Source organism: Cygnus olor, chromosome 3, assembly GCF_009769625.2.
Source record: "Cygnus olor isolate bCygOlo1 chromosome 3, bCygOlo1.pri.v2, whole genome shotgun sequence".
NCBI classification, from domain to species: domain Eukaryota; kingdom Metazoa; phylum Chordata; class Aves; order Anseriformes; family Anatidae; genus Cygnus; species Cygnus olor.
This window is the reverse complement of record NC_049171.1, coordinates 88401374-88472214: the sequence shown is the minus strand read 5'-3', so window position 1 is coordinate 88472214 and position 70841 is coordinate 88401374. Positions and strand designations below refer to the sequence as shown.

Genomic DNA, 70841 nt, shown 5'->3' with positions numbered 1-70841 from the left:
AGGGAAGGGAAGGGAAGGGAAGGGAAGGGAAGGGAAGGGAAGGGAAGGGAAGGGAAGGGAAGGGAGGGAAGGGAAGGGAAGGGAGGGAAGGGAAGGGAGGAGGGGAAGGGAAGGGGAGGGGAGGGGAGGGGAGGGGAGGGGAGGGGAGGGGAGGGGAGGGGAGGGGAGAGAAGGGAAGGGAAGGGAAGGGAAGGGAAGGGAAGGGAAGGGAAGGGAAGGGAAGGGAAGGGAAGGGAAGGGAAGGGAAGGGAAGGGAAGGGAAGGGAAGGGAAGGGAAGGGAAGGGAAGGGAAGGGAAGGGAAGGGAAGGGAAGGGAAGGGAAGGGAAGGGAAGGGAAGGGAAGGGAAGGGAAGGGAAGGGAAGGGAAGGGAAGGGAAGGGAAGGGAAGGGAAGGGAAGGGAAGGGAAGGGAAGGGAAGGGAAGGGAAGGGAAGGGAAGGGACGAGAAGGGAGGGGAGGGGAAGGGAGGGGAGGGGAGGGAAAGGGAAGGGGAGGGAAGGGGAGGGGAGGGGAGGGGAAGGGAGGGGAGGGAAGGGGAAGGGAAGGGGAGGGAAGGGGAGGGAAGGGAAGAGAAGAGAAGAGGAAGAGAAGAGAAGAGAAGAGAAGAGAAGAGAGAGAAGAGAAGAGAAGAGAAGAGAAGAGGACAAGAGGACAAGAGGAGAAGAGAAGATGAGAAGAGAAGAGAAGAGAAGAGAAGAGAAGAGAAGAGGGCAGAAGTGAAGAGGAGAAGAGAAGAGAAGAGAAGAGAAGAGGAAGAGAAGAGAAGAGAAGAGAAGAAGCAGGATCTATAACTAGTGCCGGATGAAGCACTGATACACAACCCTGTGGCTCCAGCACTTTAGTTTCAGCAGATGCACATACACCGAGTGATGTGTTGACTCAAATGCTGTCATGGGCATAAATGGCATAAACATTGCCTGATCGCAAACAAGTGCCACCTTGTGAGGCACATGTGCTCAGAACCAGGTGCGTGTCACTTCAGTAGCACTGGAGGATATTACCCTTACTTAGCTATAAAAGGAAGGAGGGGGGTGGACACTGCAGCAGGTACTGGAAATTGTTCTTGGCTCCTAGCAGCATTGTTTGATCTGTTCAGCGGGTCATGTGCCAGCCAGTCGCCTCTCTACGTGTGTTTAGGCAGCTCTTGCATGTCTGAATTCTCCTGGACAGCTGGTTGTTTTAACTCCTTCAGCTGCCTTGACCTCCTTAGGAAGGCAGTATTAGAAGCTGCAGAATGAAACCCAGCAGGGCTGGAAAGCAGCAAAGGGCTTGAGTTAAGCTAAGATGGTTTTGGACTTGTGAATGAAATGGTGAATTTGCAGGGACCCTCAAATTAGAGGTCCTCGGTGCTGTTGCTGTTGATAAAAACAGACATGATCATCATACTCCTGAGAGGTGTTTCCTAACAAGGTTTTGATGGAAAATTAACCAGGGTAGCCTCTACTCTGTCAAGCTTTGAAATCCTGCCATGGAAACACATAGCACAGGCAGAAGAGTCAAGGATAATAGCAGTATATAGCACAAGCTGGTATCAAGCAAATAACTGGCAGGGAAAGGTTCATATGCCTGTCATGCCATGCATCTTCAGTTGCATGCATCCCTCATAAAAGCAAATCCTAAACCTAGAAAGCCTGTAAAAGTGACACTATCCACTGGAGCCTGTGACTAGCCCATCATTCTGAATCACCCAGCTATGACCCCTATCCTTCCCATGCCTTACCTTGTTGTCTGACAACTGTTAGTGTGCTGCCCCACATTAGTGCTGTAGGGCTCCCCTACAACAGGCTCAGGTGGACACCCAGACAGCACATTGCTATGGGGAGAGTTTTCCAGACCTCCTGCCTCCCTGTGAGTCTTTTCTTCAGAAATCTTCCCTGACAGATCTGAGGCAGGTCTTGATGTGATGACCTGTGCTCTGTTGCCCCTACCACATATTGAAGCCATTACACCAGCAACCCATCTCTCTCTTTGCCCCTTCTGCTATATGGGTCCCAAATCTCAGGTCCCTAGTAGAGATCCAGAATCATTCCTCGGGGCTTATTCCAGCCTGTCAACAGTGCTGCTGAGAGCTGAGCACACCTTTCTATTTCCCATCTCTTTGTCCGGAGGATGAGCTGGTTGCAAGGTGGATGGTGACATCTCATGCTTCAGGCAGTGCACTTGTGTTTGCTCTGTTGCAGCCCCAGGAGACTGAGCTGGCATCCTGGGAATTTCAAACATCAGTGAAGACTTCTCTGTTCCACTCCCTCCTTGCGTCTCCTCTGTGGGAGATCTGTTGCCCTTTTGCGCAGCTCAGTAAAAGCAAGGGCAGAATCCTGATAATGGAAGATGAACTAGGAAAATCCTGCAGAAAATGGAAAACAAAACAAGGGTGAGGATGTCCTTCCACTCAGCAAAGAGGCCTGGGGCTGTTGTGATCACATAGTGTCTGGAGAACATCCATGACATGGGGACACCATCCCTGACTGTTTTGCTGGTAAAACCGCAACACACTCCCACTGGTACCTTCAAAAGCTAAACGGCTGTTCTGTGCTGACAAGTAGGCTGTTCTGACCCAGGGTGTCACTGAAGTTAGGAGACATTCAGTGGTGTATAAATGACAACAATGAGAGCAGAGTCGGGCTGTAATTGACAACAATGACAAGGAGAACAGCCTTTTGTCTTTCACCATCTCAGCTATGGTCATGATAGATTATCCTGCTAATTCTACCCTTGACACAAACCTCAAGCAGGATGGAAGGTTAGGAGCCAGCCTGCCAGTGGAGCCATTCTGGTGGGCAGTGGTGAGGGACCCGGCACCCCTGCAACCTGCAGCTTCTCAGGTACAAGCACCAGCAGATTCATCAGGCCTCTGCCACCTCCAGGACTCCCTCTACCTTTGGCTCTGACATGAAAGGCAATGCAAAGGTGTTGTCCTCCTAGTTCCTTACCCAACCACCTCCTCCCCACACAGCTTGTCTCCAAAAGGAGATCCTAGCTGCTAGTTGCAGGGCCCTGAGGAGAAGTCCTGGCTGCCTTGAGAAGCAACCTTTGTCTTTATGTCCTCCTGATTGACATTTGCATGGGTTCTTCTGCCAGAAGAGAATAGGGCTGATCTTCTGAAAGTGTGTTTGATTTCCCTTGTGGGCTCTGCACCTGTGGAAGATGTTGCCATTGTTGTTTTCTTTGTAGCTAGGGTTTAGGGACTACTGACCTCTACAGAGAAAGGTCCCGGGTATTTCTTTAAGGTATATATCCATGTGGAGACAAGGAGTTTCCCAGAAGGCTGTATTACAAGACACAACAAGCCCAGATGAGCTGGGATGCTCAAATCAGCCACAACAATCTCACCTGGAAGTCTGGACATTGGAGATCAGAGCGGAGCAGTGGAAAGACCCTTTTGCATCCAGTACTCTGTTATGACAGACAACCATGTCACATGAATGTGCTCAAAAGCACCTTTGTAAATCAGGCTGACAGCTGCAGTCTATCAAAACACCCTACTGGAGTGGGAACTCTGCATGCCACCTAGCTGGCAGCCATGACCTGGTGGCAGGGCATACCAGACTGCAGTCAGCTCCAGCAACCAACGTGGATTTGTGGGATCAGCACTGCTCCTGGTAACTGTCTCTATAAAATATCAGAAGCATCATGTTGGGACTGACTTTACCATTGAAGAATTGTTTATATAAAATCGTACCTTGAAAAGCATGAGGAACTTTTATCCTTGTTAACCTTTCATGACCTATCCTTATGTGCTACTTGCAGAAGAGATAAGAACCATTCTCTTGCTCAAGCTCTCTATTGTCCACAGGTACCACTTTAAAAATAAAAAAATAAAAAAATAAATAAGCCTTTTCTTTTTTTTTATAAGGGAGTTGGGGGGAGAACATTAAACCTCTAGAGCTCAGAAATTATCTACCATATCGAAGTCAGTGTAGGCTTGACAAAATTCCCCTTGTTAATTGGGAGCAGCCTGCAAGGAATTACAAGGCAAAATCAAATATTTGAAATGCCTTTTCCTATTGTTACACTGCTCTGCTTAACTGCCCTGGCAAACCTGCTGTCAGTTATAAATTTCTTCCTTGTGCCAAGCCATCTCAGTAATAACGAAACGTGCGTGCTCCTGAGTTACCCCAGGTACCTGGCCTCCTGACAGATCACCTTTTCCTGCCTGTGCCTGTGGTTGGGCAGTGCTCTGAGATGTGTGCATGTTCATGGAGGCTGCAGCCTGTGAAGAAGACACATGGCCACATGTGGACTCCTCATCCACGCTCCACCCACACCAGGCATCTTCAGGCATCCTTGCACTCGATGGCCAGGGCATAAATCCCCTGGTGACTCCATGCTCTGATCCCTTCCCAGCCTTGCCCCTTCTGCATCTCATGCCCTCCACACCAGCCTGTCCAACTGCTTCAGCCCTGAGTCCCCACGCCTTGCCCTGGTCATGCAAGACTTCCTTCTCTTGGCCATTTTGGAGCAAGAACACCTCGGTGGACGTTTGGTCTGAGCCGGCGAGGCCACTGATATGTTTTCTTACGTGCCACGTGCAATTCAATGCGTCTTTTTTATTCTCCTACACAAACATAAGGTCACTAGAAACTCAAATACCTCTCACTTGTCAAGCGATGACAGATTTCCCAAGATGAAATGCCTGATGCACTAACAGCTAGCACAGCCTGGCCCCGGATCTTATGTTTGTCAAGATCACATGTGGCACCATGACTTCATCATGAGGAATATCCCCGAGCGTTAGTCAGTCAGTCTCATTCAGGAGGGTGACAAAACATCCACAGCAGCTAGGCTCCTCACCCCACTAGCACCACCAATACTGGAGGGCAGATAAGCAGAGCAGCATGCCCCCCTTTTTGCCAGCGTGTCCATGGCACCACGGAAAAGGTGCGAGGAGCCCCACACCCACGCCTATGGACTTTGTGTGGGAAGCCTGCTCTGGTGGAGGTGGTGCAGGAAGCCACACCTGGGAAGTACAGCTCTGCAGCTGTCAGCCAGCCCTCTGCCAGACTGACTGCCAGCAAGAATCACTCCAGGATGGAAGGACGGACCATCCTCCTCGCTTATCAGCCTGAGTCAGCGCTCGGGTGATGTGGGTGCCCTCTATCAGCAAGCTGCAGCTGGTTGCATACTGTGTAGGGCAGCAGCCAGGAGAGTGGTGTGCACAGCCTCTGAGGAACGCACCCAGGTCTCCCACGTCCCTAAAGTGAAGATCCATCATGGGCATCTCTGCTCCCCATATCTGCACTCTGCAAGAAGGCAGCTCAGCCCGGCTTTACCCTCAGAGCCTGAAAGGTGTAAGACTCACATAAGCTCATGTCAAATGCTTCTCAGGAAAAGCCAAACCTCTGGGTAGGATATGGGAAGTACACAGTTTTTGAGAACATACTTATCGGTATGTTCTGTGCTCGGTGCGTGAATTTACGCACAAGGGGAGCGGTTGCCCATACACAGCCAGATGGACTTAGAGAAGCCTTTGTCCTGCAGCCTTCAGGCAACCACATTGCCCAATGCCCTGTTGGAAAGTTCTCAAAAGTTATGTTGTTAAGGGTGGGATAAAAATCTCCAGAGAGGAGTCCTGAGCACATCTCACCCTGACTAGACGCAACTTTCAGAACAAATTCTAATTTCTCTTTAGGAAAGACCAGGAAGGACTCCCACAAGGCTCTGGAATAGGTATTTTTTTCATGTCAGCAGAGAGAAAAGTAAAGTCTAGCATTTGCACCTAAATGGTGATATTTCACCACTACTGCAAACTGGCTGGTCTGTCGGTGTACTCAGTGCCACATTTGCTTCTGGATTCTGATTGTGAGCTCCATCCCTTTGTCTCTGCCCCTAGCAACACATGGCATAGCTGGGATGTCCCACTGGCCCTTTTCAGGAACAGAGTATGCCCAAAACCTTTTAGCAACCCCTTGAGATCAAGTGATGACATAACATGGAGTAGCTACAGAAAGGGACATGCATGGTGTTCAAAGAGAGTAGGTACAAGCCCAGCAGATGCTTTAGAAATTGTCCACGCTTTTAGACATGCTCACTTGGGGGCATTTTTTTATTGGTGCAGTTTGCATCTCCAGTGCAGCTGCTAGGTCTACCTGCTCTGCCTGGGTTTTGCTTGGTTGAGTGACTCTGAGCTTCTTTCACGGCTCAGGATGTTTCCTGTGTGTTCCCTCTGCTGGTACTTTGTAAGAAGGGTCAGGCATTAATTTGTGTGGTTTTATAATTGATGTGCCTGCACCTGGAGGTCACAATAGCAATTTGTACCAGGAAGAATGCAGCATTTAAAGGAAAGCCTTGCTCATTTTCTGCACCACAAGGGAAGTCCCTGGACCCTGCACAGGACTCAGCCATGGTCCACAGCGACTGCAGTATGCTGGCATCAGCCCGGTGGTTTTGCAGGGCTGCCTATTGTGCTCTGATCACCTGCTCTCATCGGGCAGCTGCATCAGCATGACGGGTTTTCCTGCCTCTTCCAAAACACAGCCCTGGCCAATGGGCATGGGCAGATTTTACCGTTTGTCCTTTTTCTGTGTGGCAGACACGTCCTGTCTGTGGGAAACTGCTACCTGGAAGGAAGTGCTGACTTCCTTGAACAACCCATTTGTTACCTTTTGATTGTGTCTTCAAACTAAATGTCAGGGACTGAAATTTTCAACACGCCCAAAAGGCTTTGAAATTCATGTCTCCAGCATCTCTTCATGCGAGAACTGCAAGCTAAAATGCCTCCTTGGTGCTTCAAAACAAGCTCAGTTGCTTCAAAGCATCCTTCAGAGAATCCTAAGTGGGGATTATACCTGGCAGCAGTGACCAGAAAAGCCGATGCGTGCAGCAAGAAGAACCCAGGGAACTGCTCCCCTCACCCAACATGTCAGTATGGTGGGTCCCCAGGGGAAGAGATCCCAGTTCCTATTTGCAGCCCATGGAGAACCAGAAGGTCAAGCAAACCTCAGTGCTGAGTGCTCTCTAGTCCTGGTCCTTCCCTTGTTTGTCATTGAACCTGGAGTGAGGCAGGAAGATTTCATGGCAACTTCAGCCTCTGCTCACCAGAATCAGCAGACAAACCCACTGCAGAGGCAGAACCACGAGCAACATAGACACACATACAAAGGTGATGGGTATCTTTTTAATGCCCCAGTGTTTTCCTGCACCAGGTGGAATGTGAAGAGGGGCTCGGCAGCCCTCTGGGGACTGCTCAGCCAGGGAGGCTGTTTCACTAACAGCCTCTGCAAGGACACAAAGTGAGTGTGATAGGATCAACACAGCCTCTAATTAATGTTTTGTCTGCAGGACAAAATCTCTCGGGAACCGAAAAGGGAGACCTGGGACCTTCAAATGAAGAGGGTGATACAGGGTGACAGCTGGAGAGGAGGGAGAGAAATGTTCAGCATAACACAGACTATAGACCTGATTCGTCCAAGAGCTGTACACATCCCCTACCTGTCTCCAGCCAAGGAATGTGAGATTACAAGGGCTGCCGGTCTCACCCAGTCTGGTCCCCAATTCTCGCAGGCACTGCATTTCAGAAATATATTGAATTCCATCTTCAAAGCGGACGGGTATTTGCCTGGAGAGGAAGGCTGCTGCAGTGCCCCGTTTCTGAACGCAACCCTTCCCGGGTCATGGCGTGTTTCACAGAGGTCATGAGCTCCCTGGAAAAGTGATCACAGACATGGAGCTTGGGCTGGATGTCGTGTTACCATCAGGAACTCATGAGCCTGCTTCTAATTTCCCTCCCAACTCAGTGTCCTTGATCGCACGTGTATTGCCTTCGTGCATTTTAAGAAGGGAAAGGTAGCACATACGCTTTAGTAGCTACCCATTGTTTGTTTATTTTTTATTGCCTGCTTGCCTTAAAATGATCCCAGAGTGTTCTGTAGTTCTAAGGCTCCTTCACAGAACAGCCTTAAAGTTACCACATAAATCACAGCTCTCCTCACTCTATACACACAGACAGGGAGCAATAAAGAAGCTATAAAAAGAAATTTGGCACTTTTTCAGCTTATCATCTAAGTGTAACGTGGTTGTTCTTTAGACAGGAAAGTGCCTGACCTCTTGCCTATATGATTCACCTGGAAGAGAAGAAGAGAGATGGGTCTTTAAGGTGGAAAATTTCTGCAAAATTAAGAGTGAATGGCACAGAGATATCTATTGGCCCAGCTGCCAGGTCTATGTTTCACCCTGGCTCACCCTGGCACAGAGAGGAAAAACATCTCTCCTCTCTGTGGTACCGGGTGAAGGAAAGAGTCCAGAGCAGCAGGGACACTGATTTACAGCCCGGCTGTGTTCACACTGGGGACATGATCAAAGCATCCTGCGATCCCCCACCGGAGCGATGGGAAGAAACGGCCGACTGGCTATCTGCTTGGCATGTCCAGCTCTAGCATGGGGCCAAGGCAAGTGCTTTGTTTTCATGGACCAGAGCTTCTCAGAGTGGCAGCTGAGGGGAAGTGACTGAAAACTAATTCTCAATTAAATTGGGGAACCAGTAGGTGGGAAGTTCCACTCAGGCCGAAGGCCCATAACCTTGTCTAGAGGTGACCTTGTGTTGGAGAAATAAAAAGGTGCCAGATGTCCTGTGCCCACAGTTCCTGCTGTGCCCTAGAAGAGGTCCTGACCCCTGAAAACTTGTGCTACTCTCCCAGCGAGGGCTGAAGCACCCATTGGGAGACCCACTTACCAGAACATATGCAGGTCTCCCACCAGATGTGTAAAACACAACAATAAGGGATGCAGCCCAGAATCCCTCTGCCTTGGGACACAGTGCCAGGAGATAGCCTCATGTGGTTATGTGATACACATGCACCCTCCAAGGCCACAAGTCACAAGCCAAGGCGGAGCTCAGAGCAACGACCATGCTCTCCTCCCTCCTCGGTCTCAGCACAGAGACTGAGAACATCTCCAGAGACACGGCAGCCTGGTGTCTTGGAGTAAAGGCATAAGGTTTGCTGCATGCTGTGTGCTTTCTGGGGCATGGGACAGAAAGGTGTCTTTGAGATCTGAGGGCAGGGCTCACATTTGTATGCAACTGAACAGCCAACAGTATGTGGTACAATGCACAAACTCCTCACAGACACCGGTGATGGCTGGCTGAGCAAGCCTGGCTCACCTCTTGACACTTACTTGCAAAAGGAAGGATTTTTCCCTTTAATAAGCAAAGAGGAAAACTGGCTAAAGTGACCCTTGTGAGGTCAATCCCTCTCCCTCACCACAACCCCAGCATCTACTCCATCATAACACAGTACTGCATGTGTTGCATTGTTTCATCTTTGGGAAGATCTTGAGGGGAAAGCAAAGAAGCGTCTTTGTGGAAGTGTCATGTAGCTTGCCACCAAAGCAGCAGCTCAGCTGCTTGCTGCCTACCCTGGACTGGCACAGCCCTGGGAGCACGTGGGCTACGTAAGAATACCGGGTCCCCTCCCTGGGGAAGGCTGCCAAGAAAGCTTGATTAATGCTCAGCAAGGTGATTGACCTTCCATGGTGAGCCTGAGCAGGGAGTGGTTGGTGCGAAAAGAGGCTGTGATTTCAGGGTATAAAAGAACGGTACGGGAAATACGGGAATTAAGGATTTTGGGCAGGATGAACCATTGCAGTCTCTCTTGGAAAGGAGCAGGGGTTGAGGAGGAATGAGCCTGGGGAGGGCAATGTCTGCAGGGGGGGAGGATGATGGAAGAAAAGACGAAGTCACACAGGAGGGTGAGCCTGCCTGAGGCTGAATGCTTGGGAATTTGCTGGGGCTCAGTCATGGGGGAGCATGCCTGGCCAGAGCTTCGTGTGAGCACGCAGGAGGTTTCAGGGAGATCTGGTGGGACAGCTCAGGGGGCAGAAGCTGCTCTGACAGCCACAGTAACATCCTAAAGGGGAGGCATCACCCTTCTGCACCCAAAAGGATCCCCCTGGGTCACCAAAATGATGTACCTGGACAGCAGGGACTCCGGGAATGACAGTCCCTGTAGCAGGTAGTATTTGTACATACGTGAGATGACAGTGGCTCTTCTGGACAGGGATAGCTTACTTATGGGCCTGTCCTGCAACCCAGTCTGTGATTCCTCAGGCTCAAGATCTAGAAAATACAACAAACTGTGTCACCTCATCTCAGTCTCTTAGCTCTAATCTTTCACGTTTATACCATGCTGCCTACCAAGGCAGCTAACTCTTAACCTGCACAGGGTCTTGCTCCGTGAAGGCTGCTCTCACCACGGGAGTCACAACCTGTGGCCTGAGCCACAACATGTGGCCTGAGCCACAATGTGAGGCCTGAGCCACAACATGAGGCCTGATCCACCTGCAGGACCTCCCTTCCCTGGCGTCACTGCCAGGCTGACGGAAGCGGTGGAAACGCTACACCCATGCGTGGTCTTGACCCCTGGCACAGCGTTGTTGCTGTTTCCACTTTTATTCAGTACGGTTTCCCGGATAAATGGCTCGATTCTCCTCTCCTGACCCTCTGTAAATATTATTTCAAGGGTTCCTCTGAAATTATATAAACAATCACCCATTTTCAACTTTCACAGAGTATTTTTGTTGCCCTTTAATATGCAGATATATCTTCATGGCCCCGACTAAATTAACATTCTCCTCCAGTGGTTCCCACTTCTGTGCTGCTTTATTTACCTCTTAAGCAACAGGTTATTGCCTTTCACTCGCGGCCTTGAATTTCTCATATCCCAAATAATTTCATGGGATTTTAGTTGCAGCAATGACCAAGGGATTCTCACAGCATTGGAGGCCTGTACCTGACTTTCATAGATATCAAGGATCTTGTCAAAAAATCCCAGCTCACCAAGGTTTTCTTCTTTGAAGAACTAAAGCTCTGAGTCTTAATATTTTATATTACCGTGGGATGTGAGTGACTGAGGAGAAACCTTCTTTTGGGTGCCTGAAAGTTTGTCTTTTTTTCCAAAGTGTGTGATTTGGTCCAAGTAAAAGAGATGTTTTCTCCCTGTTACTTTTTATTTATTTATATCATTTTATCTACCACAGCTAGAACACAAACATGTGAGACTGTAAATGTGAAGTGCTGGGGTGAGGCAGCAGAAGCAGTCACCCCATCTCTATTTAAGAATTTAGTGCAACCATAAAAAGACATTCCTGATAAAATACTGGAAGTAAAATCTTCAATTGCTGCATCATCATCATAAAGACAACGAGAAATCACTGAGAAGCAAGAATAAAAGAGAGTCTCGGAGGCCTCCAAATTTTGCCGACGTACTACTACTGCTATCTTTTCTGTACATATTAGCTGCCAGCCTGTCTTGAGCAACCTCCCTGAAGCAAGCAACAGACAAGTGTAGCAGCCACAGGCTGTTTTTCCCCTGCTCTTGTCTTCTGCCTGAGGAACTTTGCTCCCTCAGCAAATCCTGACAAAGTATATGGCACTTGAATGAACAGCTTTAACTGTAAACACGGAGCAGGACCAAAGGTGAGATAAACAGGAGGCTGTGAAAAGCAAGCAGCATAACCCAGCAGCTCTCAATGATCCGGGAACAAGGGGCAGAGCTGACGTCCAAGAATTGGACTGAGGCTGATGTTTGCTTGCCCCTGAGATCACAGGACGCTGTTTTGAGGACCCTTTCAATGGGGATCCTGTAGGAAATTTGCTGGCTGTTAACAGCAAGGTGGAAGGGAAGAGCAAATTGAACACCATGGCTTAGACCACTGCTTGACCCTTTGCAAGCGAAGAGGGGTGGCAAGGTCCCAGCAGAAAGTCCAGAATTACGATGAGGGAGTTAGTGGGTGACATGTGCTTGGAGAGCTGCATGCCACCCCACTGCAGACATGCCATCAATCATGGTGGTGAAGCTGCTTCTGCCTGATGTTGTTACTTACCTTCATACCCCACCCAGCAGGGCAATGGCTGAAACCCGTGTCTGTAGGCAATGCTGGCTGGAATGTTTTTAAACATAGCTTTTCCTTCTAAAAGATGTTTTGATTAAATGCATCGTTTTAAATAACAAGATATTGATGTCAATGGAAATTTCCTCTGGCAAAATATGTCAGTATGGGCGTCTTCTCTGTTTTGCGTTGAGAAATGCATTTTCATGAACTTATAAATTTCAAAATTGTATCCCAATTTTTATTGTACTTCTCTTTTACTATATGACAGCACCTCAACATGCACATCACCGTATAAAAGACTTGAAATATTGGAGTTTTATTTCCTTTCTCAAATCATGATGGACAGCTGTTATTTAGTACTAATTAAAAACCTTATCTTTTTTTCACAGATCAAAGTGTCTCCTGTTTGTTTTGTAATGAAGCAGTTTGACACTTTCTGTGTTTGACTTTTTGTCAGACTGTTTTGTTACAAAACAAATAAAAGTCACTTTGATCTGTAAAGAAAGATAAGATTTTTTAATTAGTACTATATAACAGCTGCTCCTAATTTCATTTAAAAATAAAAGAATGGAACGCTTCAAATCTCTTGCCATATTATGCACTACACTTTATTCTAAAACAGCCAGTAATCATGATAAAACACAGAAAGGGCATGAACTAGGATTTCTGACTGGTGCTTTGAAATTCTGGAATGTAAATGAAATACTAAATGTGAAATTCAAAATCCCAAACTGGAAACTGTTGGAAATTCCACTTTGCATGAAAATTCCAAAAATAATTGATTCGGCTTGTGAATACCTTTCAGAATTTCTCTTCCTTTGGAAAAGTTGAGGGTGTCCCCCTGAAAAACAGCAGGCAAGGACTAAGGAGAGCTTACATCATTGGCCCCATTTCTCAGCATGTTAGGACAATCCACAGCCTTGGTGTTTCCCCCACTCCTCATCGCTTCTAGACATTAAAATAGCCACATCTGTTAGATTTGTATCTTCTACTCTGTATGAACATTGCCTAGAGCAGTGGAGTCCCGTTCTTGGCTGGCACCTAACCACGCTGCACATGAATAGCAATAATGCATCTTTTGGCAAGGAGACAACATCTCTTCCCTTTGGATTCATATTCTGATGCAGTGTTTCCAGAGACCCCAGGTTTCTTCCCTCTTATTCCAGTGCAGACTTCAAACACCAGAGCCTTTGGTTCTCCACACCTTCACCACACCAGATTTTAGGCCAAATCCAGACTTTTGGTCCTCCTCTCCAAACCAATTCATAGGCTGGGCACTGTCTGCCTAAGGGAACTGCTTGATGCTCTCTGATCACAGCCTCTCAGAGCAGCAGTGATTCACCAGAAAATCTCTGTCTCGAGGGGAATGCCGATGTCTGCACCAGACGGGCACCTTCCCTGCTGCTGACTCGTACCCATGGAGTTTGCCCCTGTGGAGAGTCTGATAAAGGGCTACCAGTTTTCACATCTCCCAAGGCCACAGGCACATCTCATTTCACCCAGCTCACCAGAATAATGCCAGGCACACCACATACAGCCCTGAGCTGCCAGGAGAGCCCAGGATGGCGGTCCGTCCCGCATGATGCTCCACTGCTCCAAAGGTCCCTGTCAGGACAGCTGAGGGATCTGTTCCAGATAAAAGGATGTGTTTGGGGAGGGGAGGGATGGAAAGGGAAAACAGACGTGCCTCTCCAAGCAGCCCGTCTCTGCCAGCAGCCAGCACCACGTGCTTCATGGGAGGTAGAAAACCCTCACAGTGGACAGTTATGCAATAGTCTTCCTAGTCTAGCTCACAGCAATTATTGTCATGAAAGATGAAGATTTATATCCCTTGTAGGTTTTTATTCCAGCTGGTGTAGGGGTGGATGGTATTTTTATTGCTCCTGTATGGAAAATGTGAGAGTAATATCTTACAAAGATCTTGGCCTCAGTAGTATTTTTGAACAATGAATTCCACAGGTTGCATACTGTGTAAAACAGTGTGTTTCTTTATTAGTATTTCATGTGCAATATTGTAAGCCATAAGCTTTTTCCTTCACATTCTGGTATTTTAATAAAGGATAAATAACAGAGTCTCATGTGCCTTCTCCCTGTCATTGTTCTTTTCATTCCTATATCACATCCCTCTTATAAAATTAATGCTCCTAATCTTTTCTTTGTGAAATCTTTCTAGGTCTCCTAATAATTTGCATCATCTATCTTTAGGTACCTTCTATTTCTGAATAGAAAAGTGACAGAATCTGAGCACATCATTTCAAATATAGACAGAATTCTGATTCATAGAAAGGCATTATCATACAACCTTTTCAGTACTAGCTATTGTGAGTGCTTTTGCTCAAGGAGCCTGAAAAAGACCTTGATGTTTTCCTGAGTAAGAAATAATTAATTTAGGTCCTGTCCTGTTACATAAGTAGTTTAAATTGGTCTTTCATGTTCCATTACCTTGTACTTACCTACACCGAAATTAAACTGCTAGCTGCTTACTCTGGTGCTCCTCATGCTCTCCCCTCTTTGTGTCCTTCAAGCAACGTACCTAGCCCTGGAGCCGGGGGTCAATGTTGAGTCTTGCAAATCCAATACTCAGGGTCCAGAGAAGAGCAGCAGGTGCCTTGCAGCCCTCTGGCAACCTTGCACCTAAATGCGGTGGGTAACAGTTTTGTCTCAGCCAACCTCTGTCTGCTGCTAGTGAAACAGCTGCTGACTGCTGCTCCTACACCATGAGCAGGTCTGCAGGAAAGGTGATGCAAGGCAAGCCCACAATCATTGGTTGCTGTCTGAGTAGTCAGATCCTTAAAACTTCATGCCTACAGAAATCCTTGGGGAATTTTAGTCCAGCTTCCTGCTTAATATCTGCTTACTACCAACTGTAACACTTCTGCCAGCCATCTCTTTCTCAAGTCTTTGAGATTGCTGAGCAAGATAAAGCATCCATCTCAGAATGTCAGCCAAACTCAAGAGTTGCAAGGCTAGGTGGTCCCCCACCATTGCTAGTGATTACTTGCTCAAAAAACATTTACTTTCTCTTGTCTGACTTTGTCTAGCACCTGTGACAAAACACTAGTTCTCCTCCTTCCCTTACTTTGAAAATACATACTAGTCATCAGCACTCAACAGCTAGAGGTAGGCAAGGGAAGCATATGGTGCACATAGTTAAGAAGAGAGCAAACAAGCATTAATTATTACCATTTTGAACATCACTCTACTTCATATTTTGTCCGTGGGCCAAAGTAGAATTTGCCACATAAAGCTTTCTCCATATCTTGGCCCCCACCTGACACAACTGATCTTGGGGCTGCTCATCTCTTTATGTTTGCTGTTTGTTTTTAACTGTGTTCAGCAACACAGCACAGGCTGTAGAAGTTTGATCAGCAAGGCTGAGATGGGTGGAAAGTGAGCTTGCTGAACCTGGATCATGGAAGCTCCATGCACTCTTTGCAGTGACAAGAGCAGAGTTTGGAAGATAACCAGCAAGGACCTATAGCTCACCTAGATTTATCTCTTGGTAATAATTCTTGCTGCCTTTAGAGGGGTATGATTAGCGCTGTTTATATAGACTTGGCCAAATCCTCAGTAGCTATAAATCAGAATAGCTCCAATTAATTTAATGAAACTGTCAATTGACACCAAATAAGCATCTAGTTTTTAATATGTTCTTGAATTCAACCAGATCACCCCCTTTCCATAAATACCTAATTGGCAGTTTCCCCTCCAGAATTCCCTCAGACCCTTCCTCCTGGAATCCAGCAGACTCCATGTCCTCACTGTCTCGCTGGGCACGAGGTAACATCTGAATGTTAGAACCATAAATAAATGAAGCACACGTTGTTTTTTTTTACTACAGAGTTCTATTAGCAAGTCAAAGCAACAGCTTGGAATGGTGGAGGCACAAACCTAAAGAATTTGTGGTATTTGTAAAAAATGCAGATAGTAGAGGATTTGACTCATTTCCAAATACTACAGCAACTGTTCCTTTAATGCATAGTGTTCTGCTCAGCCTATTGCATTGCCTGCAATAGAGGTTTATTTATGGATGGCCTGAGGCAACTACACAAACCTTCTTGTAAGAAGTTCTTGCTCCATAAGGTAAATCATTGTTCCTCTAAACCACCTTTCACCAGCAGATTTCTGTGCACTTTGCAAACAGCGACTTAGGCATCAGGGAAATCCTCTGTGAGGCAATTAACTGGTGTTGCTGTACTAAGAGAGAGATTCAGTAAGTTGCTCTAGGTCAGCAGGAAAGGCAGGAATTAAACTCAACTCCACCAGCCCACTTTTCACTTCCAGACTATGGTCAATTTCCCACACCTGGAACTAGAAGTCAAAACCTGAGTCCCATCACCAGATACAACTGTTAAACTACATCTCTATTAAACTACATCATCTATGGCAGAAAAATACCTATACCTCTCAAGCCCCTAGTCCACACTGTAAACCCGACACCGTTTCTATAAAGTAACCCACAAAGACTCCTCCATTTGCTTTAAAAAGATAAAAAATCAAGTTTATCTCCTTGTTCTTTGGTGAAGAGCAGCTCATTTTGGTTTGCTTTGGAAGTCTCCAATAAGGACTCTTGAGGACAGGAAGAAGCCTAAATTCTCAGTGGTAGTCTGTTCAACTATCCTGCCTGGAAAAAAAGACTTGGACAAAATATTTACAGTTCAATCTGAATCTCTGCTAGGTTTCTAAGGAAGAGGTTTCAAATCAATTCCTTATTTTAAAATGGTGATTCTCATTCCAGATGACTTCTTTGCCTGTCTTTTGCTTTCCTATTCTCTACACCACATCAATATTTTTGTGATTTTTTTTCTCTTGTCCATCACATTATATCCCGCATGTACTGACTTTTACTGGGTCTAATTCTCCCTCATCCTACCTTTTTTCTCCATTTTCTTTCTGTTTTTTTCTTAAAGTTCAGTCTGAAGTCAATGTAAGCTCTCTTGCCTGACTTCAGGTTATCCGGATATTTTGTCTTTTTTCCCCCCTAATCCTGTTTACTGCACCTTTCCTTTCCTCAACACTCTTCTGCAAAGATCCATATGACATTAGCTGTACCTGTTCTTTGAGGTGTAGGAGTATTTTGCACTTTGCCTAAGTCCATATCCTGGCCACATTCTGGTTTCCTCTGGTTTCACTCTCCACTCTACCCCACATCTTAGTTCCCACAAGAATGAAACCAAGTTGCCTGCTCAGGAAGACACATCTCAGCCACATCAATGCTCTGGGAGCTCAAAGGGAATAGAACCAAAGGCTGTACCATAATGCACATCCATCCATAGTGTAAACAGGACCGTACCTAAATGATGTTGTATAGACTAACTTCCACCTATTCAAGTATCTATACTGTGTCTTCTCACAATAACTTCAACCAGACTTGACATGTGAAAAGTGCTCAGCACCTCTAAACTTAAGATCAGAGAGCTGCTGAGCCAAGCGATGGAAGAGAAAAGAGAAGGCCCCCACAACCAAAAATAGGTATGAAGATGGAGTCTATAATCACATAGCAGGTTGGCATTAGATTAGGTACAGAACCAGGTCTCCTGATTGTCCCCACTGGTGCCCTCACCACAGACTATATGACATTTCTCTCTCTTCACTCCCTTCTCATCCCTCTCCATCCCCCCCAAGCCACTCCTCTCCTTTTATTTTAAGAGCTGACTCTGCCATTTCCCATCTATAAGGTGACATATGAAAACTTTCTTAGAAAACAGTCATAAAAAGAAGAAGAAAATGAAAAAGAAAGACCCAATGGAGAGCAGAAAATTACAGTGTCTGGGCCGTATTTACAATAATTATAATTATTATAAAGCACAATAGGGTGTAGAAACCCATAATTCTCCTGGTGCTTTCTGATTTTTAGATCTATGTTTAGAAAGCACATGCCAGAGAAACAGTCAGAAAAGGAATGTCATGAAGTCACTTTCCTCTCTATGTTGTAAAAGCATTGGGGGGAATATTTGTGTCTGCAGGAACATGGGGACAAGCAGCTTCAGAAATGAGTCCATCATTGCCTGTCCCAGTGTGACGTGCCACCTGCTAGACTGAAAAATGAAGCCCTCTCCTAACACCACCTCACAAGCAGAGGCCCTCCTTTCCCTAAAGATCCATGTGTCACTTTCTAGGACCACGCAGTTCTCCCAGTTCCAACACTTTGGTGACTCCTACCCAAACGTCAGACTCCACACCAGCAGATGTGGCCCCTAGCCCACAATAGCACAAGCTCAGAGTTAATCCCTTCCTTACATGACCATATCACAGCAGGATCTCAAGACCTCCTAGTAGTGCCCAAGGCAGCCTGACTAACATCTGCCCCCTGGGACTCATTCTTTCCTCATTCCTCTTACACATACAATGCAAGTGGTTTATTTAGCTCACCAGGTATCATAGCCAGAGAAAGCAGTTTGAGGTGCCCTCACGTGTAAGGCAGGAGGTGGGAAGGCTTGCAGTGGTCCTTCCCTCCTGGTTATCTAGCCCATCAGAAAGCTCTCCTCCCTGCACAGAGGAGCTTTCCCCATTTGACTGCAAATTCTGTTGCTTATATGCAGCAGGCATCTGCAGCTTCATTCCTAAATCCTGTGCAGTCTCCTCAAGGAACAGGCCTGAGACCTGCAATTTTAATCAGACGTCTTTCATAAAGATAAAAGCTCATATTCCTACCTAATCCTGCATGGCTGTCCACTTTGGAGCCAAACCAGTTCATTCTGAGCTTCTCCCAGTCGGAGTGATGAAACCTGTGTCTCCCAAATGAAAGAGAAAGGTCTCTCTGCACAGCTCAGTATGTCCACAGTAGTCTGTGCTGTCAGAGGTTGTGTGCTCCAGCATCCGGCACAAGCTGGATTAGGTTCACCCGCACAAATCTCCCTACTCCTTCCTGTTCAGGTTTGGACTCTGCCCTCCGTGCCCTGACTCCTGAGCTCTGCTGCTCTGTTTTCCTAAGCAGCACATGTTCCAGCCGCTATGATATGAACCAACATCTACAGCAGGGCTGCTTCACAGCCAGTAGCAAAACTGGTGTTTGAAGTGCTATGGGAGTGTCCACTTCTCATCCAGTGAGCTCAGGACACCCTTTTAGGTTATTGGACTGGAAGCAACCAGGCCAATTCCCTAATGCACTGTGCCAACAGACTTAGGGAACTTTCTAACCAGCAAGGTGGAAGCTGGATTAGAGGAATCTCCCCTGGAAGGAGCGTTTTTGTCAAAACAGGCCTTTAATTGTCTTTATTAATACATGAATGGGTGATAATAGCACCTGAATGTGAAAACCCCCAATAAGTTATGACTGGGAAACATGTCTGAGTAACAGGGCAAGGCTTAGTGACACATGGGTAAGTAGATAGGAAATAACGGGGACCAGCCATGAAGGAACAGACAGTCTGTAGGTTTGGGCAGGAGTGAATACACCCTTCCCTCAAGCACCAGTTGTGTTCAGGGATAGGTATGAGGTTCAGTTTCATGCATTGCAGATGTATCTATGTATGAGCATACAAGTACATGTGGATTTTTCTTTTAGCATTACACATTTCTGCCCAGATAAGGTGTAGTGGGATCGCATGCAGCATGAACAGTCATAACCAGAAGAGAATAATCTTTGCAACATGTATGCCTATCTGAAAAAACCTCCCAACCCTGCAGAACAAGCCAAGCTCAAGCTCTTCACCTACACTGCAAAAAGCCAAGGGACTGGCTCTGTTATCACCAGTGATAGGACCCTCGGGAACGGTGTTAAGCTGAGGCAGGGGAAGTTTAGGCTGGACATCAGGAAGAGGTTCTTCACCGAGAGGGTGGTCGCACACTGGAACAGGCTCCCCCGTGAAGTAGTCACTGCACCAAGCCTGTCTGAATTTAAGAAGAGATTGGACTGTGCACTTAGTCACATGGTCTAAACTTTTGGGTAGACCTGTGCAGTGCCAGGAGTTGGACTCGATGATCCTTATGGGTCCCTTCCAACTCGGGATATTCTATGATTCTATGATTCTATGACTGCTCTTAACCAAAAGTAGGGTGTTTTACATGCCTTCTCCATCTCAATCTCTGTCTCAGGCCTAGCAGAGGAGGAAGATGGAGAACCACCAAGGCACCTGGAGGCAGAAAGGAGGGAAGCCCTGGGATTCTTCTCTACCCCTGCTGTTTCCTAGGGGGCAGGTGGGGCATTTTGCATGATGTCTTCAGCAGCTGACTTCTCTCCCCAAGAGGTAGGAAGGTTGCCAAACCAGAGCGGTTTACCCCAAGGAGGGCTGAGAGTCACACCTGGCCAGGTGTTCTTGCTGTCATGAGACCAGCTACCTCCACACCTCAAATTAAACAGCCTGAAGTGGGGAGAAAGGGTGATCAGATAGACGCGCATACAGGTATCTCAGATATGCACCTGCCACTCAGCCAGCGCCAGGGAGACGCCGGGGAGAGAAGGAAATATTTTCTTTCTCTAGCATTTTTAGCATGGATAACAGAGTTCAAGAAGAGCAGAGGAGTCCAGCAATAATGGCTTCTTTTGCCTTGAGCTAAGCTGCTTAATTGCATGGGACTGCCTCCTCTGATCAGGGAGAAAGGTGAAGCACCTCGCTGCTTGTCCCAGCTAACTTTCTTCAACCAACAAAGCCAGAGAGCACAACGCCAAGTGACCCCAATGTCAGAAGTAGCAGAATGGGACAAAAAGAGTCCTGCTAATGTACTTCTGCGGGCAACAACGTGTGAGCAGGCATGTGCTGAAATGGCTTGCAGACCAGGCTGAACCTGAAGCCCAGTAGCCATGGTCCTCCCAGCTCTGTGGAAGCACACCATTCCTAATTCACCTCTTCTCCCATTCATGCTTTAGGGCTTTGGGGAGCAGCAAGCAGCTCCCAAATGGTTCTTGGTATCTGGAGAAAACTCAGTCTGCTGAAACAGCTGAAATAAGGATCTTTCTTCCACTCTGTCTCACAGTTCAGGGCCTTTTTCTTTCACCCTTGTCCTTCCCCTCCTTTGCAAGACCTTGGCTTGGTGTTTAAAGAACTTGCAATCATCATAAGATATAAAATGTTCTGCCAGGATGTAAAACTAAAGATCTTGATGTACCCCAAATAATCATGGGTAGCAGAATAGAGCTGCTCAGCACGAAGGGTCTTAGCCAGGCCCAGTCTCTTTGCTTTTCCTGTCAAACCCCTTATCTCTGTAGCAAAACTGGATGATACAGGGTAGAGAATTGGCCAATGTCAAATCATGGATTGTACGGAGATGTGTCCCACAGCATATGGACCAGTGTCCACCCCAACAGTGTCCAGTCCCAACAGTATTACCAGTGTCAACCCCAACATGTGCCTGCTTATGGCTGTCGAGCCTCATACCCTTCATTTGCCCAGCTACTAACAGTGTCCCAAACCTGCATCTGCTCTCAGGGGGCTGCTGGCCAGCCACTGCTCATCTCCATGTCCTCCCACCCTCATCCCCAGCCAGACCAGGCTTTTCTCCAACGAACATGCCCTCCTGAATCCCTGTGGTGAAGGGGAATGGTGGGCTGGATGTCGGTGATGGGCCCCAGGATGTGTCCACCACCACGTTGTGCTGGAGCCCTGCCTTGGAGGCGATGTGGACCTGTGGCATAAGCACCACCAGGCCTGGCTTCACATCCTACTGCTGCAACTTATCTGGCATGTGGCCCTGGGCAAACAAAGTGCCACTTCCTCCTCTCAGTCTCCCTGCCTATCTGTCTTGTCTAATTAGGTAAAAGCTTTCCAGGGTAGAGATCGCCTCTCCCTCGGCAGTGACACAGAGCAGCAGGGAGCGCTTCTAGACACAATTAACGCTCAAGCAGAGCAGGCCTGCTGGATTCGATGGTGTCAGCAGGAGCAGACACCCCTGACGCAGGCTTTTATCTTGTCTCAGTTAAGGGGCAGCAAACATGGAGACCTTCTGTGGCTTGGTGAGGAAGCCAAGTCTCTCCCCTGGATAACTCCCTGGCAGAGCAGCTCCATGTCTGGAGCATACAAAGCAAAGCATTGCTTTTACAGGTGCTTCTCCCCTTCACACAGCCTTCCAGGCTCACCTCAAGCACAGGGCAAAGGGTTTTTCCCAGGCTTTGGTGCTGTGAAAGGAAAGGCTTTGCCCGCTGGCTGAAGATAGCTGGAAGAGCCCTGGAAGCCAGCCTATCTCGCAGGTAGGAGCACACAGGCAGCAGGGAGAGAGTGACCCTGGCATGGCTATTACAAGGGCTTAGGGCTGCTCGCCTGCGTCAGGGTGGAGATAACATCAGCCTGCTGAAGGCGGCCTGGGGCAGCCTAATTGCTCCTGCAGGAGAAGGAAAATGCCAGGCCCCAGGAACCTGGCTGGCTCTCAGCTCATTGCCGGGCCCTTGGGCTGCACTGGGGTTGTGAATCCCAGAGGAGAAGCTGCTGAGGAGGGACAGCATGAAGATAAGCTCCTTTCACACACCACCATGAGGGGTGGGTGGATGGAGCAGTACTGAAGGAGGAAGCTCACTTCTCCTTTGCTTGCTCCTCCCTCGGAGGTGGTTGCAGGTGTGGGTGCTGCGCCAGGCCCAGCAGTCACTATCTCAGAAGTGAGACCTCTGTTAGGGGGCCAGCAGAGAGCAGAGACAAGGGGTGTGATGGCTGCTAGGAGTTTAAACAGGGGTGCTGCAAGGAATCCAAAAGCACACAAGTTCTCCCTCAGTCCTTCGCTACCCGTCTTCTTATTTCATTGCTGTTTGCCAGTGGATTTGAAGATGTTAAGAAGAGAATGTCATGAGACTGGCGCAGCTACAGACATTGCTAACCTCAAATGCAATCACCACAGAAAGCATTGCAGAATGGCAAACCCGAGGTGTGTGGACATACCAAACCCAGACTCTACTCAGTAAAAATCCACATGCTCAGGATGTTTCCGACATGGCTTATAAATAACACATTGGCCTTAAATATTCGGAAACCCACAGTTATGTCCTCTAGGAGTCAGGCCAAACAAAATAAGGGAACATTTCGAGACGATATAGGTCTATGTGTTTGAGAGCTGTATACTAAAAGTAGTGGTGGTAACAAATGTAGTGTTCTCCATCTGCCCAGTGGATGTACAAGAAATAAAGCATGTGTCAGGTAGCGTCCCTACTAAAATTGACACTGGAGGTGGCTCAAGCATGTGGGTTCTGGGTGTCTTCCCTCCCTTTGCTCCTGCGTGGAGTCTTCTTCTCCTCACTCTGAAGAGCCCCAAAAGCTTGGCTTGTGATCCTGGCAAGAAGCACGAGAGGGCCCATCCACATTGACCAGGCCCCACGGAGTCCTGCCAACTGCAGGACAGGACTCTGCTTTGTGGAGCTTGCTCAGCAGCAAGAGCTCAAACAGTCGTCCCAGCAAGCCCTTGAGCTCATTCACAAAACAGGAGCTCAGATCCCAGCAAACCCACACGCTCACCAAAAGGAGCCTGGAAATGATCTGAGGGAGAGCACAGATGGAAATCATTGTCATCAGGGAGGCCAAGAGCTTTGCAGGAAGCACGAAAGGATCAGATGTTTCAATGGATAAGAAAGAACATCCAGAGCTACACAAGATAGAATAAAAACGTAAGAGATCGAAGCCCTTTTGCTCCAGGATACAGGCCAGCCCTGACTGATGGGGATTAAGAATTACACATCTGAACAGGTTATCTCATAATTACCTTCAGCCATATTTCCTGCCCCTCTTCCCTGCACTGTCTGGCACTGGCCCCGTCCCAGACACAACTCTGAGTGAGACCACTGGGAAGCTCCTCTGAGACAGGGTCTCTGCAGGGACGGCAGGAGAGGAAGGAGGCTCTGCAGCAGGGAGATGAGGAGACAAAGAGAGAAACCTCAACCATGGTAATGTGCTCATCCTCTGCTTGCTCTCCCCCACATTCCCACTTTCTCCCTCACCATTTCTGCCAACAGAAGATATTGCCTAAGTAAAGCTCCAATGAAAGAACAGCCTGCTTTGGATATCTAGTTAGACAAGAAAAAAATAATAATAATTTACAGACCATCTGTCCTGTCCAAAGCAGAGCAATCTTTCCCAAACTGAGCTAATTCCATGCAACAGCAACAGTAAGCAACACGATATTAAACAATAATAAATCAAATCTGACATCATTTGGAGCGTGTCCGGTCCTTCTCCTATGGGGGTATCACTCTTCTGTGTGTCGACAGAGAAAAAAGAAAAGCAGAAAGAAACCTGATCTGAATCAGATAAAAGACAGAGAGCTTAGTATGGTGTTTCTGAGAGGGAAGACACCTCCCAAAGTCTTGCAGTAGGCACCAAGAGAGAGGGACAGGGGGAGCAGGGAGGAAGGATGGGGCAGGATGACCTGCATGTTCTGCAGCAGCCAATTTTCTAGCCCAGCAAAGTCATCCTGACCTTTGGTGCAGGGGGTTGGGACCACCCAGCCCCACCACAGTACACACATGCCTCCCAGAGCCCCTGCCTTCACAGAGCAGCTCCTTTTCCAAGGTGCTAAAAGGCTTCTCACCTTGGTCCAAACCAGCAAGCCCAAGAGCTGAGATGCACGTGGAGAGCAGCAGGGCAGAAGGAAAGCTCTCACGGTGACTCTGGGCTGGAGGATGTGGTGGGAGTTTGGCAGTGACAAAGCATACAAAAACAGTGGTCCAATGCCATGAGATGTCTTGGCCAGGCATCCCTGAGCCAGCTTTAAACAAGCTGGGCACCAGTGGCAGGGTATGGGCTGCAGCAGAGAGCTGAGCTTGGCCTAGGAGGGATCTGCAGTCCTGCACCCTGGTGGCACACTGCTGCTGGTACCCTTGCCAGCAAGTAGAAATCTAGGTTAAAACTCAGCCTAACACCCAATCTCATTAGACTGTGTTTAACAAGCTCTGATTCCACCTCTGGAATGCAATACACGCATACCCAAGGGATGACTGGATTTAGCTATCTCTTTGTAAAGTACTAACAGAGATGTGACTGAGGAGATTTGTACTCCATGGCCAGTCTTAGATCTGCATACTATGCACTTCAAGGTAAATCCACTTTTTTCTTCTTCAGTGGAAGCAGGAAAATGAGACTGTTTTCCCAGTGATGTACCAGCAAGGGACACTGGTGTAAACGAGAGCACTGCAGCAATGCTTTCTGCTCACTGCACACCCAGGTCAGGGCATTTATACCAAGACACATAGAAGGCCTCTCTCTCTAGTTTAGTGCTTTCTTCAAGGGCATGTCCAAGAAACCACCCCGCAGGCAAGGGAAAGTTGGCAACTGGATATTGTTCAGAGAGCACAACTTCACCCCAGAAGCTGAGGTCTTCTGCGCCTGTGCTACAGACACTGCAGAACAGAGGGCAACGCAGTCCTTCTGCTACTCCAGCCTTTGTAGGAGGCTGCAGTCATCAGGGTGGGCTCCAAAGAAAGTGGAGTCCAAACCACTGGAAGAGAGGAGGCAGCTGAGCTTTGGACCACATCACTGACAAGTACAGAAATCTGGGCTGGTGGGGCCCACGGGCAGAGCTGGAGCACCCAGGGATAAGCTAGTAGGGAATTTAAAAGGGTTAAGACGATGGGTTAGGGAATTATCTCTGGTACTTTGTTCTCCCATCTCCCTTTCCTCTGGCCATTTGCACTCCATTGTAGTGACTTGCTTCCAGTGATGCTGGAAGCTCTTCAGGACAGGGACTAATTCTCCAAAAATGCTGTGCAGCTCCAAGAACCAGAGAATTATGATCCACAACAATTCTCTCTGCTGCCATCATGGCATTCACCCAACAGTTCAGACACTGAGATGTGGATGTGGTAAAATAGATGGTCTACAGCAGAGAGAAGAAATTAGGTGCTTGATTTTCTTTCAGTTTTAATGGGCTTCTTGTAGGTGTGCCACTGCTAATGAGCATTGAGTCATGCTGGCCAGAGCTTTTTCTTGCACAACTTCTCCCTGCCTCCCCAGGCTGCTCGGGATCTGCCCTCTGATAGCAATATACCCAATGACTAGGGTAAGCACCACTGCCAGCAGCAGTTTTCACAGCGTATCTTTTGAGCTTTACCAGAACCAGAACCCGATTGTTTCACTATGGTGGCTCTTTGTTCAGCCATTCCCCCTGCCCACCCCTCCAAAACCCTCTGCAGCTGCCCTTTGGCAGCAAAGGACAAAGCCCCCCCGGGTGCACCCCAAGTGCAGCCCCATCCCATCCTGCAGCCCAACACGGAGCCGTGCTGCTCCTCTCTGCCATCACCCGCACCCCACCCTGGCTCGCCAGCACCCACAGCCCCACTCCCTGCCCCTGAGCATGGGAGGAGCCACCCCATCCATGCTTCCAGGGCCAAATGCTGCAGCTGCAGGTGAAACCAGCTCTTTCCCAGTGCCACAGGTCCTTTCCCACGCGGACACCTCGTGGCATCACACCAGCCCCCTTCGGCGGACACTAACCCCAGCAAGGACAGTGCCAGCTTGAGGCAGCCAGATGCAAGCAGCTGGGAGATTCACTACAAAGTGACTAGCTCCCATACATGCTCCTTTTTCCTTTTTCTTCCTATTTCTCTTCCAGGCTGTTGGAGGAGGCACACCCCGAGGCACCGTTCCCATCAGGACTTTCTTGATGACCTCTGTGCGCAGGGGAGTATGTCTCAAGCTGGTGCTTGAAACTTCCTATACCAGGACTGTGAGTCCAAAGACACTGTGTAAGTAGGCAGTGTTCCCCTGCTGATTCAGCTAAATGTGCTGGCACATCATGAAGAAAATCTGAAGTATTTCCACTGACTCACACAGGTCCAGAGCTCCTCTCAGCTCCATCCCTGGCTATGAGAGTGGATAGAACGTGTCTCTGAGTCTCATTGCCTCAGGACTGCAATGGGTGGGTGGGAGAGGAAATCCCATGCAGGGAGGCACTTGGACCCTGTCTAACATTCTGAGGGGAGCAGGGATCTTCCACCTTGCAACGTGGGCAGGCTGCAGGCATGCACGACGCAGCGCCTTGCGCCAGTTGAGACTCATCTCTGAATCCGGCCTTCAGTCTCCAAGTGGCTCTGCATGCCAGGGCACTGTGTCCCAGCATTAAAAATACCAAGGCTGACAGATAGTGTTTATTAATAGCACGAGTGGTGTTTATTGCTGAGCAACAGTCAGCAGCTCGGAGGTTACTGCTGTTACGAGCCAAGGTCTGAGCGCATTGCCACATTGCTCTGCTCTCGGGGGAAGAGGCTCCATCTTTGGAGGCAGAAGCCATGGGAACGGGTCGAGGTGGGTGCTCGGGGCCCTGGGGACCTGCTGCTTGCAGGGACGGGCAGAGCACCCTGACTTGATGCAGCCTACATGGCCTAGGGGACCTGGTTCCATGGGGTGACCTGTGTAATGTACAGCAGAGGCAGTGCAAACGGGTGGAGAGCAGAGGGGCCGTCTGCTTTCTTCCCCTCCTCACCTATACTCAACTACACCGGGGACATCATCTCTTCTCCATGAAGAGCCCTGGTCCTCTGGGCTCTTGCTCATAACTCCACAAGTCCCCCAGCTCTGCCTCTGCGCCAGAACCCCTGCCAGCCTTGGGGGCCCCAGCTGCTCTTTGGGAGGGTGTTGGTGCTATTGCCTTGGTTTTACACAGGGAAATTAGGGTGCAAGGAGGTGAAATGATTTGCCCAAGGGTGATCTTCTGCTTGTGCCCCAGACATCTCTACACTGACTAAGTCTCAGTGATCCAGAAGTGATCAAGTAGTGCACTTTGCTGGTGTTTCTCTGGAACACCCATGGAGGAGGGGAAGGGGTTCAGAGGCTGAAAGAAACCTGAAATCTAACAAGCTGTTGTCACACCCCAGGCACAGGGCTCATGGTATGGCACTTGCATCTGGAGGCAGAAGCCAAATCCAGCTATCAGCAGACGTTTCTCTCCAATCCTTGATCTTGCCCTCTCAGCACAGCAGACTTCGTGCGATGCTTTGCACTCTCCAGGTTCCCTCCTCCAGAGCCATGCTCCCTAGCTTTTACTTGCTTATGGGAAAAACACTACAGCACTAGCATGCTACAAGCAACATCCCCCTTTGCTCTGTTTCTTCTTTTTTTCCCCCCTTTCCTCATCATCACACACAACATGTGGGGATCTCCAAGAGAATGCTAGCCTTGTTAGTCGTTATGTATTGCTTCAGGGGAAGACAGTTGCAGCTGGGAAGCTACTCCATCCTGCCCACACAGCCTGCTGCACACCTGGAAATCACATTACGTGACTGATGAGCGCTTGTCTTAACGAAGGCATGACTTTCTGCTGGAGCCACACAGAGCGGAGCAAAGACTCGGTGACAAGCTGCATTGTAAGCAAAAGCTATGTTTTGCATAGCACGCAAAACTACAGCTTGCTGCCTGCTATCGTGGAATCTCAGAGCACCTGACAGAGGTTACCAATTAATCCATCCTTAACAACTCGCCATTAATTCACTTACAGATCATCCCCCGGGGTGGTTCAGTACTGTTATCACTGCTAACAGATGAGGAAACTGAGGCACCAGCCAGAGCAGTGATTGACACCAGTTGTCGTTAGCGAATGAGGCTCAGGGCTGGGAAGAAGACCTGGGAGTCCTGGCTCTGGCTCAGCACCAAGGCACAAGATCTCCTTTGTGTGCAAATGGCCATAGCTTTCAGCCAGTTCGGTTCACACTGAGCCAAAACACAGGCTTTGACAAAAGCACATCTTCCACAGAGGCAACTGATTTGGTTCGTCTCCATTAAAAGACACTATTCAAAGCTCTCCTCATCCTTTTAATTAACCTCCATGCAGATTTCATCCTCTGGGTGTGCTGGAGTCTGTGCACGGAGGCAGGTCTGCATGAGAAGGGCATACAAGCGCTCGGAGAGGCTGTTCTCAAAGCCCAGCAAAAGCGAGGGACCTCCTCTCCTCCCTCAAGGCCCCAGTCCGGGTCAGGGAGCTGGGCCGTCGATGTTTAGTCTGGAATGGTCTGCCGGACACGATTTGGTGGTGTTCCCGTGATACTTCGCACAATGAGCTTAGGGAGGACAATGCAGTTGCTTTGTGAGACGTGGCGATGCTGTGTCTTGTGACACAGCCTATTAGCAGATTGGCTAATGCTGGGTGTGCAGCTGCTTTCTGTCACGGGAAAGGCTGAAAGCAGCCAGAATATACCTGTGAATCCTGCCTCTAATTACTGAGAGCAAAAAAACAGTGTGCTCCTGGTTTTCCCATATCTGAGCACCTTATGGGCACATGAAAAACAACAGTCCATAACAAGAATAAAAATCCCTCTTTTTGTCTTACTAACATCCTGCTTAGTAAACAGAATTACACTTAAAACAGGCTGTGATAGAGAGATACAAGGGAAGAAAGACACTTCTTTTCATGAAGACAACTTATTAAACAGCTGAGTGTATTTTGCTACCTCTGCTTAACCCCAGCTGTCTCTACACCCCTTATTTAAGATGTTTTGCCTCTTTAAAGGGCCTTTCTGGCAGCCCTCCATCAGTGCTGAATTTTTCAGGAGGGGGGAGGGATGGGATGTAAAACAGCCCAATGAGGGGACAACATTTTTCCTTTCATTTTACTAAGGCCAAGATTTGGCCTTCTTGCTGAGGGTGGCTCGGTGGTAATAAGGATCCCGGCTGTGAACTTCCTGTGAACTGATGGGAAAAGCCCTTCTCCTGGAGAGAGGAGACAATATCCAAGGGCTGTGTACAGAAAAGGGAGGTAGTCAGCTAATAAAGAAAATTAACCCGGTGGACATGATTTGCCTGCATTCTCCAAAGCTGGAGCTCTTTTATAAGGCTTGCCACAGAAAGCTCGTAAGGATAACAACTAATCCCTGGATAAGGGTTAAAGTTCTTACTGGGCATTAAAACCTGGTGATGTGATTAGAGAAAAAGTGAAAATTTGCTGCTCAGAGCAGAGCCTCCAATGAGGAAGCCGCAGAGTGCCATGTTCTGGTCGCTGCTGAATGATCCCAGGACACCGCGGATGAAGAGCTAATGGTTTGGCTGATGGTGCTCAGATGTCAGAGGAGCCCAAAAGGGGTGGAAAGATTATTTGGAGTGAAGCAGCCCAGCAGCCCTCTGAAATGGCCACTGGGACAGGTGCAAGGTGACGTACCCTGGCACAGGACAGCCATAACTTCACCTCTCCACCAATGGGCCTTGAAGTTCCCCTCTGGAAAAAATATTTAGCAGTTGCTGTGGATACCTCCGATTAGATGCCTGGGTTTTGTGTATATGTGCAACCTAGAAGGCAAACAGGGCTCAAGTGACTTAGAACCAGGAGAGAAACTATAAAAAATATCCACACTGGGACAATGATATATAAACAATCCTTTTCCAGGCTTAGGAAAGGTTTGAGATTGACAACACCAGAAGATGGGGAGTGGATTAAAAATAGGGTGGAACCTGGTTGTAAAGGGATATGGCAAGAGTCTGGAGAGCGGTGTCTGAAGTGTGCTGGAGGGGGCTGGGTGATGGGATTTAAGGCCAGGAAGGAAAATCATTGCTGGCAAATCACCGACCCAGCTGAACCCCTTGGCAGTTTCAAAATGAATGCAATCTGGGGACGTTTACCTTCTGAGATTTTGGAGTATGCTTGGGTCATGCTGGATTTTATCTTTTTACAAGCATGAAGGCTTGAAAGCTTTTTGGTTTGACTAAAAGCTGTTAGTCTTGCACATCACACAGCTCTTGCGCTGGTGCAAATATCACAAAATTCTCAGTAAAATTGTGGCCTGGGCTCTAATAGCTGCTTCTTTGCCTGCATGGTCTGATGGAGGGGTTGCTTGGGGTAGGTTCTCCAAGCTCAGACACTCCTGCAAGCCCTAGGTGCAAGTTTTCCAGCTTGGAGCAATTTACTCCACTGAGAGCTGTGTCCATGAGAGTGCAGGAGGTTTCGCAACTGGGAGGGTTCCCTGAGCCCAGGGCTGACAGATAAATTTGGGCCTGCCCCACCCCACTCCTCAGACACACTCAGCCTCTTCCTCCTCATCCTCCCACCTCACATGGCATCCCTTACCTTCCTCCCTTGTTGGTCTTGCACTGTGCCCCACCTTTCCTGGCCAGCAAAGCCCCTCCAGGCTGTGCCTTGCTTTTTCCCCTCCCCATCACCCCCCGTACCCCATATGCAGCACCCCAATTCTAGCTGGATCATGGGTCTAAAATTCTAGATTGTAGTGACCACAGCTGTAGGATTCCCCGTAGGGAGTTGCAACCTTCCTGAAGTGGGGTTGGGAGCTTTTTTCTGCCATACCACAGCACAATTACATGCCATAACATCACCAAAATGGTGAGCAACAGGCACCTCCCATCCCAAAATCTCACAAATGGCCCTATCAGCAGTGGCAAGGCCATGGCCCATACAAACCTTTTCCAATGAAGGCAGAAAGTAGCTCCCTTCAAAGGAGCCACCACATAGGAGAGGGAATGAGAGCAAAGTTTGGATGTGTATCTACAGCAAGTGGAAGAAATACCTACCAGCAAAGTAAATAAAACCTGCTTGTATACTGTTTTTACAGCTCCTATCCCCTTCCCAAAGAGCAAATGGAGGGAGGTGTAATTGATACCAAAGTTACCTATTGAGGTTGTGTCTCAAATGATGGAGAGGAGCAGGAAGACATGACTTCAGCTGCAACTGGGTGGCGAACACAATACTGTGTTCAGTTTTGGGCCCCTCACTGCAAGAATGACATTGAGTTGCTGGAATGCATTCAGAGAAGAGCAGCAAATCTAGTGAAAGGACTAGAAAATGATATATGAGGAGCGGCTGAAGGAACTGGGGCTGCTCGTTTGGAGGAAAGGAGGCTGAGGGCAGACCTTGTTGCTCTCAACAACAACCTGAAAGGAGATTGCAGCAAGGAGGGAGTCAGTCTCTTTTCTCAGGTGACAAGTGACAAGATGCAAGGAAACAGCCTCAAGTTTCGCCAGGAGAGGTTTGGACTGGATATCAGGAAGAATGTCTTCATGGAAAGGGTAGTTAGGCATCAGAACAGGCTGCCCAGGGAAGTTGTGGAGTCAGCATCCATGGAGGCATTTAAGAGACATGCGGATGTGGCATTTAGGTGCATGGTTTAGAGGTAGACTTGGTAGTGATAGGTGGTTGGACTTGATGATCCTAAGGGTCTTTTCCAAACTAAATGATTCTATGATTCTATGACTTATCTGCTTTGGGGAAAAGTACACCAAGATTTCTAACAATTCCAGCAAGCCAGGAAGTTTCTACTAACAGACAATAAAATAATGAGAAGTGAATGGCACTTAATCATCTGCCAAAGATACCAAAAGGAAGAATTTCCTTTGAGACTGAAGGACCACATTTATTTTATGCATGGGAAAATGAGGGCAGGGAGGTAAAGCAGATCATCATCTGCCCAGCTGGGAGTTGAACCCTGCACCCTCACTTCCCACACCTCTGCTCTGCTCTGCAGACTAGGACCTGCTGACTCCCACACTTCTTCCATCCCTTCAGGTGTACTAGGCAATTCCTACCTGATGATGAGGGAGAAATAAGCTCACCAGATGATTGAACACCGCGATGTACAAGGCTGCACCTGCACCCACACTGTGGGGTACCACCACCACCACCACCCTGGCACTGGGAGCCACAGCACCCTCCTGACTCAGCAGCAGTAAGAAGGTTCCCCCATGAACTCCCCGAGCTGGCACTTCTAGCAGAAGTGACTGCAAATTCCAGTGCAAAAATGAGAAAGCTCCTGAAGGGATTTAGAGAGATTAGGAATGAGCAGGAAACAAAATGAGATTTAACTTGGGAAAAGATAAGCTAATATATCTGGGGCAAAGCTGCTTTGCAGTGGAAGGGGACACCCTGGAAAGCAGAACTGGCAGAAGAGGCTGAAAATGAACATCCATGGAGAGAGAAATTTAGAGAGAGAATGAAGAAGGAGATGTTTAGAGCCACTTCTGCAGTTCTGCATTCATCCACCTTGGACTGTCTCAGCAGCAGAAAACTTATGAGGGAAGATGAGTATTTTTGTTATAAATGAAGGGTATCAGGAGACAAGGAACAGGACTAACTGAAGGCAGAGCTTGATGAGTTGATGCAGGGGACTTTGAAGAACTTCTGTTTTATGTCACTGGCCAAGAAACACCCACAGAGGAGACATAATGAGACTCCACAAGCACCTGAGGGGTCCATGTCGGAGAGAAAGGGAACACATCTAGACACATTCACAACAGGGTGAAATTAAGGCATAGAAAGCAGAGGCTAAAGAGCAGGACAAAGTGCAGGCAGTGCAACATGCCAGGCTGCAGGGTATGACCTGCGTGACGGTAAACATGTTCAAAACAGCAGCACAATTGTGACTGGTGGACCAGACAACCTAAAATCAGAAATTATTCCTCTTGGGATGTCTCGGAGCCTGTGGCTGGTCCCAGCATTTCAGCAGGGGTGTGGATCACACTCAGTCCCACAAAGCGAGTCATAAATGTCACAGTCCCTTGTGCTGTACATCCAGCCACCCCAGTGGGGTACTGGTGCAGAGGGCAGTGCCACTCCCTGACTCATCAGCACCACCTCTGGCGGTTCAGCCCGTTCTCCTGGCTGCCGTGTGTTGGCTAGGTCCGCACTGTGCATTCACAACACACAGCTCGGGCAAGCCAATACTGCAGGCGAGAAATTGGCCCAAAGCCTCAAGAACAGCCTCGTATTAGTCACCGAATAACTCAGGATGATCCTATGACTCATAATTTATGGTTCCTATGGAGACTGAAAACAATCAGATTTGGTGCTGTTGACCCCAATTCATCGCACTTTCAATGGTGAGATAAATCAAAATAAGTAGGAGTTGGCTTCTTATTCCCCAGGAGCAATAACACCTTAGAAGAAACATGAGCTGACCAGGAATTTCCAGGCTGTTTCTCCCAGATGTGAGGTCTTTGCAATGCAACAGAAAAAGGCTTGAACACTCCAGCAAGCTGCCCAAAATAAGGAAGGGGTCTTGAGGAGAAATGAGCCAATTCAAGGTGGGGAAAAAAAAAAAAAAAAAGGAGGCAAATGATGGCAATTTGCTTTTCCAGAAGTTAGTGCTGGCACTAGCCTCTAAGCAGCTAGGCAGGAAGGGTAGGGAGGGGTGGTGGTGGGAGCCTAGCTATTGGAGAAAGGGCCAATAACATGAACATGGCACTGGGTTCATGATACAATCACAGCATGGACTGTATCTGGTGCTAGGGTTCTCTGTAGTGAGAAGGATATGAAGGCTGGGCAGACAGACAGCAGCTGAGATGCCTTTCCAAAGTGTACACTCACTCAGGCAAGTTGTATTCTTGCTCAGGGAAGAGTTATGAATAAGATGGAGGTGAAGGACTCAGGTCAGTTCACACAGACCACACTTCTGGCCTCAAAATCCCTGAAGAGGTGATGGAAGAGGGTTATTTGCTTAAGCTGATTGTTGTGCTTATCTTGTGCCGCCTCTCCTGAGCTGTCCATGGGGCTTGCAGCTAAGGGGTTAGGTCTCTCCCCCTTCTGCTCAGGTAAAGGTCCCGTTGAATGGGGTTGGACATGGAAGGCCCAAGGGCACACCCTTCCTGCACCACAGACCCGCTCAACCAAGATTCACAGGTCTTGCCATCCCCAGCCAAAGCTTCTCAGCTGCAAGGCACCATTCAGGTTGGGAGCAAGGCATCACCACCTGTATCCTGGGTTATTTTGGCATGACATCAGCATTGAGGGCATAACACCCAGCAGAGCCAGACACCTTTCCTAGCCTGGGTCCCACCAAGTGACACGCTCCAGGGACAGAGCACACAAGCAGCTCCTGAAACAGCTGGCAAAGGCCATACTGAAGCAACCCCCTAGCCAAACCCTTGCCATGCAGGCACGGGGCTTCTAGCTCATCACCTTTCCCTATCACATCTAAGTGCCAGGCTTGGCCAGGAGATGCGTGGCACACAGTGAACAGCAGAGCTACCCCTGTGCTAAAGGCACGAAGGAGCCTGTGGCAGCAGATTGCAGTGAGCAGCACGGATGCCAGGGGAGACACTTGGGCACTCCCCATTTGGGGAGGGGTTGGGCTTTTTTTTTTTACTCCCAAAGAGGTGTCAGGGGTATCCAAAGTTGTGCGGTAAAAATAAAAAGCGTGAACCAGCAAGATTAGCCCCATATCACAACGTACGGATATAGCCCAGAAGCACAGATATTTCCTAATATGTCCCTCAGCTGTGAATGCACAGCAACGCCTTCCTGAGTATACATTAAGGCATCTCAGGCGGTGTTTCAGTGGAGACCTGTAACTGGAAGACTATTTTGGTGGCAGGGGGCCAGCTTTGGCCAGGTAAATGGGTCACACGTGTGGAAGAAGCCTGTCTGCCAAGTTTGTGTGTCACCTCCAAACGTGCATGGAGAGCTGCACCTCTGGGAGATGCCCTGTCATCCCCTCCTCACTGCATGTATCCAGCAAACCAAGGCCACCAGGCCACCCTGATGTTTAAGGGAGGACTTGACCCTCATCCCTGTCATGGTGCAGAGCCCCCCGATGCCTCCCCACTTCCCAAATGGAGAGGAATCCCTCCCCAAAGCCAGATGCTGCTCAAATTCCTCACAGGCTCGCCCTGGCCCCTGGTATGGGGGTACCACAACTCACCACCTCCCACAGAACACGTGGGGGGGGCATGGCTGGAGCTGGCCTGGCTCTTTCTGTGGTGATATTCCTACAGCATCTCACCCAAAGGAGGCACACCATCAGGTGACATGGCTGGGAGCCATCTTGAGACACCTGAAGCACCTGAAGCACCTGAAGGGACGAGGGCACTGCCAATGTGTGGGCTGCTCTTGCCTCACTGACAGGGGATGGATTTCCTCTGGGCCTCCCAGTCCTTCACAGGACCGTGTTGAACAGGACAAAAGATGTACACGCATTTTTAACATATTCTCTGAAGGTGGCTGAGGAGCCTGAGCAAGGCCTTTCTCTGCAGTGCTGCTCCCCCTGCTTCCCTCCTGGAAGGCTGACGGACTCAATCTGCAGTCCAAGTCATTAGCAACAAGGGGCCAAACCAGCTAACAGGTGCCAAATCAAAAAGACAGAAGGCATTTCTAACCAAAAGCACCCTTTTCCCACTGCCAGTGGTGTTTTCTGTCCTCTCTGCCCAGGGTTTTTCAGGTGCCTCTGCTCTTTGACTCCCACAGAATAAGTGAAGCAGGCACGAGGAAAACTGCCTGAAGGCAACGTTTCAGTCAGCCACCCACCCAAACGTGGATGTGACCAAAAGTCTCGAGGGAAAAATCCCTTTGTGCAGGGCACGTGGCAGCAAAGCTGGCTGGGCTCCACACGTCCTTGCCTCACCCCAGGACAGGGCACACGTGAGCCAGGTATGATGCACAGGCTCAGGATGGGCAGGACAAGGGAAAGGCACGTTCCTGGATCCAGATACCTCCTGAAGTGGGGTCCTCACCCGTGTGGAGCCGCTCCAGTGAGGCCAAGGCTCCCCTCCAACAACAAGCTGCAACCGATCTCCTCACAGGAGGTTGCAGCCCAGCCATATCCACTCTGGAGGGTAAATTTGAAGAGCTGGAAGGCTTCCAGTGGCCCAGGTGCCTCCTTCAGAGCTGACTTGGACAGCCTCTTGCTGCGCTGCCATCCTGTTGTGGCTGCAGTGTGTATATAATGTATCATGAGGCAGCAGCCTCACCTCTGCTGTAGCCACACACAAGTGAATCCCTTCAACAGGTGGAGTTGTCCCAGCTGAAAAGTGCCACCACACCAGACACAGCTGCTGTCTCATGGAGCAACCTGGCTCTGCACGTGTCCTCCTCCTCCTCCCAAGCACTCAGAAGCGGGAGGAGAGAGCAGTGCAGATGCTGTTCTTCACTCACAGGAAGCAGCCAGCTCAGCTCTCCATCGATGGGCAGGGTTCAACAAGCTGTGACCAACAGTAGGGACCTGCTGCCTCATCCATCCAGGGGACCTGGTTTCCCTCATGCTGATATTTCACATCCAGAAAGGTCTCTTCAGCTCAGCCCATGGTGGCACCACTGACCTGCTGATTTCGATCTTTTTCAATTTGCTGACTTGTAAACACTTCCGGGCTCCAGCAAAGCCAATGCAGGTCTGCCAATGATAGACTTGATGTCTTTTTTAACTTGCACAGCCATCTGTGAAACAGCCAATAGATCCTCACAAGCCAAAAGTCGGTGGTGAATATGCAAGTCAAGAAATTCCTTGGGTTCTTCACACAGCAGCATCCACAAATGGCCCCCGCTCACCTTCACACCTCTCACTGCTGCACTCTGCAAGATGTTACTGAACAAGATGAACCAGAGCCTCAAGTGCTTTTCCTCTTCCCTCTACTCTCTGCCCTCTGCAGAGGCCCAAACTGCACATAAAATAAATAAAAAACAAAAGCCATATCCTTTACCTTGAGAAGCGCAGGAAGAGCAGGACAGGGCAGCAATGAACTTAGTGGTCTGTATTAACCCAATTTATCTTTGTTCCATGTCGTCCAGGATGGTGAGGTGTCACTGAGCCATGACTGGTAGTGGGTTACACACAGCTCCAACAGCAAACACCGAGTCCATTACCAGTGAAAGGCAGGCTCAGAGCATTACTTTTCATCTTGGATTGTAAGTTCCACCAAGATCGCATCTACTCGTGCCCGTGCAGCACCCAGCATGATGGGGCTTGGCTCCTGATAAGACAAGAGGCAAGGCTGCAACCATCACGGCACTGCTTGGTGTCAGAGGCTGGAAAGGAACCCAGGAGTCCTGCCCCCTCGTTCCTGCCCATCAGACCACCCTCTTCTCACTGAGCTGGGAACTTGGGCTGGGCTTCACAAAAGTATTTTGGTGCCTACCTCCCACTAATTTCAAGGGGCTTTAGGTACCTAGATGCTTTTGGAGGCTCTGGGCCCAAATCCAAGAGTCCAACTGGCAGGCTGCTGGAGCCCTGTATCCTCCAGAGGCAATGCTGGAGGGTCTGCTACACAATGGAAGAAAATCAGGATGCAAGGCAGAAGGAGAAGGCAAAGGAAATCAAGGTCAGAATTAAATTCTTTAATACAAAAAAAGTTTGTTTGTCGTCGTCGTCGTCGTTTTTTTAAGATATATCTGTAATTTCTTTGTTTAAAAATAAATATGCACTAAGGAATATCTTGAAAAAATTCACTAGACACAATATGTAGTGTTAATATCTTTTTTCCCCGCAATTATTACAGATAAACAGTAGCACCAATAAATAAAATGATAACAAATATTAAAATTAAAAAGGAGAGAGATTCAAGATGTAGAATTTTCTATTTTTCCTGTCTCTTCTTTTTACATATATAAAAAAATCGTAGCGTCTATTTAATCCAAATCACACATATACATAAACATATATATATATATACAAACACATAGCCAAATATATATATAGTATGTAGATGTATATCTAACCCTTGTCTCAATAGGAATGTGTAGGGGTAGGTGTTAGAGAAATTAATTAAATAACTGCCCATAACATGCTACTGACTCTGCCAACAATTGGGGAGAGATGGGATGGGACAACAGGAAGGTTAAATTTATACACAACCAGTACAAATAAAAAAAAAAAAAGAGGTACGGCTTATAAATAGTTGAAATTAAATATTAACAAAGAATACTGAAAAATCCCTACTCTTTAATTAAATTATCTGTTTAATTTCTAATTTAAAAAGGGATATTAAATAAGTATATAAAACACTTTCTCTTCCCTCCCCCCCCATCGGAAGCCTCTGTCTTGCGCACGATGCAGCATGAGTATTATACATTGCAGATGCAAGCACCCACCCGTGTGTTTTTTTTCTCCTTCTGAAAGCCATCAGTCGGATGGGGAGTTCCTAGTGGTTAGTAGTCACTTGTTGTGAGTCTGTTTTTAGACCGTCTTGTCTTTTTTGGAAGCTTTCCGTGTTGTACATTATCAGGCGTTGAAAAATTCAATTGCAGATGATGTTTGGCAGATTTCTGACACAGACCGAGTACCTTTTTGATTATTATTATTATTATTAATAATTTTAATCACAGAACTAGATTATATATATCCACATAGATGTACAAACACGCTTTCAGGGGTGTGTGTGTGCGCGCGTGTGTAAGGTGGGTTTCACATACACCACAGCGTATATTGCAGATACACACATAGCCAAGATTTTCAGACACGGCTTGGGGATTCCGGCTGCCTTCACATTTGATTCCCCAGCCCAAGAGCTGGAAAAGGGGCCTGATATTTACAGTACACCATTAAAAAAAATCTTGACGCTCACATACACACACACACACCCCTACTGTGTATATACTTTTGATTAATATCCCTTTCCAGAAATGTTCCATAAGCATCTTGGATGCTCTTGAGTGGCAGCTCTGTGCATGAAGAAAGCAGACAGTGCTGAACAATTGTGTGGCTATGCACCGGTCCCCATTCTTGCTTCAGCACACTGTAGGCCTTATGTCCTTTTGCAGCCACCAAGGGCGGGGAATCTAGACTCCTGTGATACTTCCTTGAATGGAAAGTTAGTGCGCATCAGCTGCCCACCATCCTTAAGAGAAGCCAGCATTGCCTCTCTGGCGAAGTTTCTATAGCGAATAAAGTCAACGCAAAATGTACACTGACATCCCATGTCCCAGCAAGGCAGGCAGGTTATGAGACGAGTAAGGGCGAAGGTTGGGGGAAGAGAGGGGAGGAGGAATCCTTGATCACGCAGATGGCCGTTTCCTTGGCCTTTGACCCATCGCACCCTAGGATGCCGCTCTTTGGAACTCCCTGCCCATCCTCTCCATCACCTCTCCTCCCTGTCCCAGGCAAGGAGAAGGTGGTTTGTGGTACAGCACACTCTACAGAGAAACAGCGGAGGCCGCACAAGTCAGTTAGAGTTAAGAAGTTTACACCCAGCGCTTCTACTCAAGTCCAGTCTTAGCTTGTTTCTTATGCCCCAAGTAGCCCGCTTGTGTCCACAGCAGTCGAGTATTATCCAGTGAAGACACCAATAACATTAGCAATGTTAAAAAAAATAATCAGTATATATATATATATTATATATATATGTGTGTGTGTGTGTGTGTGTGGTTAAGATATACATATATGTATATATAGATGTGGTTAAAATATATATACATATATATATATGTATATGTATGTATACACACATATATATGTATGCATGGGAAAACCCATCAAATACACCCCTATAGTCTTCCTGGCTCTGTTATTTAGCAGCATGAAAAGAAAAATAAAATAAAACAGTTCAAAACCCAAAGGTGAATTCTGTGCGGCGGGTGCCTTGGGGAATGTTCCTTCCGGAGTCCATCGTCCGTACTGAAAGTGCTGTGCTCTACCGATCCTTCATTTTTAGGGTTCATTTGGATTAGTGTTTTGTTTTGTATTTTTCTGTCCAGGCGAGAAATCAGGCTCCAGAAACAGGGCTGTTCCCCCTTCTTTTCCGCTGCTCACCGTCTCGGTTTTTCACATCTGTCAGAGAGGAGAGGGAAGGAAAGAAAGAGAGGAGATCAATGTTTGTGACGGGGGTGCAAGTAAGACAGGGAAGGGGAGGAAGGGAGGTGACTGATGTGTTTAAGAGCATATGGCGTTAAGACATGGCATGACGTCACTGGTGGGGTGAAGTGCTGTGCAGTCAGGGCAGAACAGCAGAGAACCTCGACCCGTGAATGGGTCGATGAATTCTATTCCCGCAGGCTCACCTAGACACAGGGGGACACTGGTACAGGGGTAAATTTAGGAGCAGAATCAGAGGTCTCCTCACTCACAAGCTGAGCTGAGTGTCTTGTTTGCACCCTCTCACACCATGCACACATAGATACACGCACACACAAAAACAAGGCTAAGCAACGCATGCAGAAAGACACACTCCCTCAGCTCCCCACCTAGCCTGTTGTTTGGGTTGGAAGCAATGCAGGCAGCAAAGCCTCATGCAGGCGAGAAGGTGAAAAGAAAATGCATCTCATTTCACTGGCTGCCACAAGCAGGGGTTAGCGCCACAGAACAGCAGCAGCAGCAGCCTGAAGAAGCAGCAGGAGAAACAAAAATTTGCCCTCCCCTCCAGGGCCCAATTCTAACTCTACAAAGAGATGGAACAGGAAGAACTACAGCTTAACCAGCTTTTTATCTGGAAACAGATAAGCTACCCACTCTTATGACTCCTTCCTATCTTCCTGGCCAACACACCATCTCTGGAAATCTCCCTTAGTGCCAACTATCCCACCACAGGGAGTGACTAGTAAAAGAAGCAAGTAAACCCCTTCTGCCATCATGACTTCTTTGGGGTATTGTTTGTTTTTCTTTGTACTTTGTACTATTTCTCAGTCTTCAAACTCTGTAGGGTAATTTCCAGTTACTCTGTGGATAGGGAGCAGGACCAGAGGAAAAAAAACAAGGTTAGGTCTGGTCTCATTCTTCAGGGGCTATGCTCACTGGGAGAAGTGTAACTCTGGAAGCTGCTGTACTCTGGCCCCTCCATCAATTACTTTCCCACTCGGATTACAGAACCCCAGAAAATTCCTCTGTTTGCAGAGCAGTTTCCACCACTCTGGCAGTGCCTAGATGCCTCCCTGATTTTGGCACATAGCACTTTCACACCTAATGGAAGCACAGCCCTAGTCACCTAGCCAATTCCAGGCAGGCAAACAGATGTCTCCTCTGTCAGGATGTAGCCACTGGTGAGGACCCTGGATCTCTCTCCCTTATTCTTTCTCATCCAGCCACTGCTCCTGCAATATTCTCTTGACAGGAGGAAGCTCCTAGATCTCTGTGAACCGAGTTTGGAGGCACAACCAAGGGCTCATTAGCAAACCCATCTCTGTCTCTCTCTACGGATAGGTAGGATGATCATGCACCAGAGATGCACACGCAGCTGGTGCGAGTCAAGTGACCCCACTGAGTTCACCAAAGTGCTCAGGTGAGAACCAGGAATCGGTTTCTGCACATGCCCATGCCACAGATGGTGCATGATAAGTAGCATTCAGACAACACATGCACAGTGTGGATTTCTGAGCAGACACTAACCAGTGTCTTTGCATCTCCCACCTGGCATCTGAAATACAGACCTCTGCCTGCCTTCACCTAGAGACATGCTGTATCCCACATCACAGCCCTGAGTGCAGTCCCTCAAACCACAACTCTGGCCAAGACATGGACAGTAAGTACACTGTGAGCACAGTGCAAGAGGACAGGGCCCTCTCCCTGGCTTTCAAGAACACAAAGGCAAATGAGAGCATGAGGATATCCTTGAGGGTGAGGGAGGTTCCTGGCCTGGCCTTCCTTACTCTGCACACTGCAGAGTGTCCACAAGCCATACGGAAAGGGCTTGGAAGACAGGGGTGGTGGAATCCTAGTCAGCTAAGAAGGATTTGGCTTTGTACAACAGTACCCTCAGAGTTGCGCACACATAATGCACAGAGGGCTGCAGACCCTCCCCCTGGCTACTACAGCAGCATGAACTCTGTTACCTCGTTCTAGGGGAATGGACACCTTAGATACAAATGCCCTGTCTCTGGGAGCCATCCCCATCCAAGTCCTGACAGCACATCAGAAACGCAGAGCTGCCCTTTGACACAGGGAATCTCTGTCCTCATCTCAGTTAGACCCTCTGCCCTCTGGCCCACGTAGGATAGACAAACGAAGTAATCATATAGCACTGGTGCCAGAAGTCAGCAGGAAGCAAGCTCCCCCCTCTTTCTCTTTCTCTCTCTTTCTTTTTGTGTGTTTCTCTTTCATCCTTCAGGACACAAACCTGCAAGTGCGCTCGTTTAACTCAAGCTGCCTCGACTTGCAACGTGAGTCTGTGAATTTGCAGGAACATTTACAGGTCTGGGGATCTTGTACAAACAAGTGCTTTCTCCTCTCTGAGCAAGGCTCACAGTGACTGCAAAAAGGCAAAAGGAAAGATGTCTAAGCTACAGCGCTTCAGCAGAAAGAAAATACACATGCAACACCCTAAACATCAAAGCAATCCCCTTGCCCCCTCCCACAGCCCCCATGCTGCCCACTGGAGCGTCGCGGGCTGATGGTTTTCCAGCAGCACCCCGGCAGCCCCAGAACCTGGTCAGGACAGCACCCCTTTGCATTAGCGTAAAGAGAAAGAGAACAGGCTCTGCACAGTATTCACAAATGCTGCATTGGATCCATCGGCACAGGCCACAGGGAGGAGGAAGGGGGAAGCAAGGATGGGAAGGTGAGAGGTCCCAACCAGCCATTGATATATCAATGAAAGGCGTTCTCTGAAGTGGGCTATTCGAGTAGAAAGAGGCCAGCGGCTAAATGAGTTAAATACACAGCGTCTCTCCCCCCTGGAAAGCAGCTGGGCTCCAGCATCACGTGCTTATCCCTGCAGTCGGCAAGGCCCTCCTTTCCGTAAGCCCCGTCCCAGCCTTGCCACCTAGGAGCCTCCCGTGAGGGAAGGGCCGTGAGTTTTCAATGCAGAATTTTGTGAACCACCGTGAGAGACAGAGCGGAAGAGACAGGGAGAGAGACAGGGAGAGAGAAGCCACCGAAACCAGCAGGGAGAGAGAGAAAGAGAAAGAGAGAGAGAGCCCCCCAGTTCCCCAGCACCCCCTCTCCAGCTCCCCACCGTCCCACCTCTCCTCTCCGCTTGTGACTCCACCAGACACGCACGCACACGCGCGCACGCACGCACACACACCCATGCACGGCAGGCACCAGCCTGCCCGTCGCCAGTCGTCGTAGCACGAGACAAGTGGGGGACAGCACGCGACAGAGCCGCAACCCAAGGAGTGGGAGAAGAGGTGCAGAGCGCTCGCCCACCCACCCGCGCTCCTGTGCCTCGGGAAAATGGTCGCCAGTGATGATTAGAGAGAGCCAAGCAAGCGAAAGCCGCCTTCCCTGAGACACCCTTCGTGCCAGAGCGGTGCCACCGCCAGCGCTGCCCCTGCGGGATCTGCAGCCCACCAGTGACTGGGAGGGGAGGGTGAGATTTTGAGTGAGCAGCAAGCAGGCGGACTGGTTTGGGGAAAGGGAGGGAAGAGAGTCTACAAGCAGAGGACACAAACGTACAAGCTGGGTGGTTTGTACCGGCCTTTCTTGCGCTTTCTCTTTTGACCCTTCCCCTTTCCTCGCTTTGATTTTCTGGAAGAAAAACAAAAAAAAAAAACAGAGAAAGAGAGAGAGAGAGAGAGAGAAGGAAAGAAAGGGAGAGATAGAGAGAAAACGGAAGAAAACGCAAGGAAGAAGAGAAAAAAAACACAGCCATGTGCCTTGCTGGGAGGGGGAAGCACATGAGGCAGGACCGGAGGGCAAGTCCCGGGGCCGAAGCACAGATCTCCACCTCGCACACACACTCACTGGCCTCCTGCGCTCCTGCCAGCACCGCACCCAGCCTGCCCGCAGCCAAGCCAGCGCCAGGGGACACGGCGTGCGCAGAGGCCACCTCCACGCGGGGCTGTCTCAGAGGGCCCCCGCAGCCCCCGGAGAGGGGCAGCGGGGCGGGGGCGAGGGGAAGGGAACAGAAAGCCTGGTGAAAGCGTCACACAACCGCAGCGAGCGCAGACAACCATCCCGGGCCACAAGCTCAGGCGCACGCTGGCTGACGAGGGGCAACCTGTGTGGAGGGGCTCCCCCTGGGGAATAGGAAACTGCCCTGACCTGGTGGCGAGGAGGGGGCAGCCCAGGGATGGCGACAATCCTGCCACGGGATGGGCTCAGCACGCTGGGACAAGGGGGGAGAACAGGTCTGCAGAGCGGCGCTGTGTGGGAAGGGGCCACCTAGCCCGCGGGCTCTGCTCGCCCACCCCACTGCCTGCCTGTGGCCCAGTGGGCTCCAGGAGACCTCGCTGTCCGCTAATAGCCCTCCAGCAGCCTCCTTCCTGAGCGCCGGAGGAGGCAGAGGGAGGCCTGACCTAGCTATGACACCGAGGAGATGATAACCAGCAAGAGGCTTCAGGCCTTCTCTCCTTTTCTCCCTCACCCACCCCTTCCCTCCCTTTGCTTTCCACATGTATCTGGCAAACTGATGAGCGGACGGAGCCAAGGCACTGACTCTCTTAAAAATTCACCCCTTGCTCCTGATTTGGGGGCAGGAGCTGGGGCGGGACGGGGCTAGGACGTGCAGGCCTGGACGCTAACCATGGACCTCTACAGCCCAGCGAGAGCACAGAGAGGGAGGGAGGCTGGAGCCTGCGCTGCTCCTTGAGCCACATCAGCGCAGCACCAAGGGAGAGGCATGCGAGGAGAAGGCCCTGGGCAAAGCACCAGGGCTTGTCAGACAAGTGGGCACCACGGCAGCTCAGCAGAGACTCCCTCCTTCCCTGGCGCAGCCCACCTCGGGAGGCAGCTGCCGAGGGAGGGGACATGGGGGGGCAGAAGGGAAAGCACCACGGGTGTTCCTTAGGCCCCGTTCAAGTCTTCTCGCTGGAACGAGTGTCAGAGCATCAGCTCACTCCCAGCCTCTGCCCTACGTGTCGGGAGTCACAGGGAGGCGGTGAGGGGAGGAAAATCGACCTGAAGGGAGGAGAGGGGCACCAATATAACAGGACTTTCAATCGAGAGCAAGTCAAAGCACAGCAATCTCTCCCATCCCTTCCCTTCCTTCCCCGGGGAGTGCAGAACCAGCAAAGAGCAGGCAAGGTGCTGTTAGAAGAGGAAAGGGAATGCAACACAGTCCGGGCTGGCTGCTTCACCCACACCCCATCCTCACCAGAGCTCACACAGACCCAACTCTCGCACACCTTCAGACCACAGAGCCACGCAGACCGACCGTCCCCGACACGGCCCTGCACAGAGAGGAGCGCCGGCTGCCCGCGGCCCGATGCAGCCACGAGCGGATTTCCAGGGGGAGGAGGAGAGGCTGGAAGGCGGCTAGAAGGACACAACCGCCAGGAGAGGGGTGAAAGAAGTTCTCTCTCACTCTCCCACTTGCTCTCTCTCTCTGTTTCAGCCTCATCACCCAGTATTCACCCCTTTCCTCTCCAACTCCGCACCTCCAAGTGGCAGAGTCGCTATCCCAGCCATGCGCAGTCCGGCTGACCCTCTCACCCAGAGAGGTCACTCTATTTTTCCATGTTGTTCCACGTTTTGTGATCGTCCCTGCAACTACTGCAGGGCGAGAGCTGATTTACCTACTTTCCACAACCTTTTTACTTTGGGGAGGAAGGAAAGGGAAGGTTGTGCCTTAACCTTCTTCAGGTCAACAGAGTAAATCCATCAGCTTGAGAAAAACTCTCCTGAAAGCCTCCACCGAGACCCAGCTAGGAGATCCATCTCCTTTTACACCCTCCCACGCCCCCACCCCACCAAAATCAGCATCACATCGTGCATGGCATCAGTCCTGCCTCCACCAGGCCTCCACTGCCACCTCTCCCTGTAGCCAGCAGAGTTCCTACCCAAGCTGCTGTGAAAGAAGCCAGCAAGTTCTCACTCAAGCAGCAAGAAAAAAAATTAATAATAAAGAAAGGCAGCGATTTGCAGTAACCAGAAACACCCCAGGAAGAGGGAAGGGAGAACGGGGGCTGCACCTTGAATCCATTCTGGTAGGACACACACGACGGGACTTCCCTGACTCGGGGTAAAGCATTAGGAATGACTGCCATGGTCGTGGGTCATGCAAGCTCCAGGTCTGGGGTATGAAGGAAGGACCGTCAGATCTGGGTTTCTGTGCCCACCTGGAACGGATTCAGAGTGTCGCCCCATGCACTACCATATGCCATTTCCAAAAACACCTTCTCAAAGTGAGTATCTCCAACCAATCAAGGAAAAGGGCAAGGGGCAGTGGGGAGAGGAAATGCCAACCAACCACCAAAAGAGAAAGGAGGAAAGGTTTGTCACTTACTTTTCTTGTTTATTTTTGACATCTTTCTTTGGTCTGTGGGGAAAGAGAGAACAAAGGCCTCATTAGAAGGGAGCTTACCACATACACATCCAGTATTATTCCCAGTTCCCGCAAGCACAGGGAAGAGGACATGTACAGCTGCCGCTGCAGGATGCCCATGGCACAGGTTAAGTAGTCCTTCTCAAAGCGTTTGCTCTCCTGCTGCACCTCACCAGTGCCAAAAGTCCCCAGGTTGCAGGCTAGCAGTGTCCACCTGCCATATCTAGAGATGGAGGAGCCTCGCCAGCAGAGTTCTTTTCCCAGGCTCAGCCATCCCACTGCAAACCAACTGAGGAGACCGCAGAAGCCTCTGGACAACAGTCCCAACCCAACGGCAGAGAAAACAAAAGGCTCGGAATAAGTTTATCGCAAGAGGAACCAGTGCTGCTCCATTCTCACCTGCAGTCACATTTACTGTGCTGTAAGAAGCTCATGTGCGCTATGTGCTGACTCTGATGGGGTTTAATTCTCATGATCTGGAATGAAAGAAACAGAGAGGGTCACTGCCCATTCACTATTTATATTCACAGCTCCAAATCAGCCCGCTGCGCGGCAAAGCATTTGCACCCCAGGTGCTCCTGGGAAGAGCATGGCAGAGTTTGAGCTGGCTTTGAGGCCCCGTTCTCCCAGTCAGAGAAGGCCTTTGATCACAAGCAAGCGGCAACACCAGGCTCGTGCCAAAGCTCTGTTTGCTCATGCATGCAAGGTGCCAGCACTGGTGGACTGCCTTGGAGACAGAGGCATGGGAGAGGGCGTAACACCACAGTAAGATTCTCACTGAGCCGTCCCTGGTCAATACTAGCAAGACAGCAATGGAGCATTCAGCCTGCTCCCAGCGAGAGGCATGTTTCAGTCTAAAGCAAAGGCCCAAAGCAAAAGCTCCACGTCCGACTACTGTTCCCTAAGCCACCACTCCTTCCCGGCTGACATGTCACCTTCTCAGTGAGATGACACACAGAATAAATCTGGTGCTCTGTGCTTAAAACACCCCTGCAGAGCCAGACTTCGCCCAGCCCCCAGCTCCGTGTGCCTCCAGGGAAGTTATATGGGAAGCTAGGCACGTACTGTCACAGTCTCTCAACCCAGAACCTGGCTGGAGCACTAGTTCTAGCATTTGCACCACAGATCTCCTGAAGTGCTTCTGACCCTTCACAGGCATGCAGGCATGCCAGCCAAAACATGTAATTCAGCAAGGAATGGTAAGAAGAAAGCTGTCCTTAGTTACACCGTGCTAGTAGGCTCTGGCCCAGGCTGGAGCATGCAAGTGGAAAAGCAATACAGGGGAACCATGGAAGGACACAGAGAGGTTCTCTGCCGGAGTTCAAACACAGCCGAGGTCACAAGTGAAAAGCACTGGCTGGTAATCACGCAGTCCTGCACGTCTCTCATCCATATCAAAAACTGATGGCAATATTTACAGTGCCCTTTCAAGAGGCTGAGGGACAAAAGTAGGTGAGGGAGCTACAGGCTAAGGGTAACGGACACTAGCACCACAGTGGATACAAGCTGGAATCAAGGCCGGCAGACAAGGGCAGTGACAATGCTCTCTAAGCAGAGTCTGGATCTTCCCCGTGTGCCCAGCCTTTGCTATCACGGCCAGTCCCTGTCTCTTCCAAGAAATGAATTCAGCAGCCTCCAAACAAAGGAGGAGGATGCCCAGAGGCAGAAAGGCTTTTCCACTTGACACTGAAGCAGTGTGTTTCTTAGAGACCCTTTCCACCCCTGCTGTGCCAATGCAGCTAATGACCCAAATCCTCTGCTCCGTTGGTAAAGACTGACCTCACATGCCCTCCGGGAGAGAGTACTCACAGGCTTTTCCCTATTGCGCTACTCAGCTGCCTTCAGAGCAACAGCTGTGTGGACCAAATGCAGAGTTAAGGTAGAGCAAGGGTCTGGGGAGTATCTTCTCCGGGGCCTCAGAGATAACAGCATCAGAAATGCTCCTTTGCATTCTCTATGCGTAAAGTGCTCCTTTGCAGAAATGCTCCTGTGCCTGCTCCTAGCTTCTGTATCTCTTGGGGTGGCTGTGACGGGTGACTTGCCTTCTCCACCCAAGCAAGCCAGCTTGCAAGTTGGGCCCTCACCTCCATCGTGACGTTGTACACATCCACAGGGACACATTCTAGGCCCTCATCGCCGCAGCAACCCGCACATCTCATCAGAGGCACACAGGATGGCTTGAATATGTACTCCACCTCATCAGGGTACTCCTGGAAAATGTCCACCAGGGTCTCAATTGTCCTGCAGAAACTGCGCTCGTAGACTTCCAGGAATTTGATAACTACAGGGAGGAATGGAGGGAATAAGTTAATGCAAACTTAGCTCAAGAATGTCTAGTGCTTTGCCCCTTAAAACGAGCCAGACAGTTGCAACACATCTACCCTATGCTCTTCACTACCAGTCTTGCAGGCCTACGTCCTTCGTCTCTGCCCTACTCACCCACCATCCCTCCCTCCCACCCACACCCCAAATCAGTAGGGGAAGAAAAGGAGATGGCCCTTCCTCCTGCTGCTTTGGGACAGAGACAAGCTGGACCGGAGAGCTTCGCTATTTGGACTGGCCCTCCCTGGCAACATGATGCATCCCACAGGTGCCTCGTCCCCTTGCCATTCCCCATACTCTCAGACATGCTGCCTCTAAGGAAAGTAGCCCAGCTAAAAGGCACCTGAGGCTGCTGCAGATGACCTGCACTCTGGATTAAGGCCCTTCACTCGTTCGTCTTTCACCCTCTTTCAAAAAGGCCATTTGATGCCTTGGTTTTAGGAGGCAGGGGTATAAGCCAGAGGCAAAAGCATCCTCTCTGTAGACCTCAGCGCAGAGACGCCCCTGAGAATGGTGAGACGGCTGTGAGCAGCGCATCCACGTGGCTCCACTCTCCCCACCAGCTACAGCTTTTGCCCACGCACAGCATCCACCTCAGCAGGCCACCTTCAGAAGACCGACAGCACCCGCTACAAGTCGCAGCCTCCCTGTCTCTACACTGACCACTCTCCCAGAGCAAGGAAGCAAGCCAGCACCTGGAAGACTCGAAGCAAGCCCACAGCACCCCCAGGATTAACCAGACCACACACTTGGCTACTGAACCACAATAAGGCGATGTGGGAGGGGGAACGGGGTGGGTCTGCCATTATCCCCTGCCTTCCCTCTGAATGGAGCAAACACTAACTGCTTGCGACCTGCACTGATTTCACAAGCGTTTCTCAATGTTTCCCAGCCTCTTGCCAAAGCTTCGTCTTGCTGCTTGGTCAAGGGTTGGAGAGATTTAAAGAGATGAGAGATAGGGTAGATAAGTACACACGCACAAAACCCAGCTGCTCGTACACCTCTGCAAACAGCGAGTACCTGGAGCCCTCCAGGCCTCCCAGCTCTACCAGCATGCAGGCAGCAAAGGAAGTTGTCTCAAATGGAGCAGAGGATAAGCGTATGCACAAAGAGATAGTACCTGCCCCGTGCTGTTATGCGCTATAATGATCCACCTGTACAGTATGCAGAGTCCTACAGCACCGAGGTTGATAACTCTGAGTGATAAGCACAAACTGCTTGCATCATGGAAAAATGGTCTCTGGTAAGCGTTTCTAAAGCGCCCTGAACTTGTGACAAACTGGCATAAAGGTTACTTTGCCACAAAAATGCAAAAGCTGCAGGGCTTGGAGCTCACAGCCCGCAGTTAATTGTTGAAAGTTAATTCTAGGTCATGCAGAGCTGACAGTGCCACAGTGCTGAGAGCGGGTACAAGAGGGGAGGAGCTCCCATCCAGGCAGTTTGAAGTGTCAGAGAGCGTGAGCAGCTATTAAAAGAGAAAGTGGCTTATGAAAAGGAAATGTAGCCTGGCAGGCATGGACTGCTTGTTGGTATTCCTAGCCTAAAAGACAGCATGCCTCTGTTCCCTGTCCTTTCCCTTCCTCTTCCCTCCTCCCCTAACTACAGCGTGCCTCCTGCCTGTCCTCCGATCTTGTCTGTGCTACCTCCTTCTTCCTGCTCCCCTTCAGAGTGACCTTAGTCACTGCCTATGCTCCAACAAGTTGAACAATTTAATATGTGGGAAATTCTGCAGGCACAATGACAGCCACTGAACTGCACTGTTGATTATTCACGCTGTGCCAGCAGAAAGGACCTGGGAACTCCGGCAATACAAGCACAGCGCTGGATAAGAATGCTTCCAGACCCACTGCAAGGGGAAGAAGGGAAGAAAAGAGGGAGGAAAAGCGACAGTTACCTGTGCCGATCAACTGCTGCTCACTGAATTCGTCTGGAGCATATAAAGAGCCAGAAACCGAAACCAGGCAGAAAACTGAAGTGAAACTGATTCAGGTCCACAGTGCTTTCTACATGTTTGCACTGCTCGAGCAGCTGGATTATACCAGGGAATGCAGACTACAGATTGGCCACAGAACAGCACATTTGATTTATTTTGCAGAGCCTTTACTTTTATGGCTACACCCTGATAACTATCCTTGAGATCTGGGAAATCTGACAGGACCTAACGCCTCCCGTTATCAGTGCTGGAGTTTTTGCCTTTACTTTAATGTACAAGGATTTTCCAAAGTCTGAATCAGCCTCGGAAGAGGGAACGGGGACTCTTTATCCAACTGCCAGTCAGAATATCCTGCCATGAAAGGCGCGTTGCCTCGATTTCACTGGACACAGAGCATTCACACGGAGACTGTGCAGCACTCCACAGTCCATTTGCACAGCTAGTTCCCAAACCGGAGCACATGACTGAGGTACAGTCATCCTCACAACAAAGCCCTGCCCCTGCTACTGTATCTACACTTACTCCTATGTACTGGGAGTCATATTCTGCACTTTGCCGGGCTGATTCAGTCCGTGCTTCCTTTCCATTGGTTGTGTCAGGGACGGAAGGACGTCTGTCTTTCATGGGGAAACATAGGAAGGTCACTGAAGGACTAACACCGCTTGGCCTGCTCCCTTCCTGCAATTTGGGCCTCAGCCCATGTTAAAAGTTAATCCCACATTTAACCCACACCCCTACCCTGTAAAACACCTCCAAATTTGAGTCAGAGGTTCTTCTTTGTGAATGGAGAGGGAAGTAAGGTTAAAACTCAGACAGGGCCCACATTAACTCTTTAGGCAGACATGGCCACAGCAGGCAGGATTAAGTCCAAATTCAGAGCAGTCAAGTGGGAACAAGCTAGACTAGAAAAGGAGCAGGTCTGTGATCATTCTGCCTCCCTCCCCGTCAATGGCTTAGCAGCAATACAGACACACTGTTCTGTTAAAAATAAAAGTGCAGCCACAAGTGCTGGTGGTTTCCTTTATTTATACCAGAAAATCTTTTCTCGTGGAACAAACAAAGAGCGTTTGTCTAACTCCTCTACAACTTCCCATGCCACAAAACATGTGGAAGGCTCTCTTGAGCACAAAAGGGTATGGGCTGAAGTTAAAATTACAGGCTCCAACCAGAGTAAGTCCATCCCAAATAAAAACCTGTCGCAGCCTGACATCTCAGAGCAAGCACAAAATGGCCAAAGACACAAAGTCACCTTACGCACCCACCCCAAAGACCCCAGGAGTATCAGCAGAAGGCACTGCAGGATTGTCCTTGTACAACAGAGGCACATCATCAACTCCTCTTAACAGAGGGGAAACTGAGGTACAGAGAGAGAACCGCCAAGGTCATACAGCAGGACAGAAGCAGAGCCAGGAAGGTAATGCCAAGAGTCCTGATTTCTAGCTCGCAGATGTATTTGCATAGCAGAGCCAGGAATAGCATCAAGGCAATAGCACTGGAGTCCCACTGCTCACGCTGCTAGACCAACTTCTCCCCTGCTCCCATCAACCTTCCTGTGACAGGGAATTAAATTCTGTTCAACTCTTCCCTCCCCAGGAACGTAGTCAGACACAACAAATGGCACAGATCAGGACACTAACTCTCTTCTACCAACAGCAGAGGGACTGGTTACCAAAATAAGCCTCACAGCAGGCTCCATCTTGATCCCTCTGGAGTCACTGAACCTTCTTCTGTTGACTTCAGCAGGAGCAAGGGTCAAGCGCAACATGCGGCAGCCCGCCAGCAAATCGGAAATTTCGGCCACGCAAAATGGACACCTAGCCCAAACGCTGCCTGCCACAAATCTCTGGCTACCTGCAGTTGGTCATACCAACAAAGTTACAGAAATTGAAATAGAGTGCAACATAAAAAGCCAATCTGGGCCCACACTGCTAGAGCCCTCTGCTGACCTCCAGCTGGAATAACGCTGGAGGTCACAGCCCATGGGGGGACCCTGCGAGACCTCCGACAGAGCCAGCCACGCCAGCGAGGGGCCTGCTCCACTGCCAAGGTAATGGGGAAAACATGGTCAGAACAGAAGCTGATTGATGATCACCTCAGCCTGAAGGCCCCCAAGTCCACAGCCCCCACTTCTGAGCGGAGGACTGCGGACGGAAAGCCCACCAGGCTCCACCAGGCAGGGGGCTTGCAGGAGGCACCTCTGACTAGCCTGGCGGCTGACTGCTCTCCTGGCCTACACGCACATGTGCTCGCACAAATCCGCAGAGCCGAGGACATGGCCACAGCCTGGCTTTTGGGTGGCTGGAGCAGCACAGAATCACTACGGCTGCACAGGCACCACCTCATTTAGTAAAATCTTTAAGGTTGGAAAAGAGCTCCAAGATCACCTGGTCCCATCTCTACTGCGCTGCCAGCAGCAGATTAAGCAAAACCTATATGGGATCCAACTCCTGAACCTTTTACGGCTGCTCACACCGGCGTAAAAGGGTGCCTTTTTCAAGCCTGGCTCTGCACACAGCGATAGCCCGAGCTGGGGGACGAGGCTGGAAGTCACCCTGCACTGCCACCCCTCTTCTCCCTCCACACCCAGAGCCACTGCTGGTGGTGCCGGGGCTGTCGGGCACGGCTCCGGCCTTTGTTCGGGGATCAGCCCCGGCCGCCCGGGCACCACCGGCGCCTCCGGGGAGGAGGCGGGCGGCTAAGATGACAAATCCCTTCCTACGGCACTGTGGCGAATTCCTAGGAGGCTGTTTGCAGCCACTCAGCTCTTTGTGTGCGCGCATAAATATATATATATATATATATATATAAATGAGCGTGTGTGTGTGCACCAGCGCACGCACGCAGTTCTCCCCGGAGTTATGGGAAGCGCGCAGCAGGCTGGGCCGGCCCCGCCGCACGTCCCGGCCCCGCCGCACGTCCCGATCCCGATCCCAATCCCGATCCCAATCCCGATCCCGACCCCGCTCCCGCGGCCGCCCCCAGCCCCGCGGGGTCCGGCCCCGACCCCGCCGGGGCTAATGGCGGCGCCCGGCGGCGGCAGCCCCCCGCTCCCGCTGCGGCTCCCCGGGAGGTGGCGGTGTTGGCCGCCGGCCGCTCCCGGGGCCCGGGCCGCCTTTCCCCGAGCCCCCCGGCAAGCCGCCCGGCTCTTACCTTCGTTGGGTTTCCGCTCCCCATCCCCCAGGGCAGGAGCAGCCTTCGACAACTGCAAAGACAAGAGAAAATCGGTCACAACGCGGAGCCCCCCACGCCGGGCCGGGGGCAGCCGGGCCCGCCGCCACCGGGGAGGCCGGGGCGGGCACAGAGCCCTTTTGTTCCCCCCCGTCCTCGGCCCTGCAGGAGCCGAAGGGAGAACGGGGCCGGGGAAGGGAAAGGGGAGAGGAAAGCGACCCGAGGGGTTGGAAGGAGCCCCCCCGAGGGATTTGCAGCGACTGGGGGCAAAAAGCATTGAGCAGATGAGGGCCGGGTGAGAAAAACAACGCGGGTGACCTTCTCCCGCTGGCCCGCGCTGCTCCGTGGGCCTGGGCAAGCCGTGGGCCTGGTGCCACCTCCAGAGCAGCGCCAGGCCTGCCTTTCTCCTTCAGGCCTCCCCTTCCCCGCCATAAAGGTGAATCTGGCCCAGGAGGAGGGCCGAGCGGGGAGAAGGGCTGTCAGGCGCGAAAGGGCATCGCGCCCCGCTCAATGTCACCGATGTCTGTCACCGAGCAGCAGTGGCCGCAGAGGTGTCGCTATCTGGCCCCGGTGTCAGGGTGGTTAACTGCTGTGGCACCGCACGCCGTGAACCCCCATGTGTCCCTCTGTGCTGGCACTGTCACGTAACGGGCCCGTCCCCAGCCCCTGCGCTGCTTCCCCAGGACAAAAAGAGGCCCTGAGCTCTGCATTTGCTCCTGCTGTCCTCTTAGGACAAGGGGCATTTCCAAACCGCTGACGCAGGAGGGAGCAGCAATAGGGATCCCACCCCCAGACTGGGATGGAGTGGTGTTATGCTGCTTCACTGAGGAAGTTTTTTTTTAATTCCAGGTGAAACAAAAACTCCACTCTTCCTGCTCTGCGTGAGGGTTTTAGTTCTGACGTAACTTTCCAGCCAAGTCAGGTTTCCCCCTGCTGTTCTGTTCTGAACCAAAACCAAAAAAAGCTTGGGTTTCTTCACTTCTGCAAGGTATGTTGCCACCTGCGTGACGCCATCCACCCTGGAACCTGCTGCATTTCAGCAGAGGCGCAAAAAGAGAGTGGCAATGCAAACACACAGAGCACTGTTTCATCAGCAACATGCTGTATTTGGGCTTAGAAAAAGGCCCTCTGATCTCACAGCTGGAGACGGGACTGAATTGAGCAGGCAAAGTCCACCTCGAGCTCACAACGGGAATCTGCCACCTATGGTCTTCTAGCAGCCCTGTGCACAGAGCAGCACCACCTTCTGAGTGGCCTGAAGTGTCAGCTTTTAAAAGGAGGAGGAAAGAGAGCTGGCAAAGCCCCTCTCCCAGCCATTCCTTTGTGTCTGTGCACAGTTCCCTTTGTCTAAGGTCCCCCTGACCGAACTCCTTGCTTCTCATTTCAACCGACATCCTTCTGCACCTGGGAATAACACACCAGGCCCGGACCTGAGCCACCCCACGCGTGGATCTGTTATGTCCCTGGGGAGAAAAGCCTGTGTGCCTAACCTCAGTGCTGTGATAACAGTTTAAAAAGCAGGTTCCTAGGAACAATTTCATTCCTGAAGTGTGAAGGTCACTGCAACAGCACAAACAAAATGGAGGCAGCAGAGGTTGCAGCGGCCTTCCAAAGACGCACAGCGCCTGAAGATCTATGGGTCAAAAGAAAACTGCATCAAGGGCAGAAAAGCCTCCATTCATGTCATAGCACCGGAAGAAGATCACGAGCCAGGCCGATCTATCCAAGTCACAATGCTCCCAAGACCTTTCGCAGAGGGATTTTTGGTTCGCACACCAAATGACAGTGATGGACTAAGCAAAATTAGCTCTGAGACACCTTGAGGGTCTTTCTGCCCATTCCCAGTGTGAGGCGGCTCAGCCTGCTGCCAAGCCCCCTGCCTCCATACACACACGAACACGCGCACGTGGTGCATGGGTGTTGGGAAGCAGACGTAAGCCGCACACTTTCACTGCTCACCTGCGCGTGGCCAGCACCTCTCCCTGCCCAATGCACCAGCGCGGGAGCCAGAGCACCCTCCCAGCTCTCACCTAGACCTGGGCTGCAACTCCACCCGTAGGGTGGGAAACAGGATCGGTACGGAGCCTGCCAGGAGCAGGGTGAACGAGGTTGCTGTTCCCCCCTGGCAGAGCTCTGCAGCACTCGAAGGGGAGCTCTCAGCAGTCACCCAAAAGGTTTCCCAGAACTATCAGTAACACGCTGTCTGCCCGCTATACCAGGAAACCTCTCTGCCCTTTTGGCAGTGCCTTTCACCTGTGGCTAATGCCCTCCAAGCCCGTTCACTCAAACAACAGGGCAGGCAGGGGGTTCTGCCTCGGTTGAAACCAGGCTGCTACATATCATAAAGGGCAATGGGAAGCCAAAAGCCTTCCAAGGGACAAGCAGGCCCAGCGTGCCCTTCGGTGGGAGCCTGAAGGTCACGCTCTCCTCTGCTGTCTTTTGGAATTACCCAACAGCTCTGTAACACAATTTGTTTCCAATAGATTTTCAGCATTTCACAGAGGTGTGGAAGCAAGCCCTGGGCTCGAGAGCAGGGTAAATGCCCCCAGAGAATGGGGCTGACCAGGGGGAAGCTCCTTTTTGTGCCCTTTGCAGGTCACAGTGAACGCACATCCTGAAGTGGGGTAAAACCCTCCCGAGCAAATAAACCTGCCTCACACTGTCTGTATCTGCACCTTCCCCGCCCCCCTTCTCCTCCAAGTGCCAGTACGAAGCAAGTTACTCTCTGAAGGGAGAGAAAAGGTTAATCAAGTCATTCCTCTCCAGCCATCACCCCCCTCACCACCACCACCAGGACTCTTTCTCTCCCTTCCCCTCCCCCTAATCTGTGCAGCCTCATTAAAAGAGCTTTGTAACTGTTTAGGACTGGAACAAACAATCCATCCACTTTGAGAGGGGCTCTGGGACAGGAGTTAAGGCACTTTTCGTCTTAGGCGCTAGAAATTCTTCTCAGCGGTTTCTACTTAAGCGGTGGGGGGACTCGCTGCACTCCTTCCCCATTGTACCTACAGACGGAGATCAGTAATCCCGCGAGCTGCCAGCACGGCGCAGGCACCTCTGACACGGAGCAGGACGGACAAGAGACCCCATTCGGGGTCGCTCAGGAATCCGAGAGCCCCTCCCAGCCCCCAGCATGGGTTCCCCTCTCCCCTGCTCCTGAAGGAGCCCTCCTCCTCCCAGCGTGTCCCCGGACCGCGGGCCCGCAGCGGGTCTGGGGAAGGTGACCCGTGGTGTCCTGGCTGCCAGGGGGCTCGGGAGGCAGGCTCCGGGGGCTCCCAGCGGGGCCTGGCGCAGAGGCACGCCGAAGGCAGCGCGGCTGGTGGGTGTGTGATCATTAGCAGTCTGGTCACAGGCTCGCTCTCCCTCCCTCCGTGTCTGATCGCTGCCTGTTCCCTGTGGCAATACAGCTGGTACAGCCAGGTCCCTCCACGGTTCGGGGTGGGAAGGGATGAGCTCTCAGCCCCCCACCAGCACGGACCTGCCACCGTGCCGCCGCCGAGACCCCTGGACAAAGGAAGATGGGGAAGGACCTGCCTTCCCCCATTCTCTAGGAAACCGGGGACTGGAAGGGGACAAAAACGCAACCTCCCGCACCCTGCGGGGCTACACGCCCGCTGGCCAACAGCTGGGAGGGTGGCACTGCAAAACCACCTCTCCCTCCCTCTCCTGCACGGAAGGGCTAGTGCCACAAGCAGAGGCAGACACCTGTGGCATCAGCGCCACCCAGCCCGGGCCGTGACACAATTCCCCGCTGTCCCGGCCTCGCTGCAGGAGCGACCGTACCAGCTCCCTCGGTCAGGAGCCATCCCCCTGCCACCTTCTCCGGGGGAGCACCGTGATTCCTGCGTCCCTCCTCCCTCGCCTTCAGGAAAGCAGCCTGACACGCGCTGGACCCTGCCTTCCCAGCTCAGCCTCTGCCAGGGCTTTTCTTTAATTCTCTCCAACGCGCCTGGCTAGCTAGATAGGTTTTATTCAGCACGACAGTCTGATTAACACTACAGATAAATATTATCATCAAAGCACAAAACCCTAGTCCCAACGTGAAGAGTCATGCTTTCTGCCGTGCCCAGAGCCATCGTCAAGCTGCCTACGTGAGATCTGCTGGTATTTCCAACGTTCCCATCACCGTGGTGCCCAGGCGACCAACGGACAAATAAGGACAGAACTGAAGGACAGACCTCACCGTCTGTCTGTCTGAGCACTTATATGGCCCGCATCACCCGGCTGTCTGAACATCTCGCGATCTCTCGTGCAATTATCCCCGCAACACTTCCCACCACCCCACAGTTCCCACGCCACCCCGGAATTTTTCCCTACTCTTTTCCCCCCCCCCACTCCCCCCCCACCGTTACCCTCTGTCTTTTCTCAGCAGCACCATCCTCCCGCCTGGGAGAAAAGGCAGCATGAGGCTTTCACGCGACTCCCGAGGACAGGCAGACCTGGACCCTACCTGATCCGCAGCTTCATCTCCGGGGAAGAGGAAGGGGAGGGGAGAAGGAGCAAGGGGAGGGTTGAAGGGTATTATTACTAGACACCGACCCGGAGTTGTCTAACCTACAGCCAGGGAACAGACGCTGCTCTGCAAGTTTACGGAGGAGCTGGGAGGCAAAGAAGCCCTGTTTTCGGTGACGGTGGAAAAACTCTTGGAGAGCAGAAAGAATCGTCCCACGAGCCAAATCTGGCAGGCTGGCTGCACGGAGCTGCTCCGTGACACGCTCTAATGAGAGCTCAGCCTCGGTTCCCATCAAGCACAGCCTAACGTGCGGCTGTCACTGGAGAAAGTAGAGATATAACAGGCTAGAAACAAAGCGTGCAGTGCCTGCATGACTTCGGTTACAGCTGAAATGGCTCCTAATTGGGGAGTTACCTTCCAGCATCCGTGCTGAACAAACAATGTGAATAACTGATTAGTTTGCAAGCGACGTTTATGTTCACGACTGTGGGAGATGATCTAGCCCGCATTCTCGCCGAGAGCTGAGGAGATGGCAGGGGAGAACTAGCTCCTTATAGCCCTTAAAACATAATCCGCGCCTGCCTAGCATACAGCCACTTTCACGTGGGCACTCTGTCTAAACCCCTTAATATCTCTTGGCAACACAGCCCTCTTGACTCTTTTGAAAACAGATTTATAGGACAGGTTTGCACAGAAAGCTGCCTTTCTTTTTCTCTCTCCTTTTTTTTTTTTTTTTTTTTAAAGGAGAGAAAGACAAGGAGGAAGAGTCGGTTTCTAATCGCTCAGGAATGACAATGAGGCAAAAGTAAAAGTGACCGAGGAAGGAGAGAAGGGAAAAACGAGGGGTTTTGTAATCTCGGTGCAGGAGATATACATTTTGAAAAAAAAAAAAAAATCAATCTGGAAGAAATTCAGGATCCATTTTGTCCTCTTTGATCTCTATTTGTTTTTCCAGCTAGGTATTTTGAACTCCACACGGCAGCGCGAACCCGAGCCGGGACCCAAGGCAAATACCGCCGAAACACCCTTTTGCAATGTCAGGAGAGCCGAGGCCGGGAGGAGAGAGGCTGATGCAAGAAGCCAGCGCGCTGCCTCCCCTCCTTTCCCTTCCCTTCCCTTCCCTGCCCCGCGCAGCGCCGCGCAGCGCCCCGGCCCCGCGGAGCCCCACGGCGGGGGCGTGCAATGCGCGCACATGTGCGCGGCCCCTCCGCGCCTCGCCCCCCTCGCACAGGCACAGCGGGCAGGTGGGAGCCGAGGGAAGGGGGAATAAAATAAAACAAAAAAAAAAAAAAGGGAAAAAAAATTATGATTTTTTTTTAATTTTTCCCGCCCCCCCCCCCCCCCCCCCCCACTTCCCCTCCGCACGCGGGGGCACACAAGCCCCGTCCCGCCGCTTACCTCCGCGCTCTGCAGATAGAGCAGCGCCGCCAGCCCCCAGTGGATCCAAGTGAGCAGAAAGTTCATGGTTGCCGCCGCACGCCGCGGAGGAACGGGGCCCGCCGCGCTCCGCCTCGCCTCCGCCGCCGCCCCGCCGCCGCCGCCGCCCCGCCGCGCTCTCGCCCGCGCCTCCTCCGTGCCCTCCTGGGGTGCCGCCGGCCGGGCGCTGCGAGGGGCTCCGGGGGAAGGGGGGCTCCTCTTCGGGGCGTCCGCGTTCACCCCTCCATAAGGCCGGCTCTCCGCCGGCGGCCCCCGCTGCTGCTCCCGGTGGGCGCTCCGCCGGGCCGAGCGCAGGCTCCGCGGCCGCCCCGCCGCCGCCGCCCGGCCCCCGCCGCCGGGCAATCCGAGCTCCACAGCGGCAACCGGGGCAGGCAGAGGCACCCGCGCCGCGCTCGCTCTCGGCTTCGCGCACTCACGCCAAAGTTTGCGGGGAAAAGTTTCAATGCATCTCTTTTCCTGCGCGCCCCCCACCTCTTCTTCGCGGCGGCTGCCTCCCCCCGCCGGGGGGATGGAAGGGGCTGAGCCCGCCGCCGCTCGGCCGTCCACCGCTTTAAAAAAAAAAAAAAAAAAAAAAATCAGAAGAGGGTGAAAAAAAATAAAAAGAAAAAAAAATCCAAACTGGCTGGAGAGGGAGGCAACCGGGGCGGAGAAGAGGGGAAAAGGGGGGGGGGGGGGGGAGCTTTGCAGGAAAGGGAGAGAAAAAAAAAAATCCAAAGTATAGGTGGGGAAAAAAAAAAAAATCAATTAAACGGGAGGATAAAGCAAGGCGGCGAGCCAAGCGCAGGTCCCGGTGCCCGGGGAGGGCTGAGGTGCTCCCGCGGCGCGCTGTCCCCCGCCGGCTCGGCGTGCGCTCCTCGCCCCCCGGCGCCGCGGCAGCGGCGGCTCCGCGCACTCCAGCGGCGGCTCCGCGCAGCGCCCGCTCCCCGCGCAGCGCCCGCCCCACCGCCCGCTCGCCGGCGCTCTGCAACTGCTCGGCGCGGCCGCGGGGAGAGACGCTCCGCCGAAGTCCCACCCTCTCCGGCGATTCCCCTCCCTCCTTCCCCTCCCCTCTCGTCCTTGCGGCTCCGGGCGAAAAGGCCACGGAGGTAAAAGGGGGTGCGCGGCGCCCCCCCACCCCCACCCCCCAGCTCGCCCCCCCAGTCGGGATCGTGTCCCCCACCCCGTCACCCACCCCCGGGTCCCACGATGCGCGGCCACCTTTTTCCCCCACCCACCCCACCCCGGCAGCCCCACGGGCGCGCTTTCTGCCCCGCCGAGCGATGCGTGAGTTCGGGTCAAAATTTACCTCGCCCGTCCGTGGGAATCGCTCCAAAGTCCAGCAGAGCCATTTGGAGGGAGGGGGCAGCAGGGGACAAATTGCCATCCCGGCCGCCGCCCGGCCCCCCAAGCCCTTTGCTTTGCAGCTGCGGTGATTTCTTAGCACCTACGTGTCAAAGGGGAGGGGGCGCATCCTCGGTTGGGTTTTATTTCTCTTTATCCAGCTCCGGCCCCCCTAGGTCGCGGGGCCTGCCCGCACCAGCCTTTGCCTGCAGAAGGGCATTATACTGGAGATCTTGCCAGGCAAACCCCGTCCCGCTTTCTGGGAAGGTATCTGAAGGGCAAAAAGGTGTCTCCGTCTCCCCGGGGTTACCGCAGGCATTCCCCAACCGAGCTCCTTCGCTCGTGTCACCCGCGAAATTTCCTCCTATGGGATATAGTAGCAACACACGCGTGTCGACATAGATCAGTCTCCCTCCTGCCGCCGTCCCCCAAGGACCTTCGGTGATGGACGGGGTGGAAGTCCAGACCGGCAGCTTCCTGGGGCTCGCCACAGGCTGGAGGAAGGGGAAGGGGAAAAAGACACTGAAGAAAGAAAAGGCCGTATCATCGTTAGAAAGCAGGTATTCCAGCACTGTGCTACAGACTCCCACTGATACAGGCAAAGCGTTGGCTCTATAGAGGCACCTGCTGGCTGAGGGGAACACACAAAACGTAAAAATAAAACCGAATAAAATCTTTGCTCTCAGCACATCTCAGACCCGTTCTTCCCTTTGTTTTTTTTTAACCGGTTTGTGTCACCCCTTCGTGCGGTACTGGGGGAAGTCGCCGGGGTTCCTCCGATCCCGAGGAAGGCTGGCAGGCGGGTGGCAGCTCGGTCAGAGCGAGGAGCCTCCCCAGCTCCCACCCAGCCCCACGGCTGCGGGGCCGCATCCTGCACCCCTCAGCGAGGGGAGAAATCCAGCCCAGGCAAAACCCTGGGGAAGGGTATAATCCCTGTCCCCTCAGGGATCACGTTTCTTCAGAGGAATGATGGGTGTTGTTCAAACATTGCAAAAGAATCCTTTTTTCCTTTGCTCTCTCTCTCTTTTTTTTTTTTTTAACTAATTGTTGCAAAGAGTTTCTGAAAAAACAAATATCCGTCCAAAATATCTGGAGTTTCCCGTATTCAGAACACAACTGCCAAAAACGTCCTCCCGGAGATAGGGAGGCTTCCCCCTGGGGCAAGCGAGGGGATGTTTCACTAACTGAAAGCAAAGCCAGGCTGGAGGTCCTGGAGGTAGGAGCTGCTTCCGACTGTCACAGCTCACTGCGAGCAGCTCCCTCCTCACGCCAGGCCTCTGCTCTTCAGACCAGCAGAGAGCAGATACTTCGCTTTTTTTCCCGTATTTGGTAGAAGGGGCATTTTTTTTTTTTTTTTTACCCTAGGGGCCTTTTTCCCTTCCCGCTAGGTGAACATTTTATGAATGAACGTAGCTCTGCTGCAAATAACTTGTGTTTTCACAGTCCTCTGGAAGGATGAAATCCCCAAGGCTGCTGCACTTTGGAAAGTCCCCCACAGAAACCCAACAGAAAAGATTAAACCTGCCGGTGGAGAGGGGGAGCCTTACCCCCACCGAGCTACAATGTACTGTAAATAATGTACAGAACCCAGCTTCTAAAATTACCGCTACAGGATTGCTCAGCTCATCTTACGTTTCGTCTGGATCCTGTGATCCTCCCACCTGCCAACATCCTGCTACCAGGAGAGCGGCGCGTGTGAAGTTTGTGCAAGCGGTCATGTACTTGCACGAATTCTGGCACAAGCGGGGACACTCATGTGCCTCCCATGTTAGAGTTACACCGTAATAAATACGGGGACGGGAGATGCTGACATTGCTACAGAATCCGCGGTGCTCGCGCTAAGTACCGCTCACCAAAAAAAGCAGATCAATGTGTGTCGTGGCTACGCTGCTTCATTAGCCTTGGTGTCTTCCTCACGTCGACGGCTCCCGAGACAGAAAGGAAGACGGAATCAGGGGGCAGGATTTTAAATATGGAGCACCTAAAAGCACGAGCTCCATGTTTAGGCACTGCAGCGAGTAGGACGCGTGATTTGCAAAAAGGCTGAGTGACGACTGACTTGGAGCTGTGAGGCACGGAGAACTTTGAAGAACCTGACCATAATTTAGGACTTCATCTTACAGACTGAATTCAGGGGCAGCTTTGGCACAGACTTCAAAGGGCATGGGATCAAGCCCATATTTAGGGGCTCAAAATACAAATTTAGGAGCCTAAATTTAGGCATCCATTTTTTAATACTTTGCCCCGTGCTAGTAATAGCCTGCATCTCATCCCTCTGTTTGACCTGAAAAGGGAGGAATGTCAGTAACTCTTCACCGGCTCGCCTCAAGGAACCTGTGGCTGAACAGGAGGAAACCCAAGAATCACATTCCCTGCACGTCGTTTATTTTTCTCCCCTCTCTCAGGTCCCCAAAATAACAGCCAGAGCAGTGTTAGTAGAGGAGCTCAGGCCCACTTTGAAATTGGAACAGGAAATGTGAGAAATGCAGGCGTTAAAAAACAAACAAAACAAAACAATATTTTCTTAGAATTCCATCTCGTGGGCAAGTCTGGGGGGAATCTGGATTTGGATAATCTAAATTAGGAGAGAAGTCAGGAAAACAATGAGTGATTTTGAACATCGTAGTGCCAGAGCTATTTCTTAACACGCAGCTCACTCTGTGATTTCAAGTACAGTCCCTCAGCGCTGAGCCTGGAGAACAGCGCGAGGAAGCACAACGTCTCGATGAGGCCGCCTGGCAGGCATGGAAAAAAAGGCCGGGATGGAGTGGGATGTAGAGAGAAGCAGGCAGGTGAGCAGACCCCAAAAGTCCTAGAGTATTTCAGGTGCTTCGTTCCTCGCAAGAAATCACAGCGATGCAAAACCAGGCTACGGCCGCAGCGGCAGCGGCACGGTCACAAGGTAGCAGATCACTTAACCCCACAATCCACGATATTATGATGATTTTTGCATCGGTTGCACGGACAAGGAAGGGAGCAGCTGTAGGTATAACAAAAGGTGGCTCCTCTGAGATGCTTTGCCAACGCTCCCTCTGCTGTGGTATAAATAGAATACATGCAGCGGGCACGGGCAGAGCGCGAGGCTTGCGCTTGCAAGCATTAGAGATGCCCATGCACCACCCACTGGCAGTTTCACTTGCCTCTGTCACTCAGGAGTTTGTCCAGAAAGCTTCAACTCCTGAAAAAATAAAAACACTCGAGGGGCAGCAGCATCACTCAGATCATCCTCACCAGTTGATTCTGGACGCCAGGTGCTTCTCCCGTAGTCGATAATAGCAGCAGGTTGCGAGGAGTTGCTCCCCTTCCTCACTCTCCAGCTGATCTCCATCACTGGATCTTCATCTGACCCTTTTTGCAGCAAGCAGCAGAGGCAGTGACAAGCGGAGGAAACAGGACAGGTCGTCAGCTATCAGCAGGATTGTTTTAATATCTACGGAGAGATCAAGGGGCTGAAACAGCTTTTTTCCTGCCGGAACTACACGTAATGTCAGCCTAAGGGTGCAGACATCCTGACCCCGACTTATGTGTCCCCAGCTAGTAGAGCCAGTAGGAATACGCACACGGTTACTGTGAAAGTGCTTCACCTTACACTTACATCACAGTCCCAGGAGAAACATCTGATGGAGCAGCCTTACATATTAAATCATTTCCTGGAGGGGAGAATTCATTTGGGCTCATTTATTATCATTTGTCCTGGAGCTCTTACTTTGCACTCCCAGCGTTGGGAGTGGGTATTTTTCATGGATAGGGGTCGAAGAGCCGAAGGCTGTTTTCAGAAAAGCTCTTCTGCTGTTTTAGGTTTGTCGCTTGACATTTGTCCCAGGTGCTGGACACGGGTTGCTTGCTGAAGAAGGTATGATTTGGACTCAGACTTCCACATTTTGGTAGCTACTAAGCAAAAATAAAACTAAACTCAAGCATGGTTATCACTCCCCACAAGTCAAGAGGTCATTAATGATATTGACTTGAGCAATAAATAAACCAATACAACAATCAAATCAGAATCACACCAGTGATGCATCAAATGAGTAATGGAGGGACACATAAGATGGACAGTCAGCACGTGCAGTCCTCTGCAAGGACATTTAAATGGGTCTCCAGTCCAGAGAAACCCTCAAAACATCTATTCTACGTGCCCTGAGTCACAAAGTCCCTCCCAGCACCTCACACCACTCTTCAGAGCCATACCAAAAGCCAAACGCCACAAATGTGATGTGCCACAAAAAGAGAGAAGAGCACGAGGTTCTCCCCAAAGGCCGGCAGCAGCAGGCTGTGGCTTGCACCCATGCCCCACACGACTGTCAGAATTTGTCAGTACTCCACATCAAAGAGGAAGATAGCAAACCCCGACCGGTGGTATCTACATGATCGTGGAGAAACTCCCTCCTGCCACAGATCTGACAGTCAGGTTAAATCCTGAGGCCAGAGGAATAGGAGCGTGGATATGCCTTGTGACAAATCTCACCTTTGCTCAGGCCCCTCACGAGTGCTCCCCTAGAAGAAAGAAGCAAGAGAAGAAACCCAGAAACCTCCTTTTTCCTTCAGAGACCCAAACACCCCATCCAACAAAAGGGGGAGGTTTGGGGGTTATTTCTTCCTTAGGGTGAAAAGCTGAGGAAATCTACCAGCCAGCTGTCTGGGGTTCCCCATCCCAGGGTAGCAGAGGGGCGTGAAATGTATGTGCACCAAAGCAACGCCCGTGCCTCTTCCCCAGTAATTAGGGCGTGAGGTAGGGAACCTCCCCGTCCCCAGACGCCACTTCCCCACGGATGACTGAAGACTTCCTTGCACCATGTCCTCCTCCCACCCCGTTCCCACAAGTCACTCGTGACCGTGCCACGCTCACCTCCGTGACTGCCCAAGCCTTTCAAGAACTCCTGCCCGCTCTACCACGCAGGTTATAAAACCCGACCGAAGGAAGTTGCAATCAATCAGATCTATAACTGGATGCCAGTTAAATATTTCCATATTGAAACTAGATTATTATCTGACGTGTAAACCACAAACCATAGATACAATTGTAAAGCTTCCATCTCAGAGCTATATTAATGTCTGGCTCACCACTCCAAAAAACAAGCAATTTTTATTTTTTTTAAATAACAGACTTCAACAAATTGTTTTGGATAAATGGCAATTTGATAACTCTTTTGAATCACAGTTTTCACAAGATAGTATTTCAGTTTCGTCAGGACCTTACGCAGAACATATTGAATACAGTTCAGTGAGCAATTTCCTGAGAGCACATCGAGTTGCTCAAAGCAGGGGAGTTTTCTTAAATTCCTTCTGTGTCTGGACCTTAGAGATGCCCACACACCTTGGTGGCTGTCTGCCCAGAGCCACACCTTCACACCCAAAAGCAGCTGGGCAATCCTCCAGCTAGAAAAAGATCAAAACAAGGGCAAAGAGACTATTAGGAGGTTCCTGAGTTCTCCAGCTCTCGATCTCTTGGGGGAGGGCTTCTCAGCTCTGGATCTGAAATGCAGCCCATACAGCATTTCTCGAGAGTTTAAGAGACAGCCTTCCTCATCCTCAGCCAAGATCATCAGCCTTCTCCTAGCAAAGAATAATTTCCAAAATTCCTTTTTCCTCTCCGAATTTCGAAACAAAGTTCTTAGGGCAAATCTTGGAGGCAGGAACTTTGGTCCAAACAGCCTCAACTCGAGACAACACTTCACTAGTGTCAGTTCTGGGAAAACCTCTTTTACACCAGCAGGACAAAACACAGTCAGAGCTTAAGACGCCTGAGATGCCAGAAATACCCTCTTTCTTACAAAAATGATATTCATAAATAAAACTACTTTTGAAGAAGGTTGGCAAAATCCAAACTGGGTAATAGGTTTTGTGATGTCACCAATTCACAGAAAGGTCAACATTAAAAGCCCAGAAGATTTAAAACAAAAACTGCAGGGACAGCTATTCATACAACTGTCATCCATCAACAAAATTAAAGTTCAAACATATGATCAGTTTCATCATTTCCAGCTTATTTTCTGTTCATCCAAAAAGAAATGTTTTCTCTGGAACTAAGCTATAGGTCAAAGAGCTTAGCTTCTGACATCTATAGTTTGACAGAGTAAAGTTATTTTTCAATTGTCTGTATTCCCATTTACATTATTTTTCTCTCTAAGGGGCCATATTAATTCTTCCAAAGCATGGTGGACCAAGGAAGGGTTTGCAAATTTCCGGTGAATTTAACGTATTATCTCTGTTCTGGAAGAAAAAAAAATGCAGTGCGGCTTTATCTCATCCCCTTCCTGGACATTTCAGGACAGCTATGTTGTGGGTGTGCTAGCATGTTATCCCCTAACATCTTATCTGCCTGCGCTATGTCCAGGGCAGCACAGGATCATCAGGGCAGTGATCCAGACCTGCACAGGGCAGTGCTTTCTACTCGTTATGATGTGAGGCAAAGGAAAAGGCACAGTCCTTGCTCCAAACACGCTTCCTAGTCCTTCCTAAGAAGTACCTAGCAGCTTGCTTTCTTGGAAAGTGAGCCATAAAACAACTCTTACAGCAATGCATTTATACCTGGACAGCTCAAGTCTTGAGCCGGACACTTTGTAAATATAAGAGAAGAGAAGCAGGCTGAGTTAGTGCCACTATTATAATTTATTTAATTTTAATTTAATTTAATTTATTTTATTTTATTGGAGTGAGGGAGAGGTCTTTTATATTTCCCAGTTGCAAGGCACAGTGCTGGGTTGGGGCCCCAGGACTCACCTGACATCAGGACAAGACAACCATTCTCTGAGACAACATCCTGAGTACATGACACTGGTTGGGGACTGGGCTTGCCAGCAAAACAGCTTTTGCTTCACTCAACATCAGCTCAGTTAGGTGAAATAACGTGAGCTGAATCCCATTTTCAAAGAAAATGATTGCACAACCCAATGCTATCTGTGAAAACAAACAATTAAGCAAACAAAACCAGGCACCAAACTCTAGGAGTGCTTCATGCAAGACCGTGTCCGCCTAGCTAGCCTGGCTCTGGAGACCAGCAGTCTCTTCTCTGACACTTTTTCTCACACCCTCCATTGCACACCGACCCATTTCACCGCATTTCACTTGGGGAGTTCCCTTTGATCCTTTGTGGCTTTGGCATACTCAGCGGAAGGACCTTGCGATGGCAAATGGCTCCAGCTGCAGAGCTCAACTGAAGCAGCATTTGTGTCTGTGATCTAGCTGGCCTTGTCTGTTCAAAAGGAAGGTGGCTTTGAAGTCTTTGAAAGGAAGGGGTGACAGCAAAACCTTAGTTGTGATGCACTTCTGTTCTTCTGGTGATGAACATCTCTCCTGTGTGTGTACCCTTGTTCCTGTCCTGCCCAAGATGGAGGAGAGGTTTGGGCACAGAACATGTGGTGAGGAGATGGAGGTGCTGGTGGTGGAAAAGCACCCAAAGTACCGTGCCTGGAGGGTCTCACGAGAAGAGGACAACCAGTCAGAACACAATGTAATCTGTGCCACAGCAGAGACACTGAGAAGCCCACAGGCTACCACCTTGGAGAATGACGTGGTTGCCCAGGGAGTTGTCTCCTTTAATAATTTTCATCCTTGACCAGGTGCAGGCCATGTGCGGGCTGGCCTCACCACTGGACAGCATCCTGTAGCGCACAGAGCTGAGGCCGGTGGCCGGTGCCTTGTGCCAGGTTTCGGTCGAAAACGCTTGCCTTTCATTTTGCCCTGGACTGGGCAGTGGGAATGGAGGAGCTGCATCAGCCAGTGTCGATTTCATCTAGTCGAAAGTTTGGCGTACTCGGATGAGTCAAGGCTCGTTAAGTAGCTGCTGAGGTGTCCTGAGCTGGCTGCGTTGTTCTCCAACAACATGCATGCAATTTAGGAAGTGGCTGTCGGCTGCCTGTTCTCCCAGGTCTGTGTCTCACCGGGATCATGGGGGCACTTCTCTTCTGCATCCCACCTGCTGCCGGGGGAGCAAAGGTCTCTGACGGTCTCTCTCCCCTCACCAGGAGCGTTAACCTACGATGGATGTGGCCCAGTTAGAAGAAACCAGACAAGAATCAGAACACGGCCACGGGGAGGTCCCTGCCCACTGCTGGGCAGCAGTTAGCCAAAGGCACCCAAGCACACAGCTGGAGGCAGCCAGCACAGCACCTCTGTGCCATCCCTCAGGAGATGGCCTGAGCTCTGTCATTGCTGACACCTCGGGGACAGTCACCTGCTGGCAAACAGGGGCAAAAATTATCCAGGGCAGTTCATTTGCTGGCCACTCCTGTTCCAAAGGCACCAAAGTATGTCCAAGTCCAAAGCTCTGCAACATTAAGAGCAAAACAGCCTGCTGTGAGCAAGGAGAGTTTTGAGTTGTGCATATACTGCATCAAGCAGCTCAGACAATGCTTACACCAGCATGGGAGGTGATGCCACGACAGCTACCACACATCTGCAGGCAGAACTGAGGCAGAGTGGCGTAGGAGGGGTCATGGTGGACATCCCAAAACACCTTCCTTCGGTAGAAACTCATTCCCTATTGGTATTCTGCACCAGAGGAAGACTACTAGCTACGGAACTAAAAATGAGTTATTGATTAGAGCCAAACTAGTGTGACTTGTTATGGGCAAACAGAATAAAGTCCAAGCTCCTAATGTACAAACATGGAGTTTTAAAAGGGCCAGTTTCTGGAGCTGAAAACAATTCAGCTTTGGGCTAAATCAGCTGGGAGAGAAATGTAAATAGAAGAAATGGAACAGTTGGGAAACTGAATATTTTATTGGTGCTGAAATATCACAATTGAGAAAGAAGTTTGGTTAGAGGGAAAATAAAGCAGTTGCAAAAATTAAATATGTAGATGTGCTCTCTGTATGGATTTGTGTATATGTAGATATGAGGGGGAAGAGAGAAGCTGACAACAATAGATAATGTGACAGCTAATTTAATTGATTTCAACTGTAGAAAATTGATAGGAGGACAGGAAGACATTTGTGGACAGTAGATTTAAGGGCAATAAGATGTCTTTTTTAAGCTGAGTCAAAACAAAGGATATCATAAAGCAATTCTGGTCTATTTCTACATGGAAATAGTGGCAAAATAAATATCCAGCAATGATTCAGAGAATGTAGATGTAGCCAATGAATATGATCAGTCTAGACTTTGAACAGTGACAACATATATTTCCTTCTCAATTGGAATCTTAGGAAACTTTAAAAAAATTAACAGAAGTGTAAGAAGCCCGAAGGCAGCAATTTAGATTCAAGGGACAAAAAGAAAAGAAAAGATAAAAAAAAAAGCCAACTTTTCAAAGCATTAAAACGTTAAAAGAGCTGGCAGAAAAGACTGTGAGTGACTTTGATAAGTTTTGGGAAACAGGTTTCATAGGTCTAGAAGCAAAGTGGCATTGTGCCAGTATTAAAATGAGCAAACACAGGAGCTTGTATGTCACTGCAGCAAGATACCCAGAGAGCTGGTGAAGCCTTCAGTCCCAAGCTTGTTGGTATTCAGCCCTACAGAGCCAAGCTGACCTGATCCAGCATTGGTGATGGTCCTGCTCCAAGCAGGAGGTTGGCCTCCAGTTCTCCGGTGTCCTTTCCAATCATTTCTATGACTGCAAACATGATGCGGGTAAGTGTATGGCTGCAGCGTGGCATAACCAAATGGACTGAAGCAAGAATTAATAAGAATGAATTAAAGGGGATAGTACAATTCACATCAGTGAGCCTAGATACGTAGAAAATGGATCTAATTAGAATAATGAC

The 70841-nt window shown here is 50.3% G+C and overlaps 1 protein-coding gene across 10 annotated transcripts; it reads right to left on the bottom strand.

Annotated features, from left to right (window-relative positions):
• Window positions 1–37688: 37688 nt before the first annotated feature.
• Window positions 37689–60510, bottom strand: VEGFA (vascular endothelial growth factor A). Of its 10 annotated transcripts, none has more exons than XM_040552018.1 (9): window positions 59779–60508; window positions 53910–53961; window positions 48589–48785; window positions 46904–46980; window positions 46466–46498; window positions 46152–46298; window positions 43696–43767; window positions 42416–42547; window positions 37689–40137 (listed from the first exon to the last, which is right to left on the bottom strand). In XM_040552018.1, exons 1-9 carry the CDS (start codon window positions 59842–59844, stop codon window positions 40116–40118), a joined length of 798 nt encoding a protein of 265 aa, XP_040407952.1. In that variant the 5' UTR covers window positions 59845–60508; the 3' UTR covers window positions 37689–40115. The 10 variants fall into 10 exon arrangements, with proteins under 10 accessions (XP_040407952.1, XP_040407961.1, XP_040407954.1 ...); XM_040552027.1 differs by lacking the exon at window positions 59779–60508 and adding an exon at window positions 58378–59640; XM_040552020.1 differs by lacking the exon at window positions 42416–42547 and having other exon boundaries at window positions 59779–60510.
• Window positions 60511–70841: the final 10331 nt, after the last annotated feature.

Excerpts from the sequence above, each read along its gene's own strand:
- VEGFA (XM_040552018.1), bottom strand. The coding sequence starts at position 59,844 with ATGAACTTTCTGCTCACTTGGATCCACTGGGGGCTGGCGGCGCTGCTC. Across the intron at positions 48,786-53,909 it reads GGAGCGGAAACCCAACGAAG|TTATCAAATTCCTGGAAGTC; the intron begins GTAAGAGCCGGG and ends TCCTCCCTGTAG. Across the intron at positions 42,548-43,695 it reads CGGTACAAACCACCCAGCTT|TCACTGTGAGCCTTGCTCAG; the intron begins GTACGTTTGTGT and ends GCCTTTTTGCAG.